General features: G+C 39.6%; 1 pseudogene; it reads left to right on the forward strand.

Annotated features, from left to right (window-relative positions):
• Positions 42,415 to 47,464, forward strand: LOC103694670 (Y-linked testis-specific protein 1-like; annotated as a pseudogene).

The following is a 72,089-nucleotide window of genomic DNA, read 5'->3' on the forward strand; positions in this document are numbered from 1 at the left end:
GTTGCTTTGCTTTGCTTTCATTTACAAGTAATGACTCATGCCATTAATTATACCATAAAATCTGAGAAGGACTGACAAGTAGGAGGTCAGAGCTTCACAGGTTAGAGCTTCAGATCAGTTAGTACAAGGCTAACATAAAAAACGTGAGAACTTTTCTCAAAATCCTAATCGCTTGAAATATAGATCAGGGCCTGCCTGGCACACAGTAGGTTATGGCTTTGATCTTCACAACTGAATTTTTTCATTCAAATTTCAGGTATTTCTCTATTGAACGATTTTCAAATAACTAAACTGTGATTAATTTTTAGATTTCGTTTTGTGTTGAAATGCAAATCTCCTAACTCTAACTTTATCTCTGACTTTCTAAACCAGAAAAAGAATAGGAACATTCAATATATCTGGCCTTATATGTTGTATATTTTATTTTTAAATAGCTTTCTTTGTAGCATTATAGAGTTCCTGGGATTTACAGATAACCTCCTTGGAATATTAGGGGATACAGATTTACAACCATTGGGTCAGACCTTCACTGGTTCTTTCACACAATTTATCATTCCTCTTTCAGGAGACATAAGGAGCTATTTCTGAGCTGTGGCTAAGACTGAGTGTGGATTACCATAGTGTCGACACCCTTCACCAATGTGAAGCCATACATGTTCCTTAAACACATTCTTGAACGATAATTTCCATAATTCATGGAGTTTTCATTAGATAGCTACATTGTTTCATTTTTGGAGGATGTTTTTGAAGACTATTCTGGCATTTATGTCAATTGCTAACCCTTCTTCGTGGGAAATTTCTGTTTCTTTTCTGGATGCTTCTAGGAACTCTATTTCTGCTGTTTGCCGGGTTCAGTTTGATCACCTGGGTTCAGATTTCTTTTTATTTATCATACCTGATATTTGTTTGGTTGAGTACTATATTGTTCTCATTCTACATTACCTTCATTGTTATGCCTGCATACTTTTCTCTTCTTATTTTGACTTTTCCTCCTTTTAGTCTTCTGTAGATCCATGGCTCTTCCACCTGAATGAAGCCTGGCTATTGCTTATCACTGTTTCTCATGTATGAGCTGTTCTATAGAGTTATTAGTTTTCAATTTCTAAGATTATAGATTCTAGTTTTTGGTATTTATGAAATTTGCAGAGATCATAACATCTAGAATACCATGATATCCTTACCTTTTCATTTTTTAGTTTTTCTGGAATGATTAAAATTAACAATTTATAGAGAATAACAAGCATAAGAAAAATGTATATTGTGAACATATTTCTGCAAGAGGTCTCATGTATTGATGCAGCTGAAATAACGAGATATGCCATGTTCTCTGTGACTGCCCCCACATCTCCCTTCTCATTTCCCCAAGGTGATAGTATTTACTCATTTACTTTTCTTCTCCACTTACATTTGTTTATTCAATTGTTGTGTGCTCAAATGATACAGTATTCTAGTTAGGTGAAAGGACAATTTTCAGAAGTGACTTATTAGCTTTTGCCATGTGGGTCAGAGGGATTGATCTCAGCAGGTCAAGCTCAGGTTGGCAAACAACCACCCTTAGCCAAGGAACCTTTATGCAATCTCAAAATTTAATATATCCTAATACTATCTGAGAGCATTTCTATGACTTCAGAATTAGTACCTGGATTATTTTAGTGGAAAGTGATTGTTTGGGATTAATTTTGTACATTATGGCCACAGTGCTATAATGCTACCATTTTTCTATTTTATGCACTACTCATTACATTTGTTTTAAAAAACCCTGCTTAGCCAACAATCACAACCTCTGCTGATAATATTATTTAGCTTCCTTATGTTGATGGCTATGTCTCTACATCATTTTAAACTCACTGTTTTGGCAACTGATTTCTCTTTAATTTATATTTTTGATGCACATCATGGAGACCCCTTTGTTTTGGCTCTTTGGATGATAGTATTTTCCCTGGTATTATTTCAATGAGGACACAAACACTTACTGAACATTCACATATTTACATTTATAGTGTACATTATTGTCTGGTGATTTGACTATCAGAAAGTAATCTCTAGTGAAGTCAAACAGTGCTTAAAAAATTGACTACCTGTATTCTTTTTATCTATCACTTATTTTCATAGTAAGATACAAAGAAGCCTCTCTCATCCTAGTATTTACACTTACTTGTGTAAAAATTAATTAATTAATTAAAATTATTTTAGAACAGTAATTTTTCTATGCTTATAATACCTAGATTGTATACTTTAGCCATGAGCTTTCTGAACTCTCCTGCATTCTATAGAGTAAATACGTTTAGTGTGCATGAGAACTCCACATAAGAGGCTACAAAAATACCTCAGTTGTTAAAGGCTTGTGACCCAACCAAAATGTCAATGAAACTGAAATTAGTCACTGTATATTAGGTATTTGTATTGAAATAGTCACATATTAGCTCTTTGTAATTCTCTACATCATATCAGGTCTAATTATAATGATAGTGAATCCATCCAATTACAAAATTCACCATTATAGGTAATACCTTATTTGAATTGTTTAACATGTGTGTTCGTTTCATCTTCCTATCCTATACCAAAGGAAGCATAGTTAGTGCTCTCTTATAATCAAATCGCCACATCATCTGCGGTAATTTGGTATGTTAGTAAAATATCAAAATCGGTTTCTTTAGTTCATTTACTTTGGAGAGATCTAATCTCAGCAGAAATGCTGAAATGAAATATAAATAAAATAAACAAACTGAATAAAATATAAATCTTTATAAAAGATAAATGATATAGTAAAATAAGTTATAAAACACAGAAATAAATCCAAAATTCAAACTCAGATTACCCCCACCGAAATCCAGCTCTATGAAAAAAAGACCATGAACCCATTAGATAAGTAAATACCTGTGAGCACATGCTTGACATCACTCTAAGTTCTTTCTCTCCCTTTACAATAAGGGAGCAGAGGTAATGATTTCCCCTATGTTCTCTGAATTATCCATGGTTCTGGTTAAGACACAACCAAAAATCTAAAATGCCTGTTTATGGAAGAGTAGTTTTTTTTTCTTATTTGCATCCTTAATGTATCATAATCAATGAAATTCTAGATTCCTAGTGAAGATGTGTTATATAAATAAATGATGAATAAGATTCGATTTAAAATGATATTATGTTTATTAGAAGAATTTTTCCTCTCAATTTCATAATCCATTTTACATCATACAGACTCTGTCATTCTTCTCCACAGATTCCAGTCAGGATGTATGTTAATACACTTTGCTTATTCAAGTGTATTTTGTATCTATTTGTATCCACCTCCCCATGTCAATGCCCTCAATATATATTTCATATACTGGAAATGCCTATCCTGATATTTCCATTTATTAGGATGATACTATCAAGAAGATACAAGCTTCCTGTTTCTGGTTGAACACAGAGATGACATAGCACAATAGCTCTCTGTACCCAAATTTGGTGGGGGAGAAAGCTGGACTCCCAGAATCATGGACATTTCTGAGAACTTAGGGGAAACCATTTCCTCTGCTCACATTCCTGTGCTGTGAGGAAACTGCTTAGAGCCCTATGGATAAAGGAACCTTGGGAGAGTAAGGGAGGGGATCCATGCAGTATCTAATTGTGACCAGAGATTAAAGCCAGTGGCCAGGAAAAGTAACACAACTGAGAACACAGGCGAGACCAACCCTTCTACTAGAAGCAACCAGGCTGGAGGCCTGAGGAATCAGAAAACAAGACTAGTCTTGGGCAGGAGACTTCCTGTATCTGCCTGCACCCATTGCTGATCTGGTCCTACATATCTCTGTACCCACATCTTGGTGGGGAAAAGAAGTCTATAGGAACAGTGACAAAGAATTTTACAGGATGGTCATTCCACTGTCAGAGACAGCAAGACCACAAAACAGCAGAGAAAACCTGATGACAAGAGTCAATCACAGAAGCCTAAGCAAGAGAAACTAAAACTACTTGGCATCATCAGAGCTCCCTTATCCCAAGAAAGCAAATATTGGATATCCCAACAAACTGAAAACGCAAGATGTGGATTCAAAATCATTTTTCATGATGATGATAGAGGACATTGAGTAGGGAACATATAAAACTCTTCAAGAAATACAGGACAAAAAAGGTAAAAAGTAGAAGCCCTTAAAGGGGAAACACAAAATTCCTTCAAGAATCACAGGAAAAGACAAATAGATGAAGGAATTTAAAAAATCTAGGATCAATAAGTGGAATTAGAAGCAATAAATAATGCACAAAGAGAGACAACCCTGGAGGTGGAAAACCTAGGGAAGAAATCGGAAGTCATAGACAGAAGCATCAGAAAGAGAATACAAGAGATAAAAGATAAAAATCTCAGGGGCAGAAGATACTGTAGAAAACATTTAAACAACCATCAAAGAAAATGTAAAGCTCAAAGAGCTCCTAATGGAAAACAACCAGGAAATCCTGGACACAATTAGAATATCAAACCAAAGGATAATGGGTATAAAAGAGAACGAAGATTCCCATATAAAAGGGCCAGTAAATATCATCAAAAATTATAGGGGAAAACTTCCCTACCTAAAGGGAGAAATGAATATAATAATAAAAGAATCATATATTTCTCCAAATAGATTGAACCAAAAAGAAATTTCTCCCTCCACATAGTAGTCTAAACACCAAATCACAGAACAAAGAAAGTATATTAAAGGCAGTAAGTGAAAAAGTCAGGTAACATATATAGGCATATCTATAAGTTTTAAACCAATCTTCTCACCAGAGACTATGAAAGTCAGATCCAGAGTGGATTTTATAATACTCTAAGAGAAAATAATTGCCAGCCCAGGCTACTATCCCCTGCAAAACTTTCAATCAGCGCAGCTGGAGAAACCAAGATATTTTATGATAAGCTAAATTTACACAGTATATTTTCACAAATCCTGCCCTATGAAAGATAATAGATGGGAAACTCCAACACAAGGAGGGAAATTACACCTTATAGAAAGCAAGAAAGTAATTCTCTTTCAACAAACCGTAAAGAAGACAGTCACACAAACATAATTCCACCTCTACCATAAAATAATAACAGAAAACCACAAAAACTATTCCTTAATATATCTTAGCATCAAGGCAAATTTCTCCAATAAAAAACACATAGACTAACAGACCGTATACATAAATAAGATCTAGAATTTTGTTGCATTAAGGAAACACAGCTAAGTGACAAAGACAGATAGTATCTCAGAATAAAAGGCTGGAAAAAAATTTTCCAAGAATATGATCTGTAGAAACATCTTGGAGCATAGATTCCAGTATCTAATTCAACCAAAAGTTATCAAAAAAAAAAAAAAAAAAGATAAGGACGGACACTTCATGTTCATCAGAGAAAAAAATACCACCAGGGTCAATTCTCTATCCTGAATATCTATACCCTACATCCAACGACACCTAAATTTGTAAAGGAAACAGTACTAAAGCTTAGGCAAACGAAATAGTCGTGGTAGACTTCAACAACCCACACTCAGCAAAGGCCAGATCATGGAATGGGAAACCGGAGATACAGAGAAATTAATAGATTTTGAACAAAATGGATTTAAGAAATATCTTTAGAATATTTCATCCTTGAACAAAAGGATATACCTTATTCTCAGAACTTATGGCACATTCTTCAAAAATGATCATAGAGTGGGTCATAAAAGAGGCATCAACAGATACAAAATACTGAAATAATCCCATGCATTTTCTCATACTACCATGACTTAAGGCTGGACTTCAATAACAAAAAAAATGTAAGAAAGGCCAAATACACATGAACGTTGAATAATATTTTACTAAGTGATATCTTGGTAGAGGAAGAGATAAAGAAAATATTAAAAAATGTTTTAGAATTTAAGGAAAAGTAAGGCACAACAAACTCAAACTTATGGGACACAATGATAGTATAGCTAAGAGGAAAACTCAAAGATCTGAGAGTATGCAAAGTGAAACTAGAGAGAGCATACATTAGCAGCTTGACAACAAATATAAAAGCTCAAAAACAAAAAGAAGCAGATACAAAAAGAGGAGCAGAAGGCAGGAAATAATCAAACTCCAGGCTGAAATCAACTAAAGAGAAACAAAAAGAACTCTACAAAGAATCAATAAAACCAGGACCTGGATCCAAGGGTAAATCAACATGATAGATAAATCTGAGCTAGAATAACAAAAGGGCACAGAGAAAGTATCCAAATAAGAAAATAAGAAATGAGAGGGAAACAAAACAACAGAATCTGCAGTAATTCAAAACATCATCATACCGTATTACTGAAATTTATATTCAAGAAAAGTAGAAAATCTGGATAAAATGATTAATTTTCTCTACAGTGAGCAGTTACCAAAGTTAAGTCAGGGTCAGATAAAATATCTAAACTGTACCATGAATCCTATAAAATTAGAAACAATTATTAAAAGGCTCTCAATTGGGAAAAGATCCCAGGACCAGATGATTTTAGTGGAAAATTCTATCAACACTTCCTAGAACCTAATACCACTATTGTACAAAATATTCCACAAAATACAAACAGAGGAACACTACCCAATTCCAATGATGAAGCCACAGTTATGCTTTTACCTAAAGCAAAGAAAGACCCAATAAAGAAAGTGAACCTCAGACCAATTTCCCTTATGAATATTAACAAAAAATAGTCAATCAAATCATTGGAAACCAAATCCGTGAACACATCAAAATTATCATCCACTACTATCAAGGAAATTTCTTAACAGGAATGCAAGGATAGTTCAACATGCAATTCCATCAACATATTCCACTAGATAATCAAACTGAAAGAAAAAAATACATTTTCATCTCACTAGATGCTGTGAAAGAATTTGACAAAATAAAACATCCCTTCATAGCCAAAGTCTTACAATGATAGGAATTCAAGGCCCATACTCAACAACAGTAACGTAATGTACAGCAATCCAGTAGACAAAAATCATACTAAATGAAGAGAAACTTGAAGCTCTCCCTCTAAAATCAGGGACTAGACAAGGCTATGCATTATCTCTCTACTTATTCAATATAGTACTCAATTTGCTAGCTTGACCAATTAGACAACAAAAGAAGTACAAAGGGCTACAAATATTAAAGGAAGAAGTCAATATATCTCTATTTGCAGGTGATATGATAGTATACTTAAGTAACTTCATAATTTCCACCAGAGAACTGCTGCAGTGATAAACAACTTCAGCAAAATCTTGGATATAGAATTAACTCAAGCATATCAGTAACCTTCCATGAATAAACAGATCAAGAAAGAAATTAGGGAAATGACACACTTCACAATAATCAGAAATAACAAAAAATACCTCTGTGTAACTCAAACCAGGCAAGGGAGAGTGCCGTATGAAGAAAACTTAATTTCTCTAAAAGAAGAAAATCTCAGAAGATGGAAAGACTTTTCATGTTCATAGATTGGCAGTATTGATATAGCAAAAATGGCCCATTGCCAAAAGCAATCTACAGATTCAACGCAATCCCCAAGAAGTTTTCAACAAAATTCTTCATACAGTTAGAAAGAGAAATGTACTAGTTCATTTAGAATAAGAAAAAAAAAACAAGGAAGTTGAAACTATTCTCAATATAAAGAAATTCTGTGGAAATCAACATCCCTAACCTCAAGTTGAATACCCCGGAATAGTGATAAAAATTATATGGTATTGGTACTGAGAAAGGCAAGTAGAAGACTTGTGTTGGATCATCTAGATGTCAGCATGTAAATTAATGTAAATCCATCCATTCTTATCACGCTGTACAAAGCTGAAGTCCAAGTGGATTAAGGGCATCTAGAAAAAAGAGATATACACAAACCAATAGAAGAAATAGTGGGGAAAAGCTTGAACACATGATAACAATGGAAAATTACTTGAACAGAACACCAAACCAGTGGCTTATGCTTTATGATGAAGAGTTGACAGATTGGACCTTGTAAAAATGCAAAGTGTCTGTAAGGCAAGGAACACTGTCTTTATGACAAAATGGCAACTAATATCTTGAAAAAAGATCTTTGCCTTCCTTTATCTGAAAGAGAATTGACATTGAATATGTACAAAGAACTCAAGAAGTTATACTCCAGAAAGTCAAATAACCCTATTTTAAATGGGGTACAGATCTAAACAAATAATTTTCAGCAGAAGAATTTTGAAAGGCTGAGAAATACATAAAGAAATGTTCAATGTCATTGTTCTCAGGGTAATGCAAATCAAAAGATAAACCAGGCAGAATGGCTAGGATAAAAAATTCAGTTAACAGCAAATGCTGGTCACAATGTGGAGAAAGAGGAAGACTCCTATATTATTGGTGGGATTGAAATATGGTACAATATTCCGGATATTACTTGGGCTTTCCTCAGAAAATTGGCCATAGAATATGCTGAAAACTTAGCTATCCCTCTCCTGGCTATATTCCCATATGATGCCCCAACGTATAACTAGGACACATGTTGTACTATGTTTATAGTAGGTCTAGTCATGATACCCAGAAGCTAGGAAGAACCCAGATGATTTGACCACATAAATTGATACAGAAAATGTGGTTCATCTACATAATTGAGTTCAACTCAGTAATCAAATACAATGACATCATGAAATTCATAAGCAAATGAAGGAAACTATAAAATACAATCCTGAATGAGGCAACAAAATAACACACACACAAAAGACAAATAAAACACACACACACACACGCACAAACACACACACACACACAAACACACATACACACACACACACACACACACACACACACTACCCCAAAACCTTGTATTACAAAACATACAATTCACATACTGCTTTAAGTTCAAGAAGAAGGATGAAACAAGTGAGGATGGTCGGTCTTAAAAGGGGAAACAAAAATATTCATAGGACATGATATGGAGATTAAGTTTAGAACAGAGATTCAAGGAATAGCCACTCTGAGCCAGACCACCTGCAGATCCAGCCCACATACATACAGCCCCCAAACCTAAACAATATTGCTGATGCCAACAAGTGCATGCTTACAGGATCCTGATATAGCTGTCTCCTGAGAGGGTCTTCCAGACCATGACAAATACCAAGGATAATGCTTCCTGACAAACATTGAACTGAGAACAGGGTCACCTTTGGAGAAGATAGAGATAGTATTAAAGGAGCTGAAGTGCCTTGCAACCCAGTAAGGACAACAGTGGTCACAAACCAGAGCTCTGCGGGACTAAAGCACTTCCTTAAGACTGCACATTGACAGAATGGTGGCTCTCGCTGCATATGTAGCAAAGCATGACCATGTTCTATACCAATAGGAGAAGCCCTTGGTCATGCCAAGGCTGGACCTTCCAGGAAATAGAATGTCATGCTGGGCAGGCAGCAAGGGGATGCTTTTGCTGAGTGGAAACACCTTTGAAGAAGACGGGGCAGCGGAAGCAGATAGGCATAGGGGGCTTATGGATGGAGGCCACACACATACAGCCTTTATGTTTTTCTATGCCTTTAACAGCTCAATGGCAAGGCCACTTCCTAACCTCTGAGTGGCTAAGCTATCCCACACTGATATGCCCACGTTATTATTTGCTAAAATCTATATCGCATCTTTCTTGCCCTGGACAACATTGGGCAGCTCTCCTGGGCCTGCTTATTCTCATCCTCTTCTATGTCAGCTGCTTCTCTGTCCTGAAAGTCTGTCCTGGAGAATCTCCATGTCTGCTTTCTCTCTTGACCTTTGTCCAAGCATCCTGAAACTCCTGCTCTGTCTGCCCTGCCTAGACACTGCCTATCAATATTTCTATTTTCCAATCAGAACCAACTGAGGCAGAGTCCCTAATTCATAAGTTCAGGACACTATGAGAAGCATGAGAATAAAATCAGCTGCAATAACTATTTGTATGTGATTTTATGGGAACAATATTCCCCAAACAAGAAAGAGATATCTGTTAAAGTACAAGAATCATAGAAAATATCATGTAGACACATAATAATAATATATATACATTTAAATAATTTAATATATTATAATAAAAGTGATGATAACAATAATAAATATAATAATTATAATAATAAATTATAATAAAAATAAAGTAATCATCATCATCATCCTCACACTCATCTTCATCATCAAAGCATAACTGAATAGAGAAATAAAAATACAAAAACTGTGAAGGAAAAAGACTAAGTCACATGTAAAGCTGATCACATGAGACTAACACCTGAATCTTCAATGGACATTCTAAAATATAAATGGGCTTGGTTCACCTTTTAACACGTCTTCAAAGAATACAGATACTAGCCTAGAATTTATTACTGAGCAAATGTATCATTAACATCAACAAAGAGGAGAAACTTTACATAGCCTAATCATTAGGAAGCCATGTCTCTTCAGCAATCTTAGTCTAAAAATGGTAAACCGCGTTCTGAAAATAAGGGATAGTCTCAAGAGGACAGAAATGGTAAATAACCCTGTAGTAATTCATCGGAATAGGGAAAAAGAATATGGCAAAAACAAAATAAAAAAGACCCATAACTACTCCTCATTAATAACGCTAAGCATTAACTGTCCCACACTAATAATATACAGGCTATCAGTTTGTATAAGAAAACAGGTTTATTTCTCCTGCATCCAAAAAGTACATTTGTTTTAGATACAATTGCATACTCATGTTTAGAATGCAATTACCCATATTTCTTTTTTTCTTTTTTTTCTTTTTCTTTTATTTTTCTTAAGTATATTTTTGGTTCATTAGTTTTTTTATAGTAATCTAGTAGACTTTCATTTTAATTTTAAGTATAGAATTTTCATTTAAATGTATTTCTTTTTTTTTCTTTTTATGGAAGGGTGTTCCCCTACTCATTCCCCCCCTCTTTACCGCCCTCCCCGCAACAATCACGTTCACTGGGGGTTCACTCATAGCATGACAAAGGCCTTCCCCTTCCACATATTTATATATATATATGTATATATATATACATATATATATATATATGAAAATATGTTCTGTATATTTTTTCAAAGCATTGTTTAGATATGTATACTAGATTAAGCATTCTAATTGAATTTTTACCTTTTTCCAACACTAATTTTTATCATATTAGGTGTCTAGACAGAAATACATGGAAGCATGAATCATCTCAACTTCAAATGTCGGTACACTCAATGTTATATCTTCCTTTTAACATGATTGTTCATCGTTGGTCATATATATATATATATATATATATATATATATATAATTTATTTGCTCTATTTATATTAGAAACGTGTGCTACATTGTATATATGTATTCGTTGATAACTTCCCCCTGTGAACAAATTTTAAGAATAATGACTTATGTAAATTATTATAAAATCTAAGATCATTGAGTTTTTTTCCGAAATCAAATATCATAATGCATAAATGTAAGAAGCATTTCCTGACTGAGGCTATTAACAAAAACATTTGATATACAATTCTTAAAAATTTATTTTGATATTATCTATTCAAGTTTCTTCGAGGAGTTGTCCAACCTTTAATAAAGGGAAGTCAGCAATTATGTCAATAAATTTTTCATTCTATATTCCTTTAAATTATAAAATATATTTTTATTTAAATAAGTAATAACAAAAAGAGAAATATTAAATAGACAGCAAAAGAGACCAAAGGAAATTAATACCAATCTCTAATATTTGTGTCAATATCAGAAATGGCGAATGATAATTACTGTATCATTAATTAAATGAGACAAGATATCATTTTTATTTAATAATTTTCCTGAATATTTTATGTATTTACATTTCAAATGTTATTTCCTTTCCTTTTTCTCCCATAACATCCCTGCCCGTCTTCTGTGAGGATGTTCCAATTCCCACCAATCTACTTCAACCTCAATGCTCTGGCATTACCCTACATCGGGGATACAAGCCTTCACAAGATTAAGGGCTTTTCCTTCCAATGATGTTAGACCAAGCAATCCTCTGCCACATATGTGGCTGGAGTCATGGATTCCTCAATCTGTACTCACTAGTGGATGGTTTAACCCCTCGAATTTCTGGTGGGTCTGGTTAGTTGATATTGTTGTTCTTCCTGGGGTTTTGAAAATCCCTTCATCTCATTAAGTATACTCTCTAAGAACTTCATTGAACTCCCCTTGTTCAATCCAATGATTAGCTACAATCATCCTCACCAGACTCAGTAGGGTTCTGTCAGTGTCTCTCAGGAGATATCCATATCTGACTCCTGTCACCAAGGACTTGGTGGCATCAGCAATAGTGACTGGTTTGTGAGATTGCATATGTGACAGATCCCCACATGGGGCAGTCTCTGGTTGACCCTCTTTTCAGTCCCTGCTTAACTCTTTATCCTTGAATTTCCTCCCATGAATATTTTTTTATCCCTTCTAAGAAGGAATGTAACATCTACATTTTGGTCTTCTTCCAGCTTTAGCTTCATATAACCTGTGAATTCTTTCTTATGTATTCCAAACTTTTGGGCTGATACACAGTTCCAAGAAATGTATACCATTTGTGTTCTTTTGTGACTGATTTACCTCACACAGAATGATAATTTCTAGTCTATCCTAAGAATTTTATGCAAACATTGTTTTTTATAGGTTAGAAGAACACAGGTGTGTAAATGTACCATATTTCTTTTATCCATTATTATGTTGAGGGACATCTGGTTTCTTTTCAGCTTCTGGCTGTTATAAAAATAAAGGTTGCTATAAATCTGTAGCATCATGTGTCCTTCTTATATATTGGACCATCTTTTGGGTATATATCAAAGAAATGGGAATGTTGTACCCTCAGTTAGTACTATGTCCACCTTTGTGAGAAAATTCAAGACTGATTTCCAGAATGGTTATAGTAGCTTGCAATCTGACCAACAATGGAGGAGAGTTCCTCTTTCTCCACCTCCTTGCCTGAATCTGTTGTGAATTTCTTTTCTTAGCCATTATGAGTAGTGTTCTGTATAACCTCAGAATTTTTTGACTTGCATTTATCTGATTGCTAAGGATGTTAATATTCCTCAGTAGAGAATTCTTTGTTTAGTGCTATTCACCATTTTTGAAAGGACTATTTGATTTTCTGGATCTAACTCCTTGAGTCTTTGTATAGATTGATTTTAGGTCTATATCAGATGGAAGATTGGTAAAGATCTTTTCTTAACCTATTGATTTTACCTTTTTCCAAATTCCAGTGACCTATGCCTTACAAAAGCTTTATGAAGTCCCATTTGTCAATTCTCGATCTTGGATCAAAGCCATTGATGTTCTGTTCAGTAAATTTCCCGACTTTTTCTTCTATGAGTTTAAGATTATATGTTTCTTGTGGAGAGACTTGATTCACTTCAACTTGAGCTTTGTACAGGCTGATAAGAATTGATTGATGTCCATTCTTCTACATGCTAACCTCCAGTCGAATGAGAACCGTTTTTGGAAAATGTTATCGTTCCATTGGATGGTTTCGGTTCACTACCAAATATCAAGTGGCCATAGGTGTGTGCCTTCATTTCTGGGGCTTCAATTATATTCCATTGAACTATCTGACTGTCTCTGTAGCATTCCCATTCAGTTTTTATTATTATTGTTCTGTAATACATTTTGAAGTCATCGATAGTGATTGCCCCAGAAGTTCTTATACTGTTGATGAATGTTTTCCCTATCATGGGGTTCTTGTTATTCCAACTGAATTTTCAAACTGCTCTTTCTAACTCTGAGAATATTTGAGTTGGAATTTTGATGGTGATTGCCTTGAATCCCTTGATTTATTTTGGCAAGATGGCCATTTTTACAATATTAACCCTGCACATGCATGACCATGGGAAATTATTCCATCTTCTCACATCTTCTTCAAAATTTTTCTTCAAAGACTTGAAATTCCTGTCATACAGAAAGTTCCCTTGCTTGTTTAGAGTCAACCTGAGGTATTTATTATTTTTTGTGACTATTTTGAAGGCTGTCATTTCCTTAATTTCGCCTAAAACTGTTTATCCATGAAGTAGATTGCTACTGATTTGTTTGATTTAAGTTTACATCCAGCCACTTTGCTGAAGTTGTTTATCAGCTGAAGGAGTTCTCTGGTGGAATTTTTGGAGTCACTAAAATATAAAACCACATCATCTAAAATCATGATATTTTAACTTCTTGGTTTCTAAATTTTTCCATTTTGTCTCGTGTTTTTGTATAATTTTTTGTGGATAAGACTTCCAGTACTATATTGATGGAGTAAGTAGAGATTAGGCAATCTTTTCTTGTTCGTGATTTTTTTGGTATTTCTTCAAGTTTCTCTCCAGTAAGTTTGATGTTGGCAACTGTTTTGTTTTGTTTTGTTTTGTTTTGTTGTTTTGTTTTGTTTTGTTTTGTTTTTTTAATATTGCTTTTATTATGTTTAAATATGGGCGTTGAATTCCTAATATTTTCCAAGACTTCTAACATGAAGAAATATTTTTTTTTAATTTTTTATCAGCATCTGAAAAGATGATCATTTGCCCCCCCGCGAGTTTATTTACATAATTGATTCTTCTATGTGGTGACATCGAGTTGAACCACAATTTCTTGAAAATTCTGTCTTTTTTCCATTTCATGGTTTTAGCACCATTGTCAAAGAAAAAGTGACCATAGGTGTGTGCATTCATTTCTGTATCTTCTGGCTAGGATATCTGGTGAAATTTTCAATTACCATGGATCGAGAAACCAAGATATTCCATGACAAAGCCAAATGTCACAATATCTTTTCACAAATCCAACCCTACAAATGATAGTACATGGAAACTTCCCACACAAGGTGGGGAACTACACCTTAGCAAAAAGTAGGGAATTAATCTTTCAACAACCCAAAAGATGATAGCCACACAATTTTAATTACATTTCTAACAACAAAAATAACAGGAAGAAACCGTCCATATCATTTAATATCTCTTATCATCAATGGACAAAATTCCCCAAAGAAAAAGACATAAACTAAGAGACTGAAAACATAAAGAGGATGCAAGATTTTGCTGTATACAGGAAATAAACCTTAGAGACAAAGACAGAGAATCTCAGGGTAAAAGGATGGAGAAAAATGCTAAGCAAATATCCCCAAGGAACAAGTTGGAGTATCCTTTCTAATATTGAACATTGACTTTCAAAAAAAAGGTATCAAAAATGATAAGGAAGGGAACCATACCTATCAACGAAAAAATAATACTAAGATGAACTTTCAATTCTGAACAACTATTTTTCAAATGCAAGGACACCTAAATTCATTAAAGAAACATAACTATAGCTCAAAGCAAATATTGCACCACACAGAATAAATTGTTGGAGACTTCAATTCTGCACTCTAATCAATGGACAATTTATGGAAACTGTAACTAAACAGATATGGTTAAAATAACAGAAGTTATTTTAGTATCTTAAAAAATCCAAATGAATTTAACAGATATTTAGGTAGCTCCCGGAAGGGGCGGCACAGGTCTTCCTGGTTGCTGCCGCTGCAGAGAGCCCTTGGGCAGCACCCCACGAGCGAACCTGAGCCTCGGGACCACAGGTAAGACCAAATTTTCTGCTGCAAGAAAGCTTCCTGGTGAACTCAAGACACAGGCCCACAGGAACAGCTGAAGACCTGTAGAGAGGAAAAACTACACGCCCGAAAGCAGAACACTCTGTCCCCATAACTGACTGAAAGAGAGGAAAACAGGTCTACAGCACTCCTGACACACAGGCTTATAGGACAGTCTAGCCACTGTCAGAAATAGCAGAACAAAGTAACACTAGAGATAATCTGATGGCGAGAGGCAAGCGCAGGAACCCAAGCAACAGAAACCAAGACTACATGCCATCATCGGAGCCCAATTCTCCCACCAAAACAAACATGAAATATCCAAACACACCAGAAAAGCAAGATCTAGTTTCAAAATCATATTTGATCATGATGCTGGAGGACTTCAAGAAAGACCTGAACACACTTAGGGAAGCACAGGAAAACATTAATAAACAAGTAAAAGCCTACAGAGAGGAATCACAAAAATCCCTGAAAGAATTCCAGGAAAACACAATCAAACAGTTGAAGGAATTAAAAATGGAAATAGAAGCAATCAAGAAAGAACACATGGAAACAACCCTGGATATAGAAAACCAAAAGAAGAGACAAGGAGCTGTAGATACAAGCTTCACCAACAGAATACAAGAGATGGAAGAGAGAATCTCAGGAACAGAAGATTCCATAGAAATCATTGACTCAACTGTCAAAGATAATGTAAAGCGGAAAAAGCTACTGGACCAAAACATACAGGAAATCCAGGACTCAATGAGAAGATCAAACCTAAGTATAATAGGTATAGAAGAGAGTGAAGACTCCCAGCTCAAAGGACCAGTAAATATCTTCAACAAAATCATAGAAGAAAACTTCCCTAACCTAAAAAAAGAGATACCCATAGACATACAAGAAGCCTACAGAACTCCAAACAGATTGGACCAGAAAAGAAACACCTCCCGTCACATAATTGTCAAAACACCAAACGCACAAAATAAAGAAAGAATATTAAAAGCAGTAAGGGAAAAAGGTCAAGTAACATATAAAGGGAGACCTATCAGAATCACACCAGACTTCTCGCCAGAAACTATGAAGGCCAGAAGATCCTGGACTGATGTTATACAGACCCTAAGAGAACACAAATGCCAGCCCAGGTTACTGTATCCTGCAAAACTCTCAATTAACATTGATGGAGAAACCAAGATATTCCATGACAAAACCAAATTTACACAATATCTTTCTACAAATCCATCCCTACAAAGGATAATAAATGGTAAAGCCCAACATAAGGAGGCAAGCTATACCCTAGAAGAAGCAAGAAACTAATCGTCTTGGCAACAAAACAAAGAGAATGAAAGCACACAAACATAACCTCACATCCAAATATGAATATAACGGGAAGCAATAATCACTATTCCTTAATATCTCTCAATATCAATGGCCTCAACTCCCCAATAAAAAGACATAGATTAAAAAACTGGATACGCAACGAGGACCCTGCATTCTGCTGCCTACAGGAAACACACCTCAGAGACAAAGACAGACACTACCTCAGAGTGAAAGGCTGGAAAACAACTTTCCAAGCAAATGGTCAGAAGAAGCAAGCTGGAGTAGCCATTCTAATATCAAATAAAATCAATTTCCAACTAAAAGTCATCAAAAAAGATAAGGAAGGACACTTCATATTCATCAAAGGAAAAATCAACCAAGATGAACTCTCAATCCTAAATATCTATGCCCCAAATACAAGGGCACCTACATATGTAAAAGAAACCTTACTAAAGCTCAAAACACACATTGCACCTCACACAATAATAGTGGGAGATTTCAACACCCCACTCTCATCAATGGACAGATCATGGAAACAGAAATTAAACAGTGATGTAGACAGACTAAGAGAAGTCATGAGCCAAATGGACTTAACGGATATTTATAGAACATTCTATCCTAAAGCAAAAGGATATACCTTCTTCTCAGCTCCTCATGGTACTTTCTCTAAAACTGACCATATAATTGGTCAAAAAACAGGCCTCAACAGGTACAGAAAGATAGAAATAATCCCATGCGTGCTATCGGACCACCACGGCCTAAAACTGGTCTTCAATAACAATAAGGGAAGAATGCCCACATATACGTGGAAATTGAACAATGCTCTACTCAATGATAACCTGGTCAAGGAAGAAATAAAGAAAGAAATTAAAAACTTTTTAGAATTTAATGAAAATGAAGATACAACATACTCAAACTTATGGGACACAATGAAAGCTGTGCTAAGAGGAAAACTCATAGCGCTGAGTGCCTGCAGAAAGAAACAGGAAAGAGCATATGTCAGCAGCTTGACAGCACCCCTAAAAGCTCTAGAACAAAAAGAAGCAAATACACCCAGGAGGAGTAGAAGGCAGGAAATAATCAAACTCAGAGCTGAAATCAACCAAGTAGAAACATAAAGGACCATAGAAAGAATCAACAGAACCAAAAGTTGGTTCTTTGAGAAAATCAACAAGATAGATAAACCCTTAGCCAGACTAACGAGAGGACACAGAGAGTGTGTCCAAATTAACAAAATCAGAAATGAAAAGGGAGACATAACTACAGATTCGGAAGAAATTCAAAAAATCATCAGATCTTACTATAAAAACCTATATTCAACAAAATTTGAAAATCTTCAGGAAATGGACAATTTCCTAGACAGATACCAGGTTAAATCAGGAACAGATAAACCAGTTAAACAACCCCATAACTCCTAAGGAAATAGAAGCAGTCATTAAAGGTCTCCCAACCAAAAAGAGCCCAGGTCCAGACGGGTTTAGTGCAGAATTCTATCAAACCTTCATAGAAGACCTCATACCAATATTATCCAAACTATTCCACAAAATTGAAACAGATAGAGCCCTACCGAATTCCTTCTACGAAGCCACAATTACTCTTATACCTAAACCACACAAAGACACAACAAAGAAAGAGAACTTCAGACCAATTTCCCTTATGAATATCGACGCAAAAATACTCAATAAAATTCTGGCAAACCGAATTCAAGAGCACATCAAAACAATCATCCACCATGATCAAGTAGGCTTCATCCCAGGCATGCAGGGATGGTTTAATATATGGAAAACCATGAACGTGATCCATCATATAAACAAACTGAAAGAACAGAACCACATGATCATTTCATTAGATGCTGAGAAAGCATTTGACATAATTCAACACCCCTTCATGATAAAAGTCCTGGAAAGAATAGGAATTCAAGGCCCATACCTAAACACAGTAAAAGCCATATACAGCAAACCAGATGCTAACATTAAACTAAATGGAGAGAAACTTGAAGCAATCCCACTAAAATCAGGTACTAGACAAGGCTGCCCACTCTCTCCCTACTTATTCAATATAGTTCTTGAAGTTCTAGCCAGAGCAATCAGACAACAAAAGGAGATCAAAGGGATACAGATCGGAAAAGAAGAGGTCAAAATATCACTATTTGCAGATGACATGATAGTATATTTAAGTGATCCCAAAAGTTCCACCAGAGAACTACTAAAGCTGATAAACAACTTCAGCAAAGTGGCTGGGTATAAAATTAACTCAAATAAATCAGTTGCCTTCCTCTATACAAAAGAGAAACAAGCCGAGAAAGAAATTAGGGAAACGACACCCTTCATAATAGACCCAAATAATATAAAGTACCTAGGTGTGACTTTAACCAAGCAAGTAAAAGATCTGTACAATAAGAACTTCAAGACACTGAGGAAAGAAATTGAAGAAGACCTCAGAAGATGGAAAGATCTCCCATGCTCATGGATTGGCAGGATTAATATAGTAAAAATGGCCATTTTACCAAAAGCAATCTACAGATTCAATGCAATCCCCATCAAAATACCAATCCAATTCTTCAAACAGTTAGACAGAACAATTTGCAAATTCATCTGGAATAACAAAAAACCCAGGATAGCTAAAGCTATCCTCAACAATAAAAGGATTTCAGGGGGAATCACTCTCCCTGAACTCAAGCAGTATTACAGAGCAATAGTGATAAAAACTGCATGGTATTGGTACAGAGACAGACAGATAGACCAATGGAATAGAATTGAAGACCCAGAAATGAACCCACACACCTATGGTCACTTGATTTTTGACAAAGGAGCCAAAACCATCCAATGGAAAAAAGATAGCATTTTCAGCAAATGGTGCTGGTTCAACTGGAGGGCAACATGTAGAAGAATGCAGATCGATCCATGCTTATCACCCTGTACAAAGCTTAAGTCCAAGTGGATCAAGGACCTCCACATCAAACCAGACACACTCAAACTAATAGAAGATAAACTAGGGAAGCATCTGGAACACATGGGCACTGGAAAAAATTTCCTGAACAAAACACCAATGGCTTATGCTCTAAGATCAAGAATCGACAAATGGGATCTCATAAAACTGCAAAGCTTCTGTAAGGCAAAGGACACTGTGGTTAGGACAAAATGGCAACCAACAGATTGGGAAAAGATCTTTACCAATCCTACAACAGATAGAGGCCTTATATCCAAAATATACAAAGAACTCAAGAAGTTAGACCGCAGGGAAACAATTAACCCTATTAAAAAATGGGGTTCAGAGCTAAACAAAGAATTCACAGCTGAGGAATGCCGAATGGCTGAGAAACACCTAAAGAAATGTTCAACATCTTTAGTCATAAGGGAAATGCAAATCAAAACCACCCTGAGATTTCACCTCACACCAGTGCGATTGGCTAAGATCAAAAACTCAGGTGACAGCAGATGCTGGCGAGGATGTGGAGAAAGAGGAACACTCCTCCATTGTTGGTGGGATTGCAGACTGGTAAAACCATTCTGGAAATCAGTCTGGAGGTTCCTCAGAAAATTGGACATTGAACTGCCTGAGGATCCAGCTATACCTCTCTTGGGCATATACCCAAAAGATGCCTCAACATATAAAAGAGACACGTGCTCCACTATGTTCATCGCAGCCTTATTTATAATAGCCAGAAAATGGAAAGAACCCAGATGCCCTTCAACAGAGGAATGGATACAGAAAATGTGGTACATCTACACAATGGAATATTACTCAGCTATCAAAAACAACGAGTGTATGGAATTCGTAGGCAAATGGTTGGAACTGGAAAACATCATCCTGAGTGAGCTAACCCAATCACAGAAAGACATACATGGTATGCACTCATTGATAAGTGGCTATTAGCCCAAATGCTTGAATTACCCTAGATCCCTAGAACAAACGAAACTCAAGACGGATGATCAAAATGTGAATGCTTCACTCCTTCTTTAAATGAGGAAAAAGAATACCCTTGGCAGGGAAGGGAGAGGCAAAGATTAAAACAGAGACTGAAGGAACACCCATTCAGAGCCTGCCCCACATGTGGCCCATACATATACAGCCACCCAATTAGACAAGATGGATGAAGCAAAGAAGTGCAGACCGACAGGAGCCGGATGTAGATCGCTCTTGAGAGACACAGCCAGAATACAGCAAATATAGAGGCGAATGCCAGCAGCATACCACTGAACTGTGAATAGGTCCCCTATTGAAGGAATCAGAGAAAGAACTGGAAGAGCTTGAAGGGGCTCGAGACCCCAAAAGTACAACAATGCCAAGCAACCAGAGCTTCCAGTGACTAAGCCACTACCTAAAGACTATACATGGACTGACCCTGGACTCTGACCCCATAGGTAGCAATGAATATCCTAGTAAGAGCACCAGTGGAAGGGAAAGCCCTGGGTCCTGCTAAGACTGAACCCCCAGTGAACTAATCTATGGGGGGAGGACGGCAATGGGGGGAGGGTTGGGAGGGGAACACCCATAAGGAAGGGGAGGGTGAGGGGGATGTTTGCCCGGAAACCGGGAAAGGGAATAACACTCGAAATGTATATAAGAAATACTCAAGTTAATAAAAAAAAAAAGAAAAAAAAATCCAAATGAATTTAACAGATATTTAGGTAACATTTGATCCTAAATCAGAAGAATATACCTTTTCCTATGCACCTCATTGTAACTTCTCCCAATTTGTCCAAATACTCATTCACAAAACAGCACTCAATTGATACCAGAATATTGAAGCAATCCTATGCATCCTATCAGATCACCATGGACTAGGGCTGCTCTTCTTTAATTTATTATTTTTTGTATTTGTTAAAATTATCGATGACTTATTAAGTGTTTTTTGAAACATCATCTTTCTTGATAGTTTGTCACTATGCAATAAAGACTAGGTTAAACCTATTGGTAGTTCTTCCATTTTTGCCTCTTCAATAGCAAGAGTGATTTTTCCATTCCAATCGTGGTTATATACTACATTTTGAGTTAAATCTTTGTGCATATATTACATTTAATGTTTGCCTCTTTGTTTGAAAATATATTTGTATTATCTAATCTAACAAATTTGTAATCTTATAAAGAAATTTTTAATTTCATAACTTCAAACTCTAACTTTTGATCTCATTTGCTTCTATATTTCTCCATTATTATGCATTTTTTCTTTGTGAATACTTTTCCCTCTTCATGTATGTTCGTGCCTTAGTGGGATTTTGTTATTGTTTATCAATGGAAAAATGCAATTTATTCACAGCAGCAGCCATATTTGAAGGAGAATATAAGAGTTAATTAGCTATTTCAATAGGATGGATTACTTATTAAAATAAGTATCTCTGAAACAAAGAACAGTGCTATATTTCACACTATTCTTCCACAGTGATCCCAGCATGCAATAATGCCAGGTAGTATGCTGTGCTCATGTGGTGGTGGGAAATAATTTATGAAAGAATAAAAGCAAAAAACAGAGAAAATTGAAAGAATCCCTTTCCCCCTACACACAGATACATAATGGTATTATAGGGTGATCAATACAATTAAGTGAAGCAGAAGTAAACATTTATGTTGCTCCAAGAAATTGAAGTCAAGGAAGGATTTTAAACCATGGTCAACTATATAATTGTGAACATTTTTTCCCAAACTTTTGGGTTGTAACCCAGGACAATAATAGCTGGACTGAACCCACCTTTTATCTATACAAAGTGGGGAACCCTGAACTAATTGGAATGATGAAGACAAAAATCAAAAACAAATAAAAAAGGGTATATTAATAGAAGCAAACCATTACCACAAACTACCGCAAACAACTTTATGTTCTAACCAGAAAAGGCACCAAAACTAAAGTCACGTTTGAGCACCCTATGTTAAGACAAAAGTGAGTGGGCCATGGAATTTCCCCCTTTCATATTTTTCTAGTACTTAACAGAAACAAGAAACTCAGACTGCTTTTCCATGATTTATTAAAGATTTTTATAGCCCTCATGTATTAAAATACCATTTGAAAGTATTGATATTTTCTGTCTAGGTTTTTTTCCAAGTTCACAAACTTCTTGGAGTAAAGTTTCAAAATGTACCTAGGCCCAACCCTGAGCTGTAAAACTATGACAAGTCAATAATAAATATTTTCAAGGCCCAATCACTATAGTACTATAGTACAGCATTTACGGATCTGCAGTAAATCCTAAGAGACAGTATTCAAGTAGCAATGGGAAGAAAGAATTCAGGACAAGACAGGGAGATAAACTAGCATGGTGGGTTTATATAAGAGAAATATTTAGAAATGAAAATGTCTTGTAAAATTAAAAAATGTTTTTTTCATTATTTTCTACTTCCAATCAAAACAAACAGCCTTGAATAATTCTCCTCTAAGGCTTCCCTAAAACAGGTTAAACAAAAATTAACATAAACTTTTAAAAGTTTGAAAATGAAACAAAAGAAAAAAATTGCATATGTTTCAGAGCAGGATCACAGGGAAATGAGATGAATCTGGTCAAGATTAAAACTAGAGTGGCAAGTAGGATCTAGAATTAAGAACTGCATGAGAAAGGCAGTGGAGTAATGACAGGAACATGGCCAGGCCTGACAGATAAGTCTGGCCCTTTACAGTGGCACAGAATGACGTAAGAAAATATTTCAAATAAAGCAGCACCTTTCCTTTTTTTTCACCTCAAGTATCCCATCCCCGAAAAAAAACCCATTTTGATAATAATATAGAAGAGTTATGGTATGGCACTCACTTCTCATTTGCATTTAACCCTCTCTCCGAACTCAGGATAAGAAAATTTCGAATTTCCAAGAAGAAAAATTCATTGCCAGGTATATGGAAGTCCTGAGAACCAAGTGACAAAGTGAAATACGTGAAGGCAGAGAAGGTGGAGACTGTCTCATTCCACAGAGCAGAAATGTGACTGGGCAAGTTAAGAAGGGATAAGGCAGCCATAACAGGTAAACTAGTTCTCATACCATTAAACTTATTTACATTATTCTTCACTGTATTTAGTACAAAACACTTTCCAGCTCAATCTTCATTTTGAATGATGCTGATCTATCCTGCAATGTGTCTGTACCATCTTCTCTTCCTAGTATTGGCTTTCATCATGGGGATAATAGATGATTGTGGCTGCATAGGTGATGTTTTTTATTTCTACATATCAGTCCCTTTACGTACTATATGTGTAGTAACATTTAATGAGTTTCATTTGGAGAAGTTATGAATGATTGATCTAATATATATGGTTTAATCCTCTATTGAGATTATTTAGAAATTATCAGGTATCCATTCTCTGTAAATAATTGCTTCTCTCGGGGTTGGGGATTTAGCTCAGTGGTAGAGCGCTTGCCTAGGAAGCACAAGACCCTGGGTTCTGTCCCCAGCTCCGAAAAAAAAAAGAACAATAATTGCTTCTCTCATATGATAAAGAAACAATACAATTTTTTCTAGTCAAAATAATTATCTATAATTTTAATGTATACTGATACAGAAAAACATTGAGATAATGTGGAATATTAGATCAGCTAAACTGCATGTTCATTTATTTAAGAATAACCAGAATTATTGAGATGTTTCTGGAACATATATAGGAACAAAAAACAAAGCATTGAATAAGTAGTGGCAGAACAACAGGGTCATTTTGTTAAATGTAGCTTACCTTCAGATCCACTGTTTTATTTTATTTAGTAAAAATTCAATTTACATACTCTTCTTCAGTGTTTCTCATCCTGTCATTGACTCTATTTTCAAAGCTGTATCCCATAACTAGCATGATAATTAAATTTAAAACCACGAATTTTGCGTGTGTCACTCACTTTCTGCATTTCCTTATTTGTGGTTTATTCTTTTCCCAATGGCCATGTTGTGTTGAAGTCAGGAAGAATTTCTGCTCATTTGATGAAAATTTTCTGAAAGAATATATTATTAATAGTTTTAAAATGCTGTGCATATATTTCATAGTACTGATATTATAGTTAAAAATCATCTGGATAAAGAATTTTTGGATGAATATCAGAACACGCTAAAAAACTAAAGAGAAAACGTAGAAGTAGATATTTATTAAATATTTTTACTCTTCTAGAGTTTGTAGCTTTACAAAATATTAGCAAATCACTTCTTTCTGTGAAATTCACATTCATGAGCTATTATATTCTAATCAAACTCCTGTGTCACCTCCCATAAAGTTAAATTAAATGCTAATTGCAATCCAAAATATTTGCAGAAAGTAAATGGCAAATTATTTGTCCACATGTACTAAACAAGCATCTAATGTAAGCATAGGTTTGCTCTTAATGAAATAAGAACTACCAGATATAATGGGGAAAATACATCTTTTAAAGTAAATTTTTTGTTATATAACAGCTATTAATTCATGGTCTGAGTAATGGCTTAAATCACCAAACCTTGAAGTAGGAATTTTTAGTGAGTTAGAGGTTCTCAGAAGCATCTTCAAATAAATCGATCCAAAGTATTTCCTTGAAAATTCTCCTAAATACACTTATCATGAAATATTCCACATCACAGTAAATAACTCCAACATATTTTCATTTGCTCAAAACAAGACATTGTCTTTCTTTCTATCGGCCCTCGCCATAATCAGTCTACTACCAAACAACATAAATTTCCAACATAGCTGTCTGATATGAATGTTTTTCTTTATCACTGACTCTACTTCCAGATTGACTTCAAAAACATCCTTCTAATCACTCTGTGTATCATTTCATAATACATAAGTAACCAGAGTCCCTTAGTATGTACATAGAGAGTTAAACAAACTTATTTCAAACTATTTCATGATTTCTTAGACAATTTCCATAAATAAAAATTTATATCTCTCATATTGTTTCTGTAAGCCCATATGTGATATCTAAGCTTCAGCTTTATTTGGTCCTCTCTTCCATCACTTACTCTATAAAAAATCCTTTCAAATTTACTTTTTGTATATGTCAAGATATTTTCCTTTTATTTGCCTCATATTTATAGTAATATTGCCCGAAATATAGTTCAATTATTTTTCATCTAATTTAACTTAGCTGTCACTTCCTTAGGACAATCTGCATAACCTTATTTCTAAGATAGATTCTTCAGTTATTTGCATACAATCAACTCCAACACACTGATTTATGCATTCATTTCTTTCTTTTTTTATATCATAATGCAATTTTTAGAAGATAAAGCTCATAATACTTTTTTTTCATTCCTAATCAACAGCACTATTATGGAGCCTTGTACATTAATGAAGATTATAATTTATTACATGATTCAGTAAGTTGTAAAAATAAACTTTATACTATTCTTCGTTTTAATGAATATGGATTCCATGCATTGGTTAAACCATCATGAATTATTTATGTGAGTTTTTCAATATATTACACTTCAATGACCTAGATGACATTGCCTAAAAATTTTATTTGTCAACGATAGTCTATTTCATATTCAATAGCAATGCTTTGTTGACTGAGCAATTATCTCAGCTAGGAATACTTTTGACATGAAAGAAAAAGATACCTAATTTTAATTGATAGCACCCATGTAAAAATGCCAGGTGCCAATCATTTGTGGTCCCATGTCTGAATATATAAAGAGATGATCATTCTTAGGGGCTTACTGGTCACGGAGTCAAAGATCATTTGTGAGCTGTTTCAGTGAAAGATTAAAAACCAAGAGGACCCAAAGCTGTATTTACAGAGCTGAACCTGTACCTCATCTCTCTCTCCTCAGATCCGACCAGGAAATGGCTGGAGGTCCAGGAGTGCTGACACACTCAAGATCACAGGACAGACTACCACTTTTTAGGGAGAACTGACGGGAGTCCTCAGAACCCAGGAACAGAGGGGCAATCTGTTAAAGGATACTTCTGGTTTCTATCTATTCTAGATCGCTGAACCTGATCCACAGCTCTTGGTACACAAGATCATTCAGGAGAGAAGTAGTGTCTCTGGAGTCTTGACACATAGGCTTACAGGAGGATCAGTCCATTGTCAGAGACAGTAATACCAGCTAACACCAGAGATAACGAGATGGCAAGAGGGAAGTATAATAGCCTAAGCAATATAAACCAAGGTTACATGACATCATCAGAACCCAGTTCTCACACCAACACAAGGCTAGGATACCCTCAACACAACAGAAAAGAAAAAGAAATGTTTGTACTTCAAATAATTTAACATGATGAGGTTAAAGGATTTTAAGAAGGAAATAAATAATTTCATCAAAGAAATACTGGACAACATATGTAAAGAGAAAGAAGCCCTTACAGAGCAAACACAAAAATCCCTTAAACAATTACATAAGACTTTAAAGAGACCATAGGCAAATGGATAAAACTAGAAAATATCATCCTGATGGAAGTAACACAAACACAAATAAACGCACAGAGAATGCACTCACTTGTAAGTGATAATTAGCCTAAGAGCTCAGAATATCCATAAAAAAATCATATACACTCTGCAGCTCAACAAGAAAGGACAGAGAGGGACTGCTTCAATCCCAATTAGAAGGGGAAAGAAAATCATCATGGGAGGCACATGGAGGAAGAGGGAGGTGAGGGAGAGGGTAGTTAAATGGAAAAACAGGAGAGCAGCATAAGATGTGGGAAGAGACAGGAGAGAAGCACAGAGGACCAGGAGAATGAGTATAGAAAGAAGGAACATTGGAGGATGGGGGTATCCTCTAGGATGTCCCAGATACTAAGGATGCAACAGGTTCTCTGGACTCAACAGTGATGACATTAGCCAACATCAACAACAACAGTGAAACTGAACCCGAAGACACCACCTGCAGTAGATAGACATGGCCCCCAGTGTAAGGATGGGACCACTCACCCATCTCTTATTAAATCAGAGGTATCCATGTCTATTGAAATGCAGGAGTAAATATGTAGCAGAGGTGGTAAGAAAGGCCATTCAGACATCTGCAGACACCAAAATGGGAACTGTTGCTGATGCTGAGACATGCTTCCAAACAGGAGTCTGGTATGGCTCTCCTCTGAGAGGCTCTGACAGCACCAGACTGATACAGATTCAGATATTCACAGCCACGATTCAAATGAGCTTACAGATACCAATGTAAGATGTAGGGGAAGGGATGATGGAGCTGAAAGAGACTATAATTAACAACAATATCAAGTAACCAGACCCCTCAGGGCTCCCATGGACCTAACCACCAACCATAGATTATTCATGGTCTGCTATCCTACATATGTAGGAGAGGACTGCCGCATCTCACATCAGTGGAAGGGGAAGCACTTGGTCCTTTGGATGCTTGATGTCCCAGAGAAGAGTGATTCTAGAGGGGTGAGGAAAGAATGCATGGGGCTTATGGAGTCACCCTCTTAGAGACAAAGAGGAGGAATATGTGGAGATGAGGATTATGGAAAAGGGGTAATATTTGAAATATAAACAAATACAATGGTAGATACTACTACTAAAAGAGGAGTGGTATTTCCCATACATTACTTTACTGTACAGGTTTGCTTGGAATATTTATTGTTGCCTAGATGGATATTTCTTCCTACAATACCTGATACCTTGTTTCTCTCAGGAGTGTAGCCTTAGATCTTCCTCCTCATTCAAAGAAGGCATAACACTTAATTCCTTTCTCCAAGCAAGGGTGGTTGTAGAAATGTCTGTGAAAGGCAGAGGGCATTTGTACAATCTAAATGGGGGTCACCAAAAGAATTATTTACAAGCAAAGCTTGTAACACAAACAGTGTGTGTTCAATCAACTTACCAGTATTGAAAGCATCCCAGGACTTCTGGCTAGGCAACTGCATACAATGTCAAGAGACATTTAGAATTTCAATATATGTGACTAGAGAAAATACATGACATGGTGTAGCATTCTCAATATTTCAAAAATATCATCACGGAAGGAATATTAAGGGTTTTAGGAAAAAAAATAGTGAGACATCAAGGTGGAAGCGTCACAGTAACACCTGAAACTCACATGGAATTCTAATAGCAACACGATGCATTCTATGCTCTATTCAAATCCTTTCATATGTTCATTCCCTAACACAGTCAACCAGTGATTTTCTAGTCCCTGCAGTCTCTGAAGAGCAAGGTTCTGGATCAGCCTTTCTCATTCGGTTATGAGGTTCCAAGACACATCACTGAACCAATGCTGGTGTAAGAGGCGCTTGACAGCACAGACGCCTAAGCACCCTTTGCCCTTTCCATTCATGTTGCTCCTTCAGGAATCAGTTGTCACTACGTCTGACAGTGTGTAGAAAACAGGTGGCATTCCGGATTCAAAGGAAGAGAGTCCACATGGTTCCTGCTCATTCAGAAAGCTTGGATGATCGCACCGCTACTACAAGCAGAACTGACAAGTAAGGCATATCCTGGCTGGGCCGTGCAGACCTCACGACTGCCCCGTGCAGAACTCGCGACTGCCCCGTGCAGACCTGGTGATGGCCCATTCAGATCTCGCAACTGCCCCGTGCAGACCTCGTGACTGCCCCATGCAGACCTCGCTACTGACTCGTGCAAACTCGAGGACAGCCCCTCTCGAGCTTTGGTTGTTTCCTGAGTTCAATGGTCACTCGAGATTTACCTGCTTTGCCTTACAGACTTGCCCACAGTTCTCGGGAGAGAGAGAGACAGAAATACTCAAAGGATAAAGCTCACGTGAGGCTCACCAAGACTCACAACTGCCAAGTACTTTCACTGCCACTTCACGTGGTAGTGTTTAGAGAGGACAGAAAGCTTCATCCCGGACTTTACCCTTTGTCAATGCACCAACAATTTCCCAGCCTCATTGGCCTGGGAACCCCTTCAGAGTCCCTCAAGATGATTATAACACCGGAGTGCAACAGGGGAATCAGTTGAAGGATTCCCAGTCTCCACATACTGGAAGCCCATTCAGTGTCCCCCAAGCGGATTATCACACCAGACTCCAATGGGGGAAGAACTTCAAGGGTTCCCAGCATCTGCCACTTGAGAATGCCTTCAGTGTACCTCAACCGGATTATAACATTCTACCCCAACGGGGGAAGCACTTGAACAGCAGAGACCCCAGCGACTTTCCACCTCCGGGACTACTTAGACGGACTCGGCACAAGTTCAGATGCTCAAAACCCTATGAAGACCAGAGATTCAAAAAACCTGATGCTCATGTTACAGAAATGCTTCAGAAACTCAAAGATCATATAAAGGCTTCAGTCAATAAGAGGGCACTAGACCCCAGAAGGGAACTGACAGAGAAGAAGAAATGGACAGTTCCACTTCTTCTCAGGGTTCCTGAGGGCATGAGTAATCCACTGACCAAGGATAGTATTTACTGAGTAACCCACTGGCATAATATATATGTGTATGTATGTAGTATGTGTATAGTATGTGTGTGTGTGTATATATGTAGTATGTATGTATGTATGTATGTATGTATGTACACACATGTGCAGAGACCCACTGAGATCAGAAGAGTGCATCAGACTCCCTAGAGTTGTGGATCATCTGATATAGTTGCTGGGAACTGAACCCGGGTCCTCTAAGAGGAATGCAGACCATCTTAACTGACATTATTTTAGTTTCCCATCATTGTGAAACATCTTACCATCCATTGTGTCTTGTACTATACAGTGTTCGTTTCTTAGTGCAATGGTGTCCCTTCACTCATATTGGACTTTGATGGTCTGTTGAACATGTAAGTCAAGCATGGCAGAAAGATAGTGTGGGGGGGGATCTGCTCTGATGCAAAGAGGGACATTGCACTAACTGCCTCAGTCACTGTCTCTGCTGGCCTGCACTCTGCAGCATATGCCTTTTGCAATGCCAACAGCTTTCAATGTTGCTTGAGCTGACAGCCCTTGCAGCCTCCTCTAGGTCCTCATCTGTACATCCACAGGGGATCATCTTGAGGGATCCCTGAAAGGAAATCCCTGATAAAAATTCTGCAGTGCTTACTAGAACCTCAGGCTAAAGCCCAAACTCGTGGTTGGGAAATAAAGCCAGCTCCCATTCAACCACACCCTGTCATCGGGTCCCATTCATCCTGTCTGCCATTCAGCCCACTAACACTTCTATTCTGATAGGGTCGATGATCATATTTGATTAGGGGACCAGCACATTCCAATGGGGCCTTCATTATAACCAATTACATCTGCAGTGACTCTACTTCCAATGGATATCACAGCCTGAGCAGCCAGGAGTTAGGATAAAAAGAGAGGGTGGTGCATAAGCCGGACACTCATCCTGTCTGGGATACTGACTTACTTTATTAAATGATTAAAAAAATGTATAAAAAGTTAGAGAAGTTCGCACCCGAAGAATGGATTAGCACTTTCATGTTTATAATTCCTTCACCTGCACTCTATAAGCACCTACTACCTCCAGGGACTCAGATAAGCTAGAATTGATTCCCTGTTTCCACTCTAGATAAGGCACAGGTAATCCGGCAAAAACTGCTAAACTTAGACTTTAGTAAACCTGTTGGAGAGATCAGTTCAGGAAGCCAAATGCCCTGGCCAAGATCTTCTAGATGGGTCTTCACAGATATGGCAGATATGGAAAGACGACAAGGTTGAATACATGATGCCTTTCTTGCTAAGGAATTGGAGACCTGCCCTTCAGAGAAGATGGCTTCAAAGAATGAATTCTACAAGCACCTCTCCTTGGAACAAGTGCTTGTTCCTATGGTGGTTGTGGCGGGGGGCAGCTGCATTTCAACCTCAGGCACTGGAGAGTCTACGGGTCCAGAACATCACAAGTCGGCTCAGTGTGGGATGACTTAGGTGGATAACCACTAGGTTCCTCGCTTCAACTAGACCAAGGAAGGGTGCTCTGCTCTGTCTCCCTGCCTTGGAAAGACACCTTCATCCCTGTTGTTCATGCCCAAGGCTTCCTATGGTCCTCACCTGTTTGCTTCTGAGTCAGCTGAGGTATATTGTCATACCTCACATTTTGAGAGCTTTCCTTAAGAGCACTAAACCCCCAACCTGTCCTGTACACTCCATCTCTATTGTTCTATTTAGCTTGATTTTTTTTCTTCAACAAAACATGATCAGTAAGTGGATTTCTCAAATGGCTAATGCTTGCAGTATTCTAATGTTGAGGGCCAGGTGAACGAAATGAATTGTGGGCAGTACCTCACACAGACATATCTGTGTGCCTATTTCTTTTTTGCTTTCGATGATTTTTAAAATGTGGGGTTTTGAGGAAGGAAATTACAAGATGGTAGCACCAACGAACCATCATGTGTCTCTGTTAAGGTGTGTTTTATTCAAGGTGAAAAACTCTCCTTCCTTGACTCCACATTTAAGGAGGTGAAGAGGTGAGCTAGGTCCATGAAACTATGCCCTTAGGACCCAGGGCTGGTGGTTGTCTTTCCCAGTTTGTCCTTCAAATATATCTTGCTACCAACCGGTTATAGCTGCGGTTCACAACCTGTGTGTGGTCATGATCCCTTTGACAAATTTCAGTCTCCAAAATGATTACCTACTACAATTCATAACAGTGGCAAAACTACAAATATGAAGTAGCAACAAGAATAATTTTGTCATCAAGGGTCGTAACAACATAGGAAATGTCTTAAAGGGTGGCAGCATTAGGAAGGTAGATCACTGACTTATAGTTCAAGAAAGAGGGTCTAGCTATGGGCCAACTAAACAAAATACAGGATCTCCAGCATGCCAGTAACATGGGATAAAATGCAAGCTGGGGAGATAGTTTTTTGGGAAGCAGTGCCTGCTGTGAAATTACCAGCACCTGCATGACAGCCCATAACCCATGATTGGAGGGATAATGACAGGACACATGGAGGGTCCCATGGCTCCAGCCACATATATAGCAGAGCATGGCATTGTCTGGCATCAATAGGAGGAGAATACCTTGGTCCTGTGAAGGCTCATTTCCCCAGTGTGGGGGAATGCCAGGATGTTGAGGTGGGAGTGGGTGGGAGGTAGTTCATCCTCATAATAGCAAGGGGAGAGGGAAATGGGAAAGTGGAGAACCAGGAAAGGGGATAACATGTGTGGGGTGCCTATGATAGCCAGGAAAAGTGAGTTTTGAGTTCAGTAAGAGACTTTGTCTCAAAAACTAAAGAGGAGGAAGATGAATGAAGAGATGTGCAGGGTACTGCCTCTGTTCTCCTCATGCACATACACAGAAATATGTGTAGACAAACACACACAAACACAAACACACACACAAACACACACACACACACACACACAGCTGCATTAGGACAACACTCAAAGAATTTGAATTTAGGATTTAGGTTGTCTTTTGTGTGTCTGATCACACCTTTCCTTCCATAAATTTCACTTGGAAAAGTATATCGAAGGCATGCATGTCAGATACATTTCCAATTAATATGAGACCATTTTTCTCCCAAACCTATAGGTTTTGATTCATGTTATAAGTCATAGACCCAAGACACAGCTACACCTGAAAGGAAGAGCTAGATATTTGAGCTAAGAATTTGCATTCCAGGGCCAAGTTCTATGATGTCACGGAATGCAGAATGTGGTCCATAGAACTGAGATGTTTTTGGCGCCTCATACTGTCCCTGACTCCCAACGAGGGCTGCTGAGAATAAGTATACAAAAAAATAGACTCTAGCATAACTACATGTGATACCCTCCTTGATTGTATTTATCAATGACATGAAGTTTTGTTTCTCACAAAGAGAATACATCATCAAAAGTCAATGTTGACCATGTCTGTTTGAGGGTCCATGCCCTCTCCAGGTTTTGTGGATGGAGCCAAGAGAACCCTACTGGGCTCAGTGAAGCACTGACTCTAATTCACATGGCCCTGATATGAAGAGGGAGCATATTGATTCTTCTTGTTGTTGCTATGACAAAATACAAAGCAAAAACTTAACGAGGACAGGAGTACTTGTTGACTGGAGTCTGATATGGATGTCTCCTGATAGGCTTTGCCAGAGACTTACTGATACAGATGAGGATGCTTACAGCTAATCATTAGACTGAGCAGCAGGACCCCAATGGAGGAGGAGTTAAAGAATGGACTGGAGGAGCTGAAGGGTTTGCATCCCCATGGGAAGAGCAACAGTATCAACCAACCAGACCCCCACAGAGCTCCCAGAGACCAATCCACCAACCGAAGAGTACACATGGATGGTCCAAAGGCTCCAGCCACATATATAGCAGAGGATGGCATTGTCTGTCGTCAATAAGAGGAGAAGCCCTTGGTCCTCTGAAGGCTCATTTCCCCAATGTGGGGGAATGGCAGAGTGTTGAGATGGGAGTAGGTGTTAAGAAAAGCAACATCACTGAAGCAGTGGGAGAGAGAATGGGAGAGAGGGGATCCAGGAAAGGGGATACCATTTGAAATTTAAATACATAAAATTACAATAAAAAAAGAGACAGGAAGTGTTTACTTTGACTCATTGTTTGAGCTGGTACCTTACATCATGATGGGGAAAGCATAGCAACTGGAGTGTGATGGTCACATTGCAGACCTGGAGGATGTTCAGCTTTCTTTCTTTCTTTGTTTTTTTGTTTCCTTGTTTTAAATAACATATATAGGTGTTTCCCTTGGTTTTATGTATCTGTATAAAAGATGCATATACAGAAGCCACACGAAACTTAGGGAAGAAAAGCAGGTATAGCTGTCAATAAGACATGGGAGGCCACAGGGCTCAAGTCAGTTTCCCTCACTACCATATGTGTATTCATCAAAACAAGAGAGAGGAGCAGGGCACAGAACTAAACAAGAGTAATCAATGCTTGTGAGCCACCATGTTTGTGCCAGGGTCTGAACTCAGGTCCTCTGCAAGAGCAATAACGGTTCTCAACTACCAAGACACCTCTCTAGTCACACACAATCATTGTTTATACAACCCCCCAAACACAGCAACACTTGATGTGTGCAAATATGCATACAAGACTTGTGGTGTGATTTATTTGTGTGAATGTTCAGTCAGTGTGATACAAACGCTCTAGTATTCATGAAATTTGGCATAGCCGTTTTCACTTGGAGGTTCTCTTCATTCTCAGCTTTGGTGTTTACATACATCTTCAAAAGAGGAACAGCCCTGACAGCCTAACCTGGCCTACTCCCCATATTCGGCTATGCCTGCCTTTCTTCACTAAGTTAAACACCACCTCAGACTCTACTCTTTCATTTTGTTCAGTGTAGTAGACTCTCCAAAACCATAAAATGGAATCCCAGATGCAGAGGGAAGAAGTTTTGCTCCTTGTTACTTTGTTTGCTTTTAGTTGTTCTTCCCACTAACACTGGCTTGAACTTGTGTCCCATTCAGTGGTAGGTACTTAATTCAGGCAGCATTTTGAGAAGGGCTGTGGGTGGAGTGTGATAAAAAGAAAATTACTGGAGAGAACTCACTGGGATTTTGACGATAAATACATAGTGTTTATTGACTTGATTTTTCAGTTACACAGAACCCTGGAGGGCACTGACTTGAACTAAAATTTTACATCTGACAATTTGCTCGAAGGAAAAAAAAAGCCATAAGACAAAATTGATCCAACAAAATGAGCCCAAAGTTGTAATGATTGACCCTCTATAAAGAAAACCATTAAACTTTTTTTTAAAAGACAATTTTGATGTTTTTGTTTAACAATTTCCTATACTTATATAATGAGTTTTAGAAATTTCCTTTCTGGATTTCCCTTCCCAATTCCCCTCCCTCATCCTCCTCCCTCATTCTCCCATCCCATCCTTCATTTCACCCTTGCTTCCTTCCTAATCCTCCTCCGTCATCCCCTAGGTCAACCCCTTCTCTCACTCCATTCCCTCTCCAATTGGCACCAATATTTTGAATAAGTCCCCCCTCCTATTTCATATCTCTTTTATGCATGTAATCCCTAAGTTTAATTCATTACATGAGCACAGAGGAATTCAACAGAACAACTTATCTATGTGTACAGGAATGAAGAAGGTAGTGAAGGAGAAAATTCTGGATTCTTTGCAGACTCAACTGTGTCATTGATGTTGTTCTGGAAACTGTCTTAGGAGAGGATGTTTTGCTGAGAACAAACACATGGTGTTTCTGGTAGCTGCCTGGGAAAAGGGCATGTGATGTTAAGAAAAGGTACGAGTATAACCCTGGAAAACAGTGGGCAACACCATGGAATTGGCTTGCCTTGCCACTCTTCGCTGATGCTCAATGGACTTTGATGACTCTGGTCTTCATTGACCATGCTTTGGAATTGGTTCACCTTTCTTTCTTCACTGACCATTGTTTGCCATGGCTTTGTAGAGAGAAAGGCACCAGGGAACTTCTTGTGGTGATAAATCAATGGCTTCTTGCTGCCTCCTTGAACCCAGGCAAATTGGAAGAGCTCAGCAATTTCTTCTGGGTTGAACTGTCCTTGGTGATTCGTGAATGGTGTTTGTAAGTAGATCGACCCACCTCTGCTGACTCACGTCAACTGAACTAATATCCTGATGATGATGGTTTAAATTGCCCCAGAGAACCATTTTCGAAGCAGGTCCACATTGTCCATTGTTTGCCCTATTATCCTTTCCTTTTCACTAGCACTGGTGGATGGTGGGCTAAAAGAAGGTTAAAGCGTTTAAGAACTCTTACTAAAGTAGGTCTTGAAAAATCTAAGCCTGCAGGATAGAACCCCTTCCTCCAATAAATGTTGATTGCCAAGGGAGTGGATGAACTTTATGGCCTCTCCCATCTGTAATGAAGTGTTGAGGGGCCTAGTCTTGTGCCCATGACCATAGCCACAATAAGTTGAAGAGTTCAATGACTAGGTCCAATCTAAAGGATATCCTTTTGCTGGCCCCTTCCCCATCTTCTGGTTCATATATTCCTTCTACCCACTCTTTCATGATGTTCTCTGAGCTGTGGAGGAGAAGAATTAGCTGTCCTATTTCCACCTGAACAGTTCAACACCACTGATTCCCAGCACATTGTCCAGCTGTATGTCTCTGCCCATGGAAGTCAGAGGCTTGTTCTCTGATGAGAGCTGAGTGCAACGCTGATCTGTAGATACAAATATGGATGTTTGGAAGGAAGTTCGACAATGTATTTAGCATTAGGTTCTTTCATAGGGCATATATCACCCTAACCATAGGTTCTTGACGACTTTAGAGAACCTGGTATGTATTCCCTCATGTGGAATATGACTTGTATCCAATTGGAAAGCCACTGGGTACTCTCATGAATGTGATGCCTCTAACAAATTAGGGGCACATCTTGCCTGACATTTTAGCTTGAATGGTTCACCCCCGAGTAAATTTGTAGATGATTTTCTCTCATGGAAGCCTGCATAGCACTTTCTTGAACCATGAATGCTAGCCATTATAGATGATGCTTCTACCTCAGCTTCATATTGACCCTTCTGTGACCTGTGACCAAAAGGATTCAGTGTCCTCAGCAATAGGGTCTTACCATCTAGTTCTGGAGGGCTACAAAGAACTATGGCAACAACCTGTAAGGTTGTGAGGGCTTTTCTGATCTCGCTGGTCAGCAACTTTCAGGAAGATATCCCACATCTGGCACTGTGATTTTTGCTTAATTTTGGTTCTCTGTTGCTCTGATAAATACAGTCACCCAAGCCAGCTTGGGAAGAGAAATCTTTATTTCATCTTATCTGTTCCAGCCCATCATCAAGGAAAACCAAGACTGGATTGGGAAACAGAAACTACAGAGACTTCTCACTGGCTTGCTTCTAAGCTCACATTCAACTACCTTTACAGAATCAAGATCCACCTGCATAGTGCGGTCCTGCCCACAGTAGAACAGGCTCTCCAACATCAGTTAACAGTCAAGGAAATGCCACCTAGACATAGTCAAGGCCAATCTGATGGAGGAAGCTCCTCAACTGAGGTTCTTTCTTCCAAAACTAGCCATCAAAAGAAATCAATGAAAATAAAAAAAGAAAAGAAATCAATAGCTTCAGGGATATCATGGCTTATTCATGGAGGGTGCCTCCATTTGAACTCAACAGTTGATCTTGTAGATGTATTCTGTAACACAATGTTTTATAACCCCTCTCACCAAACCCTGTTCTAACCTACTCACCTAAGAGGAGATTGAGTGGAAAGTAAGTTTAAAAAAAATAATTGGATCAGAAGGAAATGCTTCTAGGAAATAAAGCAAAAAAAAAAAGCATTTCTGCATCTAGATGCTTTCCTCCAATCATCTGTGCAAAGGTAATGAAAACCGTTACGTTCCAGGTACCATAATTACCAATGTTACAAATCATATAAGTAATACTGCTTATCATTCATAAAACACACTGGCACTAATCATTTTGATATGTTTTATTAACTCAATCCTAATGTAGATCTGATGAACTGGAATTGTTCGCCTGCTCATTTATACATGAGGGAAGTGAGATTTAAATGTTGAGCCAATTTCCCAATACTCTAATATAATAAATGGCAGAGTAAGAAAGCCACACTTTCTCTGGCTTCATGGCATGGCCTCGTGTGAAATGCAAGCCAGGGTACTTTTGCAGGGAATTCAAAGGATCAGTACATGGCAGCTGAAAGTTTTCTTGGATGCAAGAGTGGGAGTAAGGCTCAAGTCAGCCGAGCACCAGCTCAGGATTCCTGAAACCAAACAACAGAATATGTTAGAGAGCGAGGAGACTAAACTAAACATCTGGGATTCCTCAGCAGATTGTACAGGTCCAGGGTTGAGGGTTCATAATTATGTTGGTCATTGTGGTGGTTGAAAGGTACACTTTTTTAGATCCCCACCTCCTTCTATGTGCTACTACAGTGGAGGCAATGCCTTAAGTCCAAGGATTTATGTTTTGTTCCTGTGTGTGTGTGTGTGTGTGAGTGTGTGTGTGTGTGTGTGTGTGTGTGTGTGTGTGTATCTGTGTCTGTGTTTGTGTGTACATGCATGCACGTGGAGTGTATAATGTAGGGACTAATCCATTTCTCTTCTACCTTATTCATTGAACCAACATTTCTCAGTCAAACCCAGAGTTCACCAATATGACTAGTCTTGACAGCTATCTTGCCCTGGGGATCTGCCCTATCTCAAACTTCCTGGACTGGGATTCTATGTGGGCTACAAATCCTACCCATCATTTACCTGATATCTGAGAGCCATCTCCTCAATTGTTAAGGGTCAAGTCCCAGTGTTGGACCCAACTCCTTTACTTTTGTTTTCTTAATTTTTTTTCGTCTTGGTCATAATATCAGAACCAGGTTAAGGTATGACTGGATCACTCAAACAATCACTCAAATCCCTCCACACAAATCTGTTCTAATAAGGAGGAGGACCCTGCTTACTCTCTGTTCTGTAAATTCCGACCTTAACAGATGAGTTAAAGGATGGGATTATTCTAGTATGTGATTGTGGATGCTGTTGTTAATGTTGAGGGAGGCTGGCAAATGAGGGGCCACAGCTGTGTCACTTAAAATAACAGAGGCAAAGCTGAGTGTGGTAGTGCATACCTATATTCTCAATACTCACGAAGATCACAAGTTCAAATCCAGCATGGGCTACATAGTAAGGCCAAAGGAAGCCTGGGCTACATCGTAAATCCAAGGCAAGCCTGGGCTACAGAGCAAGTCCATGGACAGCCTGGGCTACATAGGAAGGCCAAGGTCAACCTGGTCTACATAGGAAGTCCAAGGTCTGCTTGGCCTACTTATATGACTCTTCCCCAAACAACAACAGTTTTCTTTTCCTTTTTGGTTTCTGTCTCTCCTATTTCCTCTACACAGATACCAGTGCTGTAGTTTGGGTGTGTGGGGGAGAACTTTCATCATGGTCTGATGTTCCAGGATTTCCAAAGCAGCAGGAAAACCAAACAGTGCAGCAAACAAGTCTGTTTCAATTGTTGAAGAAAAATGTGACACATGGGAAGTGCTGTCTTAAAGAAATGGCTCTAAGATGGGACAACCCCTCGGGAGACTGGGCTTGGATCTTGTGCTAGTTTCCTCATAATAAAAACAATGATGTTCTGAACCAGAGTCTGTGTTGGGAAAACAATGCTGTGCTTCCATTTCAACACTGCATAATTTCCATATGGCAATCCTGGCAATCTTGTCTGATATTAAACAGATTATAGGACAGACAAGTTGAGTATAATCACTGTCAATAAAAAGGGTTTAAATGATGAATATTTTTTTTTAGTTTTTGTCTGTGGTACCAGGTTCAGTGTTCTGCATAAACTCTAAAAAAACGGCAATTTCTTTATTTTTTTTTTAAATCGCCAAAGAGAAAGGACCTTATATTTTTTTATCTAGGTCTAACTGAGATGATGAAATACCATTATTTGCTTTAAAAAAGAAAACTAATGTGTGTCATTGTCTTTTTTTTAATTTCTTATTTTTAGTTTTTTGGAGTTTATTTTAACAATTATTTTTTCATTGAATTAATTATTTTCTTATTTTCTAGTGTAGATAAAAATTTAGGTTGTTGGTCTTGGTTTCTAATATAAGAATTAGTGTTGTAAATAAAGTTTCCTCTTAGCACTGTCATAGTTATGTCTCACACATTTTGATAATATTTTTCCTATCTTCTTATTTTTTTCTTACTGTTACATAGTTTCATTATTCCTTTACATATGTTTACTTGTGAATGTGTAATTTAATGTTTCTGGACTGGGAGACTCCTGTTGTCTCTCATTGAAGACTTCTATTTTAGTTTTGTTGTATTAGCAGAATACATCCCGAGGGGCTGTATATGCAGCTCACTGGACAGAGTGCTCACTTGGCTCTCACACAGCTCTGGGCTCAACCTACAGTACCTCATAAGCCTGGTGTGATGGTATATGCCCATAGCCCCATTACCAGGAGGAGAAACATGAGTTCAAAATCATCCTTGGATGCATAGTGTGTTTGAGGTCAGCCTGGGCTACATGAAACCAGTATAAACAAATATATCCCACAGGACATCTTTTCTTAGGCATTTGCCACACTTTGTTCTATGGTTTCTGAGTTTCTGAAAAGTCCAGGGGTACTTGAAGGAAAAGAACAACCTGGTGATACTAGGGACTGTCAGTCAGAGACATTGGCAGGTGAAGCCATCTCATCCTAGCTGGTTTTCTGCCTGCTTCTGTTGATGATGGGCTGATGCGTGTCCGCAGCTTAACTCATAATTGCCCTGCTTCACTTTTACCTGTACCCATTCTTGTTCCCTGCTGAGGCTGTGATGGAGTAGTTACACAAAGAATTGGGGTCTCCTTCCAGCCCACTGATTCTCTCAACAATAAGTTCTTTATTTGTAGAAATAGTTTCTCTGTTGCCTACATTATCAGAAATAAATAAAACACTCTTTTCTGTTTTATTTTGACACTGGGTTTCATTATGTAGGTAGGGCTGGCCTGAAACTCACTGTATAAACCAGGTAGGCATTGGACTAACAGAGATCAGCTTGTTTCTGAGAACTGGGATGAAAGAGACATAACTTTCTCCTTTTTTTAATTTGTTTTTTAAATTTATCTCTATGAAGTGTGTGTGTGTGTTTGTGTGTGTGTGTGTGTGTGTGTGTGTGTGTGTTTTGACCAAAGAGTCAATCATATGCTCTGAACCCTGATCCTCTGCAAGAACAACCAGTGTTTCTTAGCAGTGAGCCATCTCCCCAGCCCCTTCTGTCTGTTTTGGAAGTTTCTAACTGACGACACTTGAATACTGGCTTTGAGATCCTTGCTGACAATTCCGACAATGGTTTTCTCTTGGTGCCACCACCAGGGAACTTGTTTTTCTCCTCTGCTTTTCATCTAGGGGGATGGTCATGGTGTGATGTAATTTCCATTTTGACATCATTTGTCTAAGACGTGAGCAGTCCTAACACTGTGGATATAGTGGCTGTTTATCTTTCATAAGCTTATGGTGGTGTTTTGGTTTTTCTGGATTTGCCTGATTGAATAAAATGGATTATACCTCCAGTTCATACCAACAGGCATATTTTATAGGGGCAGGAAGATCGGTTCTCAACCTTCCTAACATAACCTTTTAATATAGCTCCACCAAGTGTAAAATTTTTTCATTGCTACTTCATAACTTTAATTTTGCTATAGTTATGAATTGTAATGTAAATGCCTGGAATACAGGATATATGATATGGGACTCCTGTTACAAGGGTAATTTGAGCTCCCAAAGGGGTCTCAATCCAAGAGTTAAGAACCACTGATCTGGACTTAGTGGGATGCCCTTACCAACGTGGATGGGTTGCCCAGTGTTGGTGGGGAGAAGTCTCCAACTCTTGAAGGCAAAGGATCTTCCAAGATCAGCCTTTTTCCTGGGTTCCTCTGTAACAGTGGACACAATCTTGATGGTTACTGATGTATCAACTGACTCCAGGCAGTTTTATTTTATATCCTCGAAGATGAGGATTCTAAAAATGGTTCTGCTAGACAAAAGCAGTGGCTGAAGCTATCCCTAGTGATCTGTCCCCTTTCCTAATGGCTCCTTGTACACAAGGCCAACAGTAGATGTTTGAGTCCCTTCTAAGTTGCACCTTTCCAATCTACACTCTTCCTCTGTGCAGTTTCTTTCACGAAGAGCACACACGCTAACCCTGAACCCATCTTGTCTACAGTCAACACTAACAACCTAGTCCTCTCTGCCAGCTATGCTTTCCCATATGACCCACCTGCTCACAATTGTGAGGCATGTTCATGCCTCCATGGACCAACAGAATGGCACCGATTGGCTAGTCTATAATGACACAGATTCTGTATGATTCTGATTCAGAAGCCTGTAAATCCAAGATGAAGAGACCATCGGCCGAGGAAGGAGTTTTTGTGGGATGTTGACACCAAAGAAGGGATCGAATGGGCTAGGAATAAAAGAGAGGAAACCAAACACCCTTTCATAATTTAACCTTTTTGCACAATAGCATCATTAATGGATCTTTATTTGTAGGTCGTATCCCTCTTGACCTACTCAATTCTTCACAACTAAATTTCCTCTGGGTATTAATCTTCAGAAAATTACTTTTGTGTGATCACATTCAAACCAGAGATGACGGTGAATATTTGGATATCTATAGTGGGGATGGGCATTATTCTTCCCACGTGGTGTACCCTTAAGATCTCTAATTACCTCCTTCCCCACGGTAGCCTCACTGAATGATGTGAATTCTGGGCTATTAATGAGGTACAGACACCAAAGCTCATTGTCATATCCTGTCACCAGTATCAAGCTCGAAGCAGCAAGAGCCACCTGTGGGAAGGAAAATATGAATAAACTTTATGGTATCTCTAAACTGTAAACCCCCAATTTAATCAAAACATTGTTTTAGACTCAGTTCTCTTATATCGATGTTCTTTAAATGTACAAGTCAGTGGGCTTGCTTGTGAGTACTTGTATAGTTTTATACTGTACATTAGCCATCTTCATCCTCACAACTGACCTCCATTTCCACCAGCACACACACACACACACACACAAACACACACACACACACACACACACACACACACACACACACCCTGCTTCTCCCCTTCCTCTTCCTAAATGTCCCCTTTCACTTAATATCCCTTATTAAAATCTAAATTTCACAATCATCTGTTTGAGTCTGGCTTGTTTCACTTAACATTGTATTTTACAGTTCCATCCGTTTTTCTGAGAACAAAACCCTTTCCCCTTACACATAGATGAAAATCACATCAATGTATATCACATTTTTTAAGCCATTCATCCAGTGATCAACAGTTAAAGTTATTCCAATGGCTTGTCTATTGCACATAATGTGGCAAACAGAATGGATGTAAACTGGTAAGGAATTCTTTTTTTTTTTTTTTTTGATCGTTGATATGGAAGGGTCTAGCCCACTATGTGTAGTTTCATCCCCTATGAAGTTGGTCCCTGGGTTGTATGTGAAGGAGAGAAATCTGAGTAAGTCATGGATAGCAATCCAGTACTCAGCATTTCTAAGTTGTCTTTGCTTCCATTCCTGCCTCTAGAGTCCTGCCTGAGTTCCTGCCCCAACTTCGCTCAGTAACAGACTGGTAACTAGAAGCCTAGTGTGAGAAACGTTCCTCCTCAAATTGATGGCTATGATGAGATTATTCTTTTTGCCTACTTGGTCTTCCTTTTTTGAAAGTTGTCTTGGTTTACTGTTCTTAGAAAGATGATATTAAATGTTTTCTCATGGGCTCTCTCTCTCTCACTGTGTCTCTCTCTGTCTCTGTCTCTGTCTCTGTCTCAATCTCCCTCTCTATTTGTGTGTTTGAGTGTGTATATGTGTATTTTTTTGTGTGTTAGTATGTGCATGTGTGTGTGTTTGTGTTTGTATGTATGTGGGTGTTTGTGTTTTTATAAGTGTTTCTGTGAATATGTGTGTAATTGTGTATGTGTGTGTGTGTGTCTGTGTGTGTGTGTGTGTGTTTGTGTGTGTGTTTGCTTTCCATGCTTAAAAAAATTCCCCAAGGCTGTAAATCTCAGCAGGTGCCTAGAGAAGGAAGATGAAGGGGAAAAAAGGGGGAAAAATCACGACATTTGAGTCAACCACACATTGAGGACAGCCACATAGTAGACCAACTGTCACATAACGGCAGAGTAGTCATAAGAGCAGAGAGAGAGTAAAACTCAAAGTGTGAAGGAAAATGTGCTTAAAACTACGATAGAAGGAGAAAAAGAAAACGGTGCACTTAGAAAAGTGGACATATTTTAAAAAGTTGCCATAAGTGTTAAGCTCTAAGTACATTTAAAAAAATTATAATGTTAAAGAGGAAGGGAATTATTGGGAAGAGGGAAGGGATAGTCAGAGTGTAGTGGGGACAGGGTAGGGTTCTGAAAGAATCCTTTTGAAGATCTGGAGAACTATGTGACACAAAAAATTAAAGTGCACTGTAATTTACAGGTAAATTCCATACTTACCTGCATCCAGTATTCTGTCTACCCATATTTCAAAAAAAATTACCTCATCTATTTCATCCTGTTTTGGTGCATTTGATCTAATAAATTCCATGTAACCAGAAGTGCTGGTAAATTTTAAAGACATTTAAAATATGACTGGTCGATATCGGGTTTGTAATCAGTTTATCCCGACTTTGAAAGCAGGCCTAGGAGCTAATTTACCTCGCTTTTTTGCAAAGAATCCATAATTCATGATTGCCATTTACTTCAATACAAGGTATTTAATCCTGTCAAATTCCAGTTTTCTTTGAATAAAAGTGGCCCTCCTCTAATTGTGGGATTTGATAAAGCTAATTTTGGTGTGCTATCCTGTGGGCTGCCTCGGAGAGAGAGCCTAGCAATATTCCTGATACGGAGAATGACTTAAAGATAACCAAAGAAAGAAAGGAGCTGGGAAAATAACCACCAAGGATGTTGGTGACTCAGAAACCAAAGACTTTTTCAGAAAAAAAAATGCATGAAAAGAGCTACTTGGGCAGACTGTGACTCGAGTCATCAGAATAATTGGGTGGGGACTTTATTTTGGGTCGTCAGGAGGTTACACGAGAAGCTAAAACCTAGATGCTGGAAGTTTCTAAGCGTAACTAGGGAAGGAACTGGCCTGAGAGGGCTTCTATGACATAAGAGCCTGAATGATGTCACAGAGATAAGGGGGGAGATTGCACATCTCTTCCACTTGGAGGCGCTAGACAACCTTGAACGTGGGTTCACTATCTACGCAGCTTTGTGTGAAAGCCAGTTCAGCTCCTGGACCCCACAACTGTTCAGCAGCCTTTTGGTGCCTGATCTATTTCAGAAGACAGAATCTGGATGACTAGGATATTTTCTTTCGGTAAATGCGTTTATGAAGATAACTGGGACCCTTGTATCCCAGAAGTTTTCCCTCGTACAGCAAGTAACCTTATGTTCTAATGTCTTCCACGTTTGAGAGCTAGGCGGATGGTCTAGGCTAGTCAGTCTCCGGAGTTTATTATACTTTGATAACAATAACTAATTCATAATTCTACTAAAATGCCAAAGCTCCTCTCTGTGCCTGTGCATTTTAGGAGATAGTATTTCTTTTTTTTTTTTTTTTTTTTTTTTTTTGCTGTTGTTGTATTTTGTTTTCTGTTGTTGTTGTTGTTGTTGTTGTTGTTGTTGTTGTTGTTGTTGTTGTTTTCGGAGCTGAGGACCGAACCCAGGGCCTTGTGATTGCTAGGCAACTGCTCTACCACTGAGTTAAATCCCAACCCCAGGAGATATTATTTCTAAATGGCTGTTGTTGCCTACACAAAAGACTCTTGTTGCGGTTGAAGATGCAACAGCATCGCGGAATAAACCTGGGACTCGGTCAAGATGCACAGTACAGAAAGCCAGTGGACTGGTGTGCATTGTCTCTGGGCAGATACTTGTGGATGTTGCCACATAGCTCATATTTAGAGGGTAGAAGAGGGGTGTGGCCACCCTTCTGGCTCCTTTGCTATCCTTTCTCTGTTCTGCTTGATTAAAGTGGGGACAGGGATACTTAATTCCACACTGACCTAGGCATTCAAGATGTTCCTCAGCAGAGGCAAAGTGCCTCGGGCTGAAGAATTGTGTCTGAATATGTTATTCTGAGCTGTAGAGAACCATTTTTTCATTTCCCTTTGAACTTCAGATTTTGATTTTTGGGAGAGGGTTTTTATGTGGGTAGCTTTGGCTACTCTGGAACTAATTCTGTAGACCAGCCAAGCCTTGATCTCACAGAGGTCTGCCTCCTTCTGCATCTTGAGTGCTGGAATTAAAGGTGTGTTCCACCATTGCCCAACCCTCCTACGAACTTCTGATTATGACAGAATTAGATTCAGATGCTCAAAACTGTTTATCATCGCCTTTCTCACCTTTTCCAAAGTTCTCTTAGAAAAGAGAATTGGTTGAGCGCCCTCCCCCACCGCTCCCCCATCATTCTTGCAGGCACTCATATGACAGAGGCAACAGCACTGTGTGTGGTTTCTGCAGGTGAGCTCTTCAAACCCAGGCCATGGGAAAGTATGAAGCCTGAACACAGAACGATAGCCACAAGACAATGGACAAGGAGTGCCTTGTCCTACCACACTAGGTCTTCAGCCAAGAAGAAGAGGATTTCTCTGAGGAGGATGAGCACACCATCCTTCAAGAAGCGGAGGAGGAGGAGTTCTTCTCCCCAGGCCCTGGGGAAAATTGTGGGCTGCAGATTTTCTCATGAATGGAAGGAATGTGATGACCCCATCACCCAATGGAAGGCCATCATTTTAGATCAACTGCCAACAAATCCCTCCCTCTATCTGGTCAAGTATGATGGAATTGATTGTGTCTATGGACTGGCACGTCACAGTGATGAGAGGATTTTAAAACATAAGATCTTGACTCACAAAGTAGTGTTTCCTCAAGTGAAAGAAGCCCATCTCGCAAGTGCAATGGTTGGCCGAGATTTGGAGCATAAATTTGAGGGAAAACATAGCTCTAGGGACAACTGGAGGCGGGTGGTCCTTGCCTAGGCGCCGATCATGAAGGACTGGTTTTACATCACCTATGAAAAAGATCCCGTCCTATACATCTACCAGATCCTGGATGATTACACCGAAGGTAACCTCCGTATCATTCCAGAGATTACTCCTGTAGAGGTAAACTCAGATGTTGACAGCGGCATCTTAACTGGTCAATGTGTGCAGTTCACCAGAAGCGACGGGTCCAAAAAGATCAGCAAAGTCGTTTACCAAGTTCTAGCAAAGCCTTCCGTGTACTTCATCAAGTTTGATTTTGACGTCCACATCTATGTCTATAATCTGATGGAAAAGATCCGTAAAGGTGAAATTCACAAAGTGTGGGGGACATGGATGGGGAATTTATAGGATTGGGGGGAAATGTTTGTTTTTCTGTGTTTCAGATACACAAGGGCCTTTGACAACCCCAGTATCTTTTCCTGTGGAATTTGTTTTTGCTCTAAAATTAAAATGTGCGATGTGACCTTTTGTGTGTGAACACTTTGGTAGAGGAGACTGACTGTGGTGGATTGAACATGGAGAGGAAGCCGGAAAGGTCAAGTCTGTGAATAGTAAGTCTATTCTCACATAGGCTAAAACAAACAGGACAGAGCTGGTCTGGTCTTTAGGGAGAGAAAAGAACTGGAGATGAGGCTTACAGGACCAGGGATGGCACGGGGAAAAAAATGGATGTTAAGAAGCAGTGGAGAAGGGACAGAAATAGATAGACTCTCTGAAGTGAAGTTTGAGGGAGAAACAGCCAGTTGGGGAAAGAGTGGCAGGTAACAGGGAGGTGGTCTTGGAACTCAAGGGGAAACCCAATAAACTGATCCAAGCAGACTCAGAATCAGAGAAGATCTAGGATTGTTTGACTAACAAAACCTAATGAAACCTGTTTCTCATCTGAAGATGTATTATTTTGAATTATGTGGTTAGGGGAAGGGCATGAATACAGGAGACCACAGAGACAAGAATAGTGAGGTCTCCTGGAGCTGAAATTAAAGGTGTTTGGGAGCCATTCGACATGAGCTCAAAGAACAAATCCAGTCCTCTTTCAAAGCAGACGAGCTCTTAATCCATTGGTTATCTCTGCAGGCCCCTAAAGTCATCTTTTTAAATAAATCCAACCTTCACATGCAGAGAAGAGACCAGGATGAGGGTAAGAAAGATTAAATTGATGGTGATGTGGAAGAAACACTAAAGAACACATGGGGGAGTCGAGGACACTGAGGGACGAAGCAATTCCAAGATGGAGTTCTCAAAAAGTGAAGCAGGAGACCCAGGAAGAACAGAAAGGGTCTAGAATGAGTTGAACTTGGGCCACATCCATATTGGTCTCTTTGGTTCCTTAAAGAACAGCCAAGCCATCATTTCAGAAGGTGGATGTGAGGTGGAGGCTTCCCCAGAGGACATTTTGACAAGGATAACTCAAGAGTAGTGAATGCCAAACTCAGTTTATATCTATCGATTCCTGAAAGTATCATAAAACCATTATTTTGTATGATCCTTAAAAAGTAATTTAAAAAAGAACATGAGGATGCCATGAGTTTATGTCAGGTGTTACCTGGATCCTGTGTATAGCTTCCCTGTTCACTGTTAGACTCTGTTGCATCCTGTAATATTTTTTGACGGCCCTTCTCAATGCCCCTAGATGACCACAAAGAGCTCCTGCACTGGCTTGACTTGCCTGGCTCTTCTTCGACTGGATGGCTTCCTACACACCTGTGGGCCCTTTTACCCTATCTAGCCTCAGGAAGTTCCCATCTTTTATTCACATGTAAGCTTATCCTCAGGAAAATCTTGCTGCTGCCTCCAATGCAGAGGTGCTGAGCTCCTTCCTATGCCATTTGCCCTGACTTTAAAATGCTTTGTGGTTCCTGACCATGTAGCTCTCTCCTCCTTAGAAGCCCCTGTGCACTCCATGGGGTCTCCCTGAGCCACATCTACACTCCAAGAATGTCTTTGGAATCAACCTTATCTTGGACTCATTCATTGCTGTTTCTTCTCTCAAGAATAAGTTTCTCACTGCAGGACTTGAAAATACTTTCTATCATTGATTATTTCTGCTATTTGGGAGTTTTTATACTGCCTGGTTGTCTGATGGTTTCATTGCTGCGAAAAGACACCATGACCAAGGCAACTTATAAGGGACAACATTGTTTTTTTGGGTTCTTTTTTTTTTTTGGAAATGGGGAACGAACCCAGGGCCTTGCACTTCCTAGGCAAGCGCTCTACCACTGAGCTAAATCCTCAACCCCAAGGAACAACATTTAATTAGGGCAGGCTTTCAGGTTCAGAAGTTCATTTTCATCAAGGCAGGAACCATGGAAGCTTCGAGATAGACATGGTGTTGGAGAAGAAGCATATAACCCCCACAGTGATATGCTTCCTCCAACAACGCCACACCTACTCCCACAAGGCCTCATCTCCTACTTGTGCCACCCTTCCCATGGGACAATCACATTCTAACCACCACCTTGATTTTTTGCCACTTGACTCAAGCTAGAGTCATCAGAGAAGAGGGTGCCTCATTTGAGAACATGCCTCCATAAGATCTAAGTGTAGGGCATTTTCTTAGTTATTGGTTGGGGAGGGCCCAGCCCACTGAGAGTGGCACCATTCCTAGGCTGGTGGTCCGGGTTCTATAAGAAAACAAGCTAAGCAAGACACGATGAGCAAGATAGTAAGCAGTGCCACTACATAGACAATGCCTCAGTTCCTGCCTCCAGAATCCTGTCCTGTTTGAGTTCCTGTCCCAACTTCCTTTGCTGATGAGCAGCAATGTAGAAGTTTAAGCTGAATAAACCTTTTCCTTCCTAACGTGCTCTTTTGGTCATGATGTTTCCTTACAAAAATAGGAACCCTAAGTAAGACAATTTCTTATAGAAACAGTGAGTCTAGTAGAGCCACAGACTCTTACCTCATAACCACAAATAGAAAAGTATAGACACTTTGTTTTAATTTAAAGGTAAGACTTGCTCATGTACTGACCTGTGAAGTTCTAGTTTGCTTCCTTCTCTCTGTGATGAATGCCATGATCAAAACTAACTTGGGTAGGAAAGGGTTATTTGACTTACAGGTTACAGACCTCCACTGAAGGAAACCAGAACAGGAGCTTGAAATGGTAACAAGGAGCACTGCCTGTTGGCTTGCTCCCTGTCTCAGTCATTGTTCTGTTGCTGTGAAGAGACACCTTGGTCAAGGCAACTACTACAAGTAAAAGCATGTAATTGGAGGCTACCTTAGAGTTTCAGAAGTCTGGTCCACCATGATGGCAGGGAGCATAAAACTGGAGCAATAGAGAGCTACTGCTCTGTAAGCAGAGAGAGAGAGAGAGAGAGAGAGAGAGAGAGAGAGAGAGAGAGAGAGAGAGAGAGAGAGAGAGAGAGAGAGAGAGAGAGAGAGAGAGAGAAAGTCTGGGAAAGCATGGGTCGCTTGAAAAAGCAAACCCACCCTTGTCGACACACCCACTTCCTCAAATGAGGCACACCTCTTAATCTTTCTAATCCTTGAAAATACTGTCACTCCCTGTTAACTAAATATTCAAATATATGACTGTGGGAGACTTTCTTATTCAAACCACCACACTCCCCATGGCTTGCTCCATTACTATTTCTTACAGCCTAAAAGGCTATTCTTTTTATACATGACTACTGATGAACTTGCCCACAATGGTGGGCCCTCCCACATAATCATTAATAAAGAAAATGTTCCATAGACTTACCCAAAGTCTAATCTAATGGAGGCAGTTCTAGAATTGTTCTCTCTTCTCAGTTGACTCCAGATTGTCAAATTGGGAAAAAAAAAAAGAGAGAGAGAGACCCAGCACTGTAAAGTTTCTCTTATTCCATGCTACATACTCACCACCAGCCACTCTCTTCTCTCAGTGTATACACACACTTCCCTGTATTGCAGAACTGAAGAGTAACTACTGTCACCAACATGAATACGCGAGGATATGTGACAAGAAATGAATACATTCTAAAGCTCCCAATGCCAAGCAAAAGCGTTTTAGTGTGTGCTACACTTACTGGGAGACAGTCAGTCACTGGCGATTTAATGGGTCACAGTAGACCACAGAACCAAAAAGTCACAACCTACATAACGTCTCCTCTCAGCAGGAGACATAGCCCTTCTCAAAACCCATGAATCTATCTGTATGCTTAGATTTTTTCAAAACCTACTTTATTTAGGGTTTTTAAACCTTCTAGCCCACCAACCAGAGGTAGCAGAGAGAGAAAGTTGATAGGAAAATGGAGAGAGTTGTGAACCTATTTAGAAGTAATTCTTTGGGGTAACTTCAATCTTCATGGTGCAGTGTGGTCCAATAGCAAATGCAAAACACAAATCAGTAGCAGTGCCTTGATCTGGCAGAGACCTTAAGGCTCTAATAAACCAACAAGAAGCAGCAGAAGCAGCCAGAAGCAGCCCGAATAGCACAGGTTCTTTTGTGCATTTCTCATTATGAAATAAGACCAGCAAAGACCATCGAATCCTTGCAAGGTGTAGCAATGTAAAAATGTCCTGTCCCTCTCTGTGGGATTATATTTATGTTCTCCATAAACATTCTGTCCCCCTTCAAGCATGTGCTCTAGCTAAATATCATATGCCTTCTCATGTGTCTGCTTCAGCAAAGCATCCTCTCCTAACATAGCTTCCAGAAAAACATCCTGTGACACAAATTAATTTCCAAAGAAACCAAAATTTTTTAACTTCATCTAGCCTTATCTCACACTCGGCCATGACATCACAAAACGTATAATGGCAGTCTTGCAAGGCTCCTAGGCCTCGGCTCCATCAGCCACTGGAGCTTCTGCAACTGCACTCTATGAAACTCAGCCTCTTTCATGAGCACAACCTTCAGTTATCCCCGTAAACATTGTGCTCTCTCCATCTTTGCTCTCCCCTAATAGCTGTCCAACTTCTAGTCAACTCAGCAGTGACCAGAAAACCCTCACCAAGAAAGCCAATGAATTTGACTTGATTTTTTTTTCCCTGACAGAATGGAGTGTTCTCCCTGCATGGTTACACTGGTGTCTGACTCATCTGTAATAAAACCCACTACTATTAATATCAAAGTCACAGGAACTATGACAAATAGCAAATCACAGGACAAGCATCATAGTTATCCAAGCCTTCTCTGCAGCCTTATTGAAGTATAATTTACATACTTAAAAAATCCATTTATTTTAATTGTGTAATTTAATGATTTTACACCAAAATTTATAGCTTCCTTCCCTTTTTTTAGTACTCATTTTCCAAGTTCATACGATATCAAAGTTTATTAAAAACACAGAAGTGAAATCAGGAGATGGACCAGAGCAGGAAACAGGAGGTTCTTGATTTGCTAAGACAACTGATACATTGGCAGAATCGTCTGGATAAAACCACTTGGGAAACATTGGGTCTTCTCTTAGTGTGCAGCCTCCAGAAAAAGAGTTTAAAGGATTAAGTCATGGGTCCTACTACATCATATCCAGACCTGACCTGGTATGGTCAGCATCACTTTTGGACACTTTCATGTTAATCTCATTTATCACTCTTACAAGTTGCCTGGCAACTCACATAGTAAACCAACTTATTTTAGTTCATGGTTTCATAGGTTTCGATCCATGGTCACATGACCATGAAAGAGGCGCGATAGAACTCAACTGCTAACCTCACTGACATCCAAGAAGCATCAACACAGGAAGAGACCAAGGACAAAAAAACACCCTCCAAGACATGTCGCAAATGACCAAATCCCTTAATTTCCTATCTCCTAGTTTCCCGCCACCTTCATACACATCCATCATAAGATGAACTCATTGATTACAGCACACAGGGTCCATTGCTTTTCATACTCCCACCTCTGAACATTGTACTGGGACAATGTGTATCTTTTTTTTTATTAACTTGAGTATTTCTTATATACATTTCAAGTGTTATTCCCTTTCCCGGTTTCCGGGAAAACATCACCCTCCCCCCTCCCCTTCCTTATGGGTGTTCCCCTCCCAACCCTCCCACCATTGCTGCCCTCCCCCCGTAGTCTAGTTCACTGGGGGTTCAGTCTTAGCAGGACCCAGGGCTTCCCCTTCCACTGGTGCTCTTACTAGGATATTCATTCCTACCTTTGGGGTCAGAGTCTAGGGTCAGTCCATGTATAGTTTTTAGGTAGTGACTTAGTCCCTGGAAGCTCTGGTTGCTTGGCATTGTTGTACATATGGGGTCTCGAGCCCCTTCAAGCTCTTCCAGTTCTTTCTCTGATTCCTTCAACGGGGGTCCTATTCTCAGTTCAGTGGTTTGCTGCTGGAATTCGCCTCTGTATTTGCTGTATTCTGGCTGTGTCTCTCAGGAGCGATCTACATCTGGCTCCTGTCGGCCTGCACTTCTTTGCTTCATCCATCTTGTCTAATTGGGTGGCTGTATATGTATGGGCCACATGTGGGGCAGGCTCTGAATGGGTGTTCCTTCAGTCTCTGTTTTAATCTTTGCCTCTCCCTTCCCTGCCAAGGGTATTCTTTTTCCTCATTTAAAGAAGGAGTGAAGCATTCACATTTTGATCATCCATCTTGAGTTTCATTTGTTCTAGGCATCTAGGGTAATTCAAGCATTTGGGCTAATAGCCACTTATCAATGAGTGCATACATTGTGTGTATTTCTGTGATTGGATTACCTCACTCAGGATGATATTTTCCAGTTCCAACCATTTGCCTACGAATTTCAAAAACTCGTTGTTTTTGTTAGCTGAGTAATAGTCCATTGTGTCGATGTACCATATTTTCTGTATCCATTCCTCTGTTGAAGGGCATCTGGGTTCTTTCCAGTTTCTGGCTATTATAAATAAGGCTGCGATGAACATAGTGGAGCATGTGTCTCTTTTATATGTTGAGGCATCTTTTGGGTATATGCCCAAGAGAGGTATAGCTGGATCCTCAGGCAGTTCAATGTCCAATTTTCTGAGGAACCTCCAGACTGATTTCCAGAATGGTTTACCAGTCTGCAATCCCACCAACAATGGAGGAGTGTTCCTCTTTCTCCACATCCTCGCCAGCATCTGCTGTCACCTGACTTTTTGATCTTAGCCATTCTCACTGGTGTGAGGTGAAATCTCAGGGTTGTTTTGATTTGCATTTCCCTTATGACTAAAGATGTTGAATATTTCTTTAGGTGTTTCTCAGCCATTCGGCATTCCTCAGCTGTGAATTCTTTGTTTAGCTCTGACCCCCATTTTTTAATAGGGTTATTTGTCTCCCTGCGGTCTAACTTCTTGAGTTCTTTGTATATTTTGGATATAAGGCCTCTATCTGTTGTAGGATTGGTAAAGATCTTTTCCCAATCTGTTGGTTGCCGATTTGTCCTAACCACAGTGTCCTTTGCCTTACAGAAGCTTTGCAGTTTTATGAGATCCCATTTGTCGATTCTTGATCTTAGAGCATAAGCCATTGGTGTTTTGTTCAGGACATTTTTTCCAGTGCCTATGTGTTCCAGATGCTTCCCTAATTTTCCTTCTATTACTTTGAGTCTGTCTGGTTTGATGTGGAGGTCCTTGATCCACTTAGATTTAAGATTTGTACAGGGTGATAAGGATGGATCGATCTGCATTCTTCTACATGTTGCGCTCCAGTTGAACCAGCACCATTTGCTGAAAATGCTATCTTTTTTCCATTGGATGGTTTTAGCTCCTTTGTGAAAAATCAAGTGACCATAGGTGTGTGGGTTCATTTCTGGGTCTTCAATTCTATTCCATTGGTCTATCTGTCTGTCTCTGTACCAATACCATGCAGTTTTTATCACTATTGCTCTGTAATACTGCTTGGGTTCAGGGATAGTGATTCCCCCTGAAGTCCTTTTATTGTTGAGGATAGCTTTAGCTATCCTGGGTTTTTTGTTAATCCAGATGAATTTGCAAATTGTTCTGTCTAACTCTTTGAAGAATTGGATTGGTATTTTGATGGGGATTGCATTGAATTTGTAGATTGCTTTTGGTAAAATGGCCATTTTTACTATATTAATCCTGCCAATCCATGAGCATGGGAGATCTTTCCATCTTCTGAGGTCTTCTTCAATTTCTTTCCTCAGTGTCTTGAAGTTCTTATTGTACAGATCTTTACTTGCTTGGTTAAAGTCACACCAAGTTACTTTATATTATTTGGGTCTATTATGAAGGGTGTCGTTTCCCTAATTTCTTTCTCGGCTTGTTTCTCTTTTGTATAGAGGAAGGCAACTGATTTATTTGAGTTAATTTTATACCCAGCCACTTTGCTGAAGTTGTTTATCAGCTTTAGTAGTTCTCTGGTGGAACTTTTGGGATCACTTAAATATACTATCATGTCATCTGCAAATAGTGATATTTTGACCTCTTCTTTTCCGATCTGTATCCCCTTGATCTCCTTTTGTTGTCTGATTGCTCTGGCTAGAACTTCAAGAACTATATTGAATAAGTAGGGAGAGAGTGGGCAGCCTTGTCTAGTCCCTGATTTTAGTGGGATTGCTTCAAGTTTCTCTCCATTTAGTTTAATGTTAGCAACTGGTTTGCTGTATATGGCATTTACTATGTTTAGGTATGGGCCGTGAATTCCTATTCTTTCCAGGACTTTTATCATGAAGGGGTGTTGAATTTTGTCAAATGCATTCTCAGCATCTAATGAAATGATCATGTGGTTCTGTTCTTTCAGTTTGTTTATATAATGGATCACGTTGATGGTTTTCCGTATATTAAACCAACCCTGCATGCCTGGGATGAAGCCTACTTGATCGTGGTGGATGATTGTTTTGATGTGCTCTTGAATTCGGTTTGCCAGAATTTTATTGAGTATATTTGCGTCGATATTCATAAGGGAAATTGGTCTGAAGTTCTCTTTCTTTGTTGTGTCTTTGTGTGGTTTAGGTATAAGAGTAATTGTGGCTTCGTAGAAGGAATTCGGTAGTGCTCCATCTGTTTCAATTTTGTGGAATAGTTTGGATAATATTGGTATGAGGTCTTCTATGAAGGTTTGATTGAATTCTGCACTAAACCCGTCTGGACCTGGGCACTTTTTGGTTGGGAGACCTTTAATGACTGCTACTATTTCCTTGGGAGTTATGGGGTTGTTTAACTGGTTCATCTGTTCCTGATTTAACTTCGATACCTGGTATCTATCTAGGAAATTGTCCATTTCCTGAAGATTTTCAAGTTTTGTTGAATCTAGGTTTTTATACTAAGATCTGATGATTGTTTGAATTTCCTCTGAATCTGTAGTTATGTCTCCCTTTTCATTTCTGATTTTGTTAATTTGGACGCACTCTCTGTGTCCTCTGGTTATTCTGGCTAAGGGTTTATCTATCTTGTTGATTTTCTCAAAGAACCAACTTTTGGTTCTGTTGATTCTTTCTATGGTCCTTTTTGTTTCTACTTGGTTGATTTCAGCTCTGAGTTTGATTATTTCCTGCCTTCTACTCCTCCTGGGTGTATTTGCTTCTTTTTGTTCTAGAGCTTTTAGGTGTGCTGTCAAGCTGCTGACATATGCTCTTTCCTGTTTCTTTCTGCAGGCACTCAGCGCTATGAGTTTTCCTCTTAGCACAGCTTTCATTGTGTCCCATAAGTTTGGGTATGTTGTACCTTCATTTTCATTAAATTCTAAAAAGTTTTTAATTTCTTCTTTATTTCTTCCTTGTCCAGGTTATCATTGAGTTGAGCATTGTTCAATTTCCACGTATATGTGGGCATTCTTCCCTTATTGTTATTGAAGACCAGTTTTAGGCCTTGGTGGTCCGATAGCACGCATGGGATTATTTCTATCTTTCTGTACCTGTTGAGGCCCGTTTTTTGACCAATTATATGGTCCATTTTGGAGAAAGAACCATGAGGATCTGAGAATGAAGGTATATCCTTTTGCTTTAGTATAGAATGTTCTATAAATATCCGTTAAGTCCATTTGGCTCATGAGTTCTCTTAGTCTGTCGACATCACTGTTTAATTTCTTTTTCCATGATCTGTCCGTTGATGAGAGTGGGGTGTTGAAATCTCCCACTATTATTGTGTGAGGTGCAATGTGTGTTTTGATCTTTAGTAAGTTTTTTTTTACGTACGTAGGTGCCCTTGTATTTGGGGCATAGATATTTAGGATTGAGAGTTCGTCTTGGAGGATTTTTCCTTTGATGAATATGAAGTGTCCTTCCTTATCTTTTTTGATGACTTTTAGTTGGAAATTGATTTTATTTGATAATAGAATGGATACTCCAGCTTGCTTCTTCTGACCATTTGCTTGGAAAGTTGTTTTCCAGCCTTTCACTCTGAGGTAGTGTCTCTTTGTCTCTGAGGGGTGTTTCCTGTAGGCAGCAGATTGCAGGGTCCTTGTTGTGTATCCAGTTTGTTAATCTATGTCTTTTTATTGGGGAGTTGAGGCCATTGATATTGAGAGATATTAAGGAATAGTGATTATTGCTTCCCGTTATATTCATATTTGGATGTGAGGATATGTTTGTGTGCTTTCATTCTCTTTGTTTTGTTGCCAAGACGATTAGTTTCTTGCTTCTTCTAGGGTATAGCTTGCCTCCTTATGTTGGGTTTTACCATTTATTATCCTTTGTAGTGCTGGATTTGTACAAAGATATTGTGTAAATTTTGTTTTGTCATGGAATATCTTGGTTTCTCCATCAATGTTAATTGAGAGTTTTGCTGGATACAGTAACCTGGGCTGGCATTTGTGTTCTCTTAGGATCTGTATGACATCAGTCCAGGATCTTCTGGCCTTCATAGTTTCTGGTGAGAAGTCTGGTGTGATTCTGATAGGTCTGCCTTTATATGTTACTTGACCTTTTTCCCTTACTGCTTTTAATATTCTTTCTTTATTTTGTACGTTTGGTGTTTTGACTACTATGTGACGGGAGGTGTTTCTTTTCTGGTCCAATCTATTTGGAGTTCTGTAGGCTTCTTGTATGCCTATGGGTATCTCTTTTTTTAGGTTAGGGAAGTTTTCTTCTATGATTTTGTTGAAGATGTTTACTGGTCCTTTGAGCTGGGAGTCTTCACTCTCTTCTATACCTATTATCCTTAGGTTTGATCTTCTCATTGAGTCCTGGATTTCCTATATGTTTTTTCCGCTTTACATTATCTTTGACAGTTGAGTCAATGATTTCTATGGAATCTTCTGCTCCTGAGATTCTCTCTTCCATCTCTTGTATTCTGTTGGTGAAGCTTGTATCTACAGCTCCTTGTCTCTTCTTTTGGTTTTCTATATCCAGGGTTGTTTCCATGTGTTCTTTCTTGATTGCTTCTATTTCCATTTTTAATTCCTTCAACTGTTTGATTGTGTTTTCCTGGAATTCTTTCAGGGATTTTTGTGTCCCCTCTCTATGGGCTTCTACTTGTTTATTTATGTTTTCCTAGAATTCTTTCAGGGATTTTTGTGTCTCCTCTCTATGGGCTTATACTTGTTTATTTATGTTTTCCTGGAATTCTTTCAGGCATTTTGCCATTCCTCTCTGTAGGCTTCTACTTGTTCTCTAAGGGAGTTCTTCACGTCTTTCTTGAAGTCCTCCAGCATCATGATAAAAAATGATTTTGAAACTAGATCTTGCTTGTCTGGTGTGTTTGGATATTCCATGTTTGTTTTGATGGGAGAATTGGGCTCCGATGGTGCCATGTAGTCTTGGTTTCTGTTGCTTGTGTTCCTGCGCTTGCCTCTTGCCATCAGATTATCTCTAGTGTTACTTTGTTCTGCTATTTCTTTTTTTTTTTTTTATTTACTTGAGTATTTCTTATATACATTTCGAGTGTTATTCCCTTTCCCGGTTTCCGGGCAAACATCCCCCTCCCCCCTCCCCTTCCTTATGGGTGTTCCACTCCCAACCCTCCCCCCATTGCCGCCCTCCCCCCATAGACTAGTTCACTGTGGGTTCAGTCTTAGCAGGACCTAGGGCTTCCCCTTCCACTGGTGCTCTTACTAGGATATTCATTGCTACCTATGGGGTCAGAGTCCAGGGTCAGTCCATGTATAGTCTTTAGGTAGTGGCTTAGTCCCTGGAAGCTCTGGTTGCTTGGCATTGTTGTACTTTTGGGGTCTCGAGCCCCTTCAAGCTCTTCCAGTTCTTTCTCTGATTCCTTCAATAGGGGACCTATTCTCAATTCAGTGGTTTGCTGCTGGCATTCGCCTCTGTATTTGCTGTATTCTGGCTGTGTCTCTCAAGAGCGATCTACATCCGGCTCCTGTCGGTCTGCACTTCTTTGCTTCATCCATCTTGTCTAATTGGGTGGCTGTATATGTATGGGCAACATGTGGGGCAGGCTCTGATTGGGTGTTCCTTCAGTCTCTGTTTTAATCTTTGCCTCTCCCTTCCCTGCCAAGGGTATTCTTTTTCCTCATTTAAAGAAGGAGTGAAGCATTCACATTTTGATCATCCGTCTTGAGTTTCGTTTGTTCTAGGCATCTAGGGTAATTCAAGCATTTGGGCTAATAGCCACTTATCAATGAGTGCATACCATGTATGTCTTTCTGTGATTGGGTTAGCTCACTCCAGTTCCAACCATTTGCCTACGAATTTCAAAAACTCGTTGTTTTTGATAGCTGAGTAATATTCCATTGTGTAGATGTACCATATTTTCTGTATCCATTCCTCTGTTGAAGGGCATCTGGGTTCTTTCCATTTTCTGGCTATTATAAATAAGGCTGCGATGAACATAGTGGAGCACATGTCTCTTTTATATGTTGGGGCATCTTTTGGGTATATGCCCAAGAGAGGTATAGCTGGATCATCAGGCAGTTCAATGTCCAATTTTCTGAGGAACCTCCAGACTGATTTCCAGAATGGTTTTACCAGTCTGCAATCCCACCAACAATGGAGGAGTGTTCCTCTTTCTCCACATCTTCGCCAGCATCTGCTGTCACCTGAGTTTTTGATCTTAGGTAATCGCACTGGTGTGAGGTGAAATCTCAGGGTTGTTTTGATTTGCATTTCCCTTATGACTAAAGATGTTGAACATTTCTTTAGGTGTTTCTCAGCCATTCGGCATTCCTCAGCTGTGAATTCTTTGTTTAGCTCTGAACCCCATTTTTTAATAGGGTTATTTGTTTCCCTGCGGTCTAACTTCTTGAGTTCTTTGTATATTTTGGAAATAAGGCCTCTATCTGTTGTAGGATTGGTAAAGATCTTTTCCCAATCTGTTGGTTGCCATTTTGTCCTAACCACAGTGTCCTTTGCCTTACAGAAGCTTTGCAGTTTTATGAGATCCCATTTGTCGATTATTGATCTTAGAGCATAAGCCATTGTTGTTTTGTTCAGGAAATTTTTTCCGGTGCCCATGTGTTCCAGATGCTTCCCTAGTTTTTCTTCTATTAGTTTGAGTGTGTCTGGTTTGATGTGGAGGTCCTTGATCCACTTGGACTTAAGCTTTGTACAGGGTGATAAGGATGCATCGATCTCCATTCTTCTACATGTTGCCCTCCAGTTGAACCAGCACCATTTGCTGAAAATACTATCTTTTTTCCATTGGATGGTTTTGGCTCCTTTGTCAAAAATCAAGTGACCATAGGTGTGTGGGTTCATTTCTGGGTCTTCAATTCTATTCCATTGGTCTATCTGTCTGTCTCTGTACCAATACCATGCAGTTTTTATCACTATTGCTCTGTAATACTGCTTGGGTTCAGGGATAGTGATTCCCCCTGAAGTCCTTTTATTGTTGAGGATAGCTTTAGCTATCCTGGGTTTTTTGTTAATCCAGATGAATTTGCAAATTGTTCTGTCTAACTCTTTGAAGAATTGGATTGGTATTTTGATGGGGATTGCATTGAATCTGTAGATTGCTTTTGGTAAAATGGCCATTTTTACCATATTAATCCTGCCAATCCATGAGCATGGGAGATCTTTCCATCTTCTGAGGTCTTCTTCAATTTCTTTCCTCAGTGTCTTGAAGTTCTTATTGTACAGATCTTTTACTTGCTTGGTTAAAGTCACACCGAGGTACTTTATATTATTTGGGTCTATTATGAAGGGTGTCGTTTCCCTACTTTCTTTCTCGGCTTGTTTCTCTTTTGTATAGAGGAAGGCAACTGATTTATTTGAGTTAATTTTATACCCAGCCACTTTGCTGAAGTTGTTTATCAGCTTTAGTAGTTCTCTGGTGGAACTTTTGGGATCACTTAAATATACTATCATGTCATCTGCAAATAGTGATATTTTGACCTCTTCTTTTCCGATCTGTATCCCTTTGATCTCCTTTTGTTGTCTGATTGCTCTGGCTAGAACTTCAAGAACTATATTGAATAAGTAGGGAGAGAGTGGGCAGCCTTGTCTAGTCCCTGATTTTAGTGGGATTGCTTCAAGTTTCTCTCCATTTAGTTTAATGTTAGCAACTGGTTTGCTGTATATGGCATTTACTATGTTTAGGTATGGGCCTTGAATTCCTATTCTTTCCAGGACTTTTATCATGAAGGGGTGTTGAATTTTGTCAAATGCTTTCTCAGCATCTAATGAAATGATCATGTGGTTCTGTTCTTTCAGTTTATTTATATAATGGAACACGTTGATGGTTTTCCGTATATTAAACCATCCCTGCATGCCTGGGATGAAGCCTACTTGATCATGGTGGATGATTGTTTTGATGTGCTCTTGAAATCGGTTTGCCAGAATTTTATTGAGTATTTTTGTGTCGATATTCATAAGGGAAATTGGTCTGAAGTTCTCTTTCTTTGTTGTGTCTTTGTGTGGTTTAGGTATAAGAGTAATTGTGGCTTCATAGAAGGAATTCGGTAGGGCTCCATCTGTTTCAATTTTGTGGAATAGTTTGGATAATATTGGTATGAGGTCTTCTATGAAGGTTTGATAGAATTCTGCACTAAACCCGTCTGGACCTGGGCTCTTTTTGGTTGGGAGACCTTTAATGACTGCTTCTATTTCCTTAGGAGTTATGGGGTTGTTTAACTGGTTTATCTGTTCCTGATTTAACTTCGATACCTGGTATCTGTCTAGGAAATTGTCCATTTCCTGAAGATTTTCAAATTTTGTTGAATATAGGTTTTTATAGTAAGATCTGATGATTTTTTGAATTTCCTCCGAATCTGTAGTTATGTCTCCCTTTTCATTTCTGATTTTGTTAATTTGGACACACTCTCTGTGTCCTCTCGTTAGTCTGGCTAAGGGTTTATCTATCTTCTTGATTTTCTCAAAGAACCAACTTTTGGTTCTGTTGATTCTTTCTATGGTCCTTTTTGTTTCTACTTGGTTGATTTCAGCTCTGAGTTTGATTATTTCCTGCCTTCTACTCCTCCTGGGTGTATTTGCTTCTTTTTGTTCTAGAGCTTTTAGGTGTGCTGTCAAGCTGCTGACATATGCTCTTTCCTGTTTCTTTCTGCAGGCACTCAGCGCTATGAGTTTTCCTCTTAGCACAGCTTTCATTGTGTCCCATAAGTTTGAGTATGTTGTATCTTCATTTTCATTAAATTCTAAAATGTTTTTAATTTCTTTCTTTATTTCTTCCTTGACCAGGTTATCATTGAGTAGAGCATTGTTCAATTTCCACGTATATGTGGGCATTCTTCCCTTATTGTTATTGAAGACCAGTTTCAGGCCATGGTGGTCCGATAGCACGCATGGGATTATTTCTATCTTTCTGTACCTGTTGAGGCCCGTTTTTTGACGAATTATATGGTCAAATTTGGAGAAAGTACCATGAGGAGCTGAGAAGAAGGTATATCCTTTTGCTTTAGGATAGAATGTTCTATAAATATCCGTTAAGTCCATTTGGCTCATGACTTCTCTTAGTCTGTCTACATCACTGTTTAATTTCTGTTTCCATGATCTGTCCATTGATGAGAGTGGCGTGTTGAAATCTCCCACTATTATTGTGTGAGGTGCAATGTGTGTTTTGAGCTTTAGTAAGGTTTCTTTTACATATGTAGGTGCCCTTGTATTTGGGGCATAGATATTTAGGATTGAGAGTTCATCTTGGTGGATTTTTCCTTTGATGAATATGAAGTGTCCTTCCTTATCTTTTTTGATGACTTTTAGTTGGAAATTGATTTTATTTGATATTAGAATGGCTACTCCAGCTTGCTTCTTCTGACCATTTGCTTGGAAAGTTGTTTTCCAGCCTTTCACTCTGAGGTAGTGTCTGTCTTTGTCTCTGAGGTGTGTTTCCTGTAGGCAGCAGAATGCAGGGTCCTCGTTGCGTATCCAGTGTTAATCTATGTCTTTTTATTGGGGAGTTGAGGCCATTGATATTGAGAGATATTAAGGAATAGTGATTATTGCTTCCCGTTATATTCATATTTGATGTGATGTTATGTTTGTGTGCTTTCATTCTCTTTGTTTTGTTGCCAAGACGATTAATTTCTTGCTTCTTCTAGGGTATAGCTTGCCTCCTTATGTTGGGCTTTACCATTTATTATCCTTTGTAGTGCTGGATTTGTAGAAAGATATTGTGTAATTTTGGTTTTGTCATGGAATATCTTGGTTTCTCCATCAATGTTAATTGAGAGTTTTGCTGGATACAGTAATCTGGGCTGGCATTTGTGTTCTCTTAGGGTCTGTATAACATCAGTCCAGGATCTTCTGGCCTTCATAGTTTCTGGCGAGAAGTCTGGTGTGATTCTGATAGGTCTCCCTTTATATGTTACTTGACCTTTTTCCCTTACTGCTTTTAATATTCTTTCTTTATTTTGTGCGTTTGGTGTTTTGACAATTATGTGACGGGAGGTGTTTCTTTTCTGGTCCAATCTATTTGGAGTTCTGTAGGCTTCCTGTATGTCTATGGGTATCTCTTTTTTTAGGTTAGGGAAGTTTTCTTCTATGATTTTGTTGAAGATATTTACTGGTCCTTTGAGCTGGGAGTCTTCACTCTCTTCTATACCTATTATCCTTAGGTTTGATCTTCTCATTGAGTCCTGGATTTCCTGTATGTTTTGGACCAGTAGCTTTTTCTGCTTTACATTATCTTTGACAGTTGAGTCAATGATTTCTATGGAATCTTCTGCTCCTGAGATTCTCTCTTCCATCTCTTGTATTCTGTTGGTGAAGCTTGTATCTACAGCTCCTTGTCTCTTCTTTTGGTTTTCTATATCCAGGGTTGTTTCCATGTGTTCTTTCTTGATTGCTTCTATTTCCATTTTTAATTCCTTCAACTGTTTGATTGTGTTTTCCCGGAATTCTTTCAGGGATTTTTGCGATTCCTCTCTGTAGGCTTTTACTTGTTTATTAATGTTTTCCTGTGCTTCCTTAAGTGTGTTCAGGTCTTTCCTGAAGTCCTCCAGCATCATGATCAAATATGATTTTGAAACTAGATCTTGCTTTTCTGGTGTGTTTGGATATTCCATGTTTGTTTTGGTGGGAGAATTGGGCTCCGATGATGGCATGTAGTCTTGGTTTCTGTTGCTTGGGTTCCTGCGCTTGCCTCTCGCCATCAGATTATCTCTAGTGTTACTTTGTTCTGCTATTTCTGACAGTGGCTAGACTGTCCTATAAGCCTGTGTGTCAGGAGTGCTGTAGACCTGTTTTCCTCTCTTTCAGTCAGTTATGGGGACAGAGTGTTCTGCTTTTGGGCGTGTAGTTTTTCCTCTCTACAGGTTTTCAGCTGTTCCTGTGGGCCTGTGTCTTGAGTTCACCAGGCAGCTTTCTTGCAGCAGAAAATTTGGTCTTACCTGTGGTCCCGAGGCTCAGGTTTGCTCGTGGGGTGCTGTCCAGGGGCTCTCTGCAGCGGCAGCAACCAGGAAGACCTGTGCCGCCCCTTCCGGGAGCTTCAGTGCACCAGGGTTCCAGATGGTCTTTGGCTTTTTCCTCTGGCGTCCGAGATGTGTGTGCAGGGAGCAGTCTCTTCTGGTTTCCCAGGCCTGTCTGCCTCTCTGAAGGTTTAGCTCTCCCTCCCACGGGATTTGGGTGCAGAGAACTGTTTATCCGGTCTGTTTCCTTCAGGGTCCGGCGGTGTCTGTGGCAGGGGTCCTGCCGCTCCTGGGCCCTCCCCCACGGGAGCCCAGAGGCCTTATACAGTTTCCTCTTGGGCCAGAGATGTGGGCAGGGGTGAGCAGTGTTGGTGGTCTCTTCCGCTCTGCAGCCTCAGGAGTGCCCACCTGACCAGGCGGTTGGGTCTCTCTCTCACCGGGTCTGGGAGCAGAGAGCTGCTGCGGGCCGGGATCCGCGGGTGTGGGACTTCCGGTAAACACAGGACGTGCCGGGTTCTAGAGAAATTCTGCTTCCGTGTGTCCCAAGATCACCAGGCAGCTTTCTTGCAGCAGAAAATTTGGTCTTACCTGTGGTCCCGAGGCTCAAGTTCGCTCGTGGGGTGCTGCCCAGGGGCTCTCTGCAGCGGCAGCAACCAGGAAGACCTGTGCCGCCCCTTCCGGGAGCTTCAGTGCACCAGGGTTCCAGATGGTCTTTGGCCTTTTCCTCTGGCGTCCGAGATGTGTGTGCAGGGAGCAGTCTCTTCTGGTTTCCCAGGCCTGTCTGCCTCTCTGAAGGTTTAGCTCTCCCTCCCACGGGATTTGGGTGCAGAGAACTGTTTATCCGGTCTGTTTCCTTCAGGGTCCGGCGGTGTCTGTGGCAGGGGTCCTGCCGCTCCTGGGCCCTCCCCCACGGGAGCCCAGAGGCCTTATACAGTTTCCTCTTGGGCCAGGGATGTGGGCAGGGGTGAGCAGTGTAGATGGTCTCTTCCGCTCTGCAGCCTCAGGAGTGGCCACCTGACCAGGCGGTTGGGTCTCTCTCTCACCGGGTCTGGGAGCAGAGAGCTGCTGCGGGCCGGGATCCGCGGGTGTGGGACTTCCGGTAAACACAGAACGTGCCCGGTTCTAGAGAAATTCTGCTTCCGTGTGTCCCAAGCTCACCAGGCAGCTTTCTTGCAGCAGAAAATTTGGTCTTACCTGTGGTCCCGAGGCTCAAGTTCGCTCGTGGGGTGCTGCCCAGGGGCTCTCTGCCTGTTCTGCTATTTCTGACAGTGGCCAGACTGTCCTATAAGCCTGTATGTCAGGAGTGCTGTAGACCTGTTTTCCTCTCTTTCAGTCAGTTATGGGGACAGAGTGTTCTGCTTTCGGGCGTGTATTTTTTCCTCTCTACAGGTCTTCAGCTGTTCCTGTGGGCCTGTGTCTTGAGTTCACCAGGCAGCTTTCTTGCAGCAGAAAATTTGGTCTTACCTGTGGTCCCAAGACTCAAGTTCGCTTGTGGGGTGCTGCCCACGGGCTCTCTGCAGTGGCAGCAACCAGGAAGACCTGTGCCGCTGTTTCCGGGAGCTTCAGTGCACCAGGGTTCCAGATGGTCTTTGGCTTTTTCCTCTGGCGTCCGAGATGTGTGTGCAGAGAGCAGTCTCTTCTGGTTTTCCAGGCTTGTCTGCCTCTCTGAAGGTTTAGCTCTCCCTCCCACCGGATTTGGGTGCATAGAACTGTTTATCCGGTCTGTTTCCTTCAGGTTCAGGCGGTGTCTCAGGTAGGGGTCCTGCCGCTCCTGGGCCCTCCCCCACGGGAGCCCAGAGGCCTTATACAGTTTCCTCTTGGGCCTGGGATGTGGCAGGGTTGAGCAGTGTTGGTGGTCTCTTCCGCTCTGCAGCCTCAGGAGTGCCCACCTTACCAGGCGGTGAGGTCTCTTTCTCTCACGTCGTCCGGGAGCAGAGAGCTCGACAATGTGTATATTAAACCCATAGGGTACGGCCAGAAGGTTGTGTCAGAAGTCTAAATTTCACCTCACACTAGAAACAACTGGGTAGGTTTCTCAGCATCTCCTATTTCTTTCTGGTACTGACCTACACCATGTCTGCATTGCAGCATTTTGTCTGGGGTGAGATACCGTCAGCTGTCAATTGTAAAGACGCCCACCAACCATGTGTTGGTTTGAATGTAAAATGGGACATCTATAATATAGACACACAAGCATATACCCAGACTCACAGAGAGGGGCAAAAAGGGAATGAGTTGAGTCTTAGGAACCCTCAAGGATGAGGGAGGGAAAATATAAGATACAGTTAGTGAGAACTAGAACAAAGCAGTGTCTTCTATACACAACAGGACCACTATTCCTCAGCCCTAGCTGACAGGAAAGGGAGAGTCAGTTTTCTGCAAAGATATAGCTGGTGATAAGCTGGCCAGGCTCTAGTGGCTTGCCCAATACCCATGAATTTATGGGCAGCATAAATGACTTCGGTGGGTTATTACAGAGGGGAGAAAGAGAGCTTGAATTTGGGAAAAAGGATTAGGTGTAGATGGATCTTGGAGGAGTTAGGAAGAGAAGAGAGAAGTAAATTCTATCATTATATAATGTACAAAGTTATCAAGGAACTAATATAAGTGGTTTTTAAAATACCATATCTGTACTGAACACAAAAAAAACATTTTTCTTGTCATCTCCTAATTAATAGCCCCTCATGATTTCATTTCATTAAGTAAAAAAGTAATTCAGAGATTATTTAAAATGTAGGAGGATCTGGGGAGACGGCACAAGGGTAAAGCCAAGTGTGTAGTCACACTTGCAAACACCAGTGCTTGGTATGGGAACAGGAGGAAGACGGGGGCTTCCTGACAGTGAGCCTCACCTAAGGTTCAGCAAGGGACCCTGTCACAAGGGAATAAAGTAGGTAGTGATGGAGCAGAACACGCTCTACACTCCGCCATCCTCTGAACTTACATGTATCTATGAACACACGCCCACAAACACACACATAAATATGACTAGAGTATACAAGAGGCTTTCATAGGTTATATCCATATGCAGTGTCATTTTATCCAAGGAACCTGAGGACTTTTTAATCACTGGGAGTCCTGGGGCCAACTTTCAGAGGACAGGATTTATCTCCTTATTGTGAAAAACCAATCCTTTGTTGAGTGTGTGTCAGTGACTCCACACAATTCTCCTCCTCTAGGTTCCTGTGTATCACAGAGAATTATCTGGAAATACTGAAACAAATATAAACTATAGGCTTTGTTGGGGTTTCTAGTCTTGCGTTAAAATCATATTTATCACCTTTTATTAAATGAAAGGGAAATCTTCAGCTCCCAGCAACAATAGACTCAATCATGTTGGCTTCTGTTTTATCCCATTATGAATGGCAATTAATTGCACATCAATAGCGTCCCATGCTTTGAACTAGATCATTATGAAGGTATATGTTTCCGTAACCCCTACGTGGATAATTAAGTAGAAAGGGGGAGGTATGATGCCTATTGCTTATGGGAGAGTTATGGCTTGATTGGATGCTTGTTATGCAAATAACCCTAACCTCTGAGAAATGAAATGTAATGATAAAATATACTACCAAATGGGATGGACACTCATTACTTAATTTCTTTAAAAGAAAATAAAACATATTTAGGATTTTGAATAAGTGTGACAATCAGAGGTTCAAATACTTGAATGTGTTTGGTTTCCAATTTGTGGACTGTTTAGAAAGGATTGGGAGTTGTGTTTTTGTTAAAAGAGATGTGTCAATGGGAGGTGGGTGCCTTGAGATTTCAAAAGCCCACCAGGCTTCTCTCTCTCACCCTCCCTCTCTCCCTTCCTCTCCCTCTCCCTCTCCCTCTCCCTCTCCCTCTCCCTCTCCCTCTCCCTCTCCCTCTCCCTCTCCCTCTCCCTCTCCCTGTCCCTCTCCCTGTCCCTCTTCCTCTCCCTCTCCCTCTCCCTCTCCTTCTCTCTCTCATATGGGGAGCAGGATGAGAGCTCTCAGGAACTACTCCAGCCATGCATACCTGCCTGCCAGCCTGCTGCCATCGTGTCTACCACGATTATAAATGGACTCACCCTCTGAAAGTGCAAGAACACAATTATATGTTTCCTGTCATAAATTGATTTGGTCACGGTGTCTCTTCACGGCAATAGAACAGTAACTAAGGCACAAATCTTCCTGTGTATTTTTCTAATACTTTTGTATTTATTTCATTAAAGTTACCTGTTGTTCATTGAAAAGTTTTATGAATAACTTTCAAGTTTAAAGACAAATAGTACCAAATAGGAGTGGCACTACTAGGAGGTTTGGCCTTGTTGGAGTGGGTGTGGCCTTGTTGGAGTAGGTGTGTCACTGTGGGCATGGGCTTTAAGACTCTAACCCTAGCTGCCTGGAAGCCAATCTTCTAGCAGCCTTCAGAGGATGATGTAGAACTCTCAGTTCCTCCTGCACCATGCCTGCCTAGATGCTGCCATGCTCTTGTCTTGATGATAATAAACTGATCCTATGAACCAATAACCCAGCCCCAACTAAATGTCCTTGTAAGACTTGCATTGGTCACGGTTTCTTTTCATAGCAATAAAACCCTAAGACACACATACATATATACATATACATATACACCAAGGTTTACACATACACACACACACACACACACACACACCATTTACAGGAATTTTAGATCTAGCCAGGGTCCCTGCAGTTTCATTGGTCCATCTGATACACGTGTTCATGTAACATGTCTCTCTCTGTTTTTTGTTCTAGGAATTACGTGGACAACATCTGCAGACTCGCTTCATTTTACTTTATTCTCCTCTTCGGCCTTAGATATTTCAACTTACAGAGAGGGGAAGATGGGAACTTGGTTAGATAGCTCTTTTTTTCTGTGGGTAGCTTACCTCTCAAGTCACAAAGGGAAAATAAATATAACACGAAATAATAATACACATCCAAACCGTGATGGGAAGTTCATATCCGTTCCCCTTAATGAATGTCAACTTTGGAAATTGGAATCCTCAATGAGATTAGAGTTTTGAAAAATCCTAATTCTCAGGCAGCCTTTGGTAATTCTCTTTCCCTGAAAAGGAACACCACTAGAAAAAGACAGAGGGTAGGTTGCTTTTGTTCACAAATCGAATCAGAATCTTTTGATAATGAGCATACAGGGGGCTCACCCCATGTTTACCAAAGAATAAAGTATATGTGGGAGGGAGAGACATCTAGAAAACAGTTGGTGCCTTATTGGTATTTAAAAAAAATCCAGAAGTGAAGAAATAATATTTGACAAAAGGAAAAACTAGGTTTTCATTAGGCAGAACTGTTTTTAAAATAGCCTTCCTTTTATTCATGGAAGGAGGGGGGTGGAGCAAGTCAGTTTGTAGATAACTAAAGTCATTACCATCAAAAAATTAAGAATAATGTGGATTTTTAATGGACTTGAATAAAATTAGAAATTTTAGCTTTCAAAGGGGAAAAGTTGTGTTCCAGAGAGAGAGAGACAAAGGAGTGTCCAAACTCATACTTGATTCTTTCAATAAATCTACTGGTTACTCATGTGTTTGTGGATATTTGGATTAAAATAAGTTGGATATCTCGACTTAAGAGTTTAACGTGTGTGAATAGCTGCCAGAGGAAAGACTTGTCCTCGGATTTATCAAAAGGCATGAAAAAGCCACCGTGGAGTTAGAGAATTTTGTTTGAAAGATTTTAGCTCCCTGTCTGCAGGGATGCAGAACCTCAAAGGAAAGTCCTGAGACCTCCAAAGAGGTAGCGTCCAACAACTGAGGTCATGCGCACAGAGGGAAGTAGCCTTTCTCAGAAAATGGAGCTAAGAGAGCTAACAAATGAAGGCAACATATTGATCAAATCACTGTAAAAGAACGACAGAAGCCAGTTCACAGAGTGAGGCAGCTGTCACCGACTAGGCCAAGAACTAAGAGGATTTGAAAAGATAATAACAACCCAGAGTTCACAGAAGCCACTATAGACTCATGGTGTCTGCGAATTTAATCCCATGTACTTTGGGCAGAGAAAACAAACCAAACCAGAGATCCCTCTTGCTCAGCCCAACGGAACGCTGTGCTGTGCCGAGGATGTCCCATGTCAAGGATTCAACCTAGATGCAGGAAGCCTGTGAGAAACCGGAACTAGGTCATTTACGTGCTGACACCGTAAATGGCTCGTCTGCACCTTCATTGAAAGGAGAATAAATAAGTCACACACCACCGGAAGTAATCCTTGTCAGTGTCTGTGTGAGGTCGGAAGTGTACAGCGCCATGATCAATCAGTAAGCACTGCCTACACGTGTCGGGTGAGCCCACACAAATGAGGAAATGATTTTTAAATTTAAACACAATTTCTAATAACTAGTAACTTTTAAGTGTTCAGTTTTAGCACTAGCTTCCAGATTCACAAGCTTCACTGAACCTGGTGAAACATTTCCTAGTCTCCTAGGAATCAGAGAAGTGAGAGGGAACCAAGGCAGCCTGGGCAGCACACTTCAGTCTCCATACAAAGTGCACTTTGCAGGCTAACACCCACATGGCTAGTCTGCAGTTCACCAATCCTGGTCTTGAAGTCATCGAAAAACAGTAGACTCCCTACCTGGTAGAGCCACTGTAGCTGGTTCCTGCCTTCTGGAGGCTCCATGGTCATTCCACACTTAAGTCTCCACCATCCTGTTGACAAGTGTCTGGGTTTTATCTTTGACTTAGGAGTATATTTTAGTCCTGTTAATCGATCTCTCTCTCTCTCTCTCTCTCTCTCTCTCTCTCTCTCTCTCTCTCTCTTACTCTGTCTCTCTGTTTGACTGTCTGTCTGTCTCTCTCTCTCTTTCTCTTTCTCTGTGTGTGTGTGTTTGTGTGTGTGTGTGTGTGTGTGTGTGTGTGTTATTGTGTCTGTGTGTAAATTTTATTAAGGTAAATAAAAAGAAAAATTTTCAGGTTCCAGTTAAAATTTAAATAAAGATTCTTTTTTTTTTCGGTTCTTTTTTTTCGGAGCTGGGACCGAATCCAGGGCCTTGCGCTTCCTAGGCAAGCGCTCTACCACTGAGCTAAATCCCCAACCCCATAAAGATTCTTTTTTTAAAGCTTTATTTATTCCATGTATGTGAGAACACTGTCACTGTCTTCAGACACACCACCAAAAGAGGGCATCAGATCCCATTACAGATGGCTGTGAGCCACCATGTGGTTGCTGGGAATTGAACTCAGCCCCTTTGGAAGAGCAGTCAGTGCTCTTAACCACTGAGCCATCTCTCCAGCCCTAAGGTAAAGTTTCTTAAGAGAGCAGTTTAGCATGTGAAGCAGTAAAGATGCCCCATTTATGGATGAGCACACAGTCTCTTTTAACTCCTGGGACTCGGGAAGCATCTTGGACAAGGAGGTGGGAAGAGTGTAAGACCCAGAGGGTGGGAAAAAGGGCTGTGGTTTGCTGCCTTCAGGACAGGATATGAC

The sequence above is a fragment of the Rattus norvegicus genome, chromosome Y, assembly GCF_021556685.1.
Source record: "Rattus norvegicus strain SHRSP/BbbUtx chromosome Y, alternate assembly SHRSP_T2T, whole genome shotgun sequence".
Lineage (NCBI taxonomy): Eukaryota > Metazoa > Chordata > Mammalia > Rodentia > Muridae > Rattus > Rattus norvegicus.